This window comes from Acinonyx jubatus, chromosome D4 (assembly GCF_027475565.1).
Source record: "Acinonyx jubatus isolate Ajub_Pintada_27869175 chromosome D4, VMU_Ajub_asm_v1.0, whole genome shotgun sequence".
NCBI lineage: Eukaryota > Metazoa > Chordata > Mammalia > Carnivora > Felidae > Acinonyx > Acinonyx jubatus.
This window is the reverse complement of record NC_069391.1, coordinates 63,211,063-63,283,151: the sequence shown is the minus strand read 5'-3', so window position 1 is coordinate 63,283,151 and position 72,089 is coordinate 63,211,063. Positions and strand designations below refer to the sequence as shown.

At 43.6% G+C, this 72,089-nt stretch overlaps 1 long non-coding RNA gene across 1 annotated transcript; it reads right to left on the bottom strand.

Moving 5' to 3' along the window:
- Positions 1 to 27,080: 27,080 nt before the first annotated feature.
- Positions 27,081 to 56,330, bottom strand: LOC128312211 (uncharacterized). The gene is made up of 3 exons (XR_008291202.1): positions 55,960 to 56,330; positions 29,039 to 29,123; positions 27,081 to 27,965 (listed from the first exon to the last, which is right to left on the bottom strand). It is a non-coding gene; the product is annotated as an uncharacterized LOC128312211 (long non-coding RNA).
- Positions 56,331 to 72,089: the final 15,759 nt, after the last annotated feature.

The following is a 72,089-nucleotide window of genomic DNA, read 5'->3' as shown; positions in this document are numbered from 1 at the left end:
ATCGTATCAGGATTAAGAACACCAGTTCATGAAACAACTTCCTAGTTTCAAATCAACTCCACCTTTTACTAGTTGTGTGATGTCCGCCAAATTATTTGGACTTTCTGGGCTTCAGCCTCCAAAGCTGCCAACCTATGGGGCTATTTTATCATTAAATTAGATAATACGTGAGAACTGCATAGAACACTGTTTGATAGACCGCAGACATTTACTAAATTTTAACTGCTATTATATTTACTCACTCTAGACCTGTATTTAGACATTATATACCCAATAAATATTTGTTGAATGAAGAATATTCTTTATCCTACTTAGTATTGTGGCTTGCATATGCCCAATAGCTACCATTTAGTGATGCTTCTATCCCATAGCTCGGCAGAGTCCCGGGTAGATAACTCATGTATTTTGTGCAGGATCAAGAATGGAGTTCCTATAGGATGATTTGGAGAAGAGATTCTGATTCCACGAATGTGTCACCAGCCAGAATTTTCTGCGTAGGCGATGATTTTGGAGTAACTTCTACACAGAATACTTTGGCTTCCAAGTTCTGAAATGCAATTAAAATAATGGAAATGTTCCTAATTCCTTCCCTTTTCCCTAGGGATTGCTGCCTGATGGTTAAGGTCTAGTTTTTAGTGTATAGAAAGCTATACAATATAGTGACTTGGGTCCAATAAATACCTTTAAGTGGCTAAAAACTCCATGCTCTGCATCATGAGGAGTTTCTTACCTTCACCAACACTGCCTTAAGGCAGAGTCTTTGAAACCCACCTGTGTGCTAGAAAAATATCAGGGGTATCCTACAGGCAAACTCTGCAGAGCTCACAACCACCCCTCGGTGCATTTGATGTGGGATTTGGAAATAGGATGAACTTCTGGACCCCACCCCAGCAGGCAGTTTCCTTCTAATCATTAAGGTTTGTGGCAATGCTAAAGAGGTTACCTGTGTCATTAATTACCAGACTTCCCTATGTGTGGCCTATCCTAAAAGATGTACCTGGAGAAGTGAGAACAGACATGCACCAGCCACATGCTCAAAGAGTAATCGATCTATAGTATCAAGCTGCATCTATAGATTCGGGGAGGGAGGGAGACTATTTCCTTCACATTTCCTAGGTGGGGGTTAGGGGGCACAGAGGGGTGGGCTGTAATTCCCACATGCAATCGAGTTTTGACATTTAAAAAAGTGGGTTATAATCATCTACAAATCACTTTTCTTCTAAAAAGACCAAAATGGTGTAGGGCACCATTCTAGTACTTAACTTCTTACATTTTGTCCCCATACTTTGGCCTTCTTAAGTGTCTTTCCTCAAATGAGCCACACCTATCTGGAACAAACCCTATCACACAATCATTTAAACCAGGGCTTCTTAATCTTGAATAAGCATAAACATCCCCTGGGGATCATGTTAAACTGCAGATTATGACTCAGGAGGACTGAAGTGGGGCCCAAGATTCTGCATTTCAAACAAACTCCCCAGTGATATTAATGCTGTTGGTCCATAGGCAACATGTGGGGGTTGGGTGGCGAGGGTTAGCTAGCTAGCTGCCTGCAGGGTTGCAGGGTCAGTGGGGGGTCCCGGAGAGGCAACAAAATCCTTGAAACAGTGTTCATTCCAGTTATAAAACATTTCCCCATTTCCTATCTCCCAGTCCCCACACCAGTTTATTCACCCTCTGTGGGGTCAGGCACCTTCATCCCAACCAGGACTGGTAAAAATATGTTCATGTCGTGCTCGGAATTAATCCGGTCTCCATGCTCTATTGTCTATCTCCGGAGATGGAAATGACGTTGCCTCCTTTATTAGCTTTCCATGGTCTGCCGGGACTGTTCTGTTGTTGATTTTTACAGAGAAAATAAGCAAACAACTGGGAGAAAGAGAGCTGGTTAACACGGATAATTCTGCTGTTCTGTTAACTTTAAAACTGTAATGGAATTTTTGCTTTAGCCTAAAATATCTGCCGACCTTATTCTCCAACGTCAGCATTTTGAGCAGACCCTCTGCCATGCAATCCCCACATTTGGTTCTGACAGAGTCTTGTTAGTCTTTTAACGTGTGGAATTGTAGGCCAAGATGTTTGTGTTTATGTCCCAAGCCCAGAATAAATAAATAGCTACATGGTATTGAAATCACCTGTCAAAATATCCTCTGCTGTTCCGAGGCACAAAGAAAAGTCTCTCAGTGTGATTGGCTGACTTGCTGGAAGAATTCAAAGGCTGTTTATCTCATTTGGTAAAAAAAAAAAAAAAAAAAAAAAAAAAAAAGACCTATAATTACTACATTTTGACCCTAAGGCAGGCAATTACTTCACAAAAGCTCTCCCCAGGAAACCAGACATTAGCCTGGCTAATTAGGCTGACCTCACTGCAAACGGCTCTTATCGCAGTGCACATGGCGGCCTGGACACTGAGGCCAGGCTGGCTGCTGGGCTTCGCCAGAGTCAGAGGAGACTGGGGGTGGCACTGCACTGTGTGTTGTGTTTTGTTTTTTACTACTTACTTTTATGTGCTCCTTGAAGCCCAATCCCTCTCCCAGAGACGAGCTCTCATCAAAAAGAAGTGGCTCCCAGACAAACTGATCTTTATTGCATGAGGAGGAGGAAGCTGGAAAAAAGAAAGGAAAGCAACTGAGGTCGTAAATTCTTTCCAACATAGGAAATCAGTCTTTGCCCTTTAGGAAAATGGTTTGTTGTGTCAGCCCATTAGGCACATTGCCTAGCCCCCTTTCGTCCTTGCACAATTTGGGGGTTGACTTCTGTTTGGGTTCTGTGAGGCTGACTAAATGTTTTTAATGTTCCAAGCATGTAGAATACTCTCCTGCTCAAAAATCAGACATCTCCCCAAGGAGTGCTGGGGGGTGGGTTAAAAAATCATCCAGCCCCTTCCACACATGAAGAAGTGCATCGGAAGATGGCGTGTGTGGTTCTGGCCCGGCAGCTCTCAGCTGCACCTGGCTGGGCAAAATGCTCTCCCTTGGCCTTGAACTCCAGGACACTCTAGCAATTGAAACAAGGGTCTGCACACTGGGAGGTGTTCAAGGGTGGAAGGGGAATTGGCGATTCTCTTCCAGGGGTGCAGACTACAAGTGTTCAAGGGCAAATGCAGAACAGGATGCCTTGGAAGATGAAGGCATGGGTATTTGGTTTGGGCAAGTCTCAGAAAGCAGAGGGAAGCCTAAGTCAGCTTGGGTCAGCCTGGCTGATGGGTCAGAATGGCCAGGGTGAGTCATCCCTCTGAGCTCACACCCTAGTGGTGTTAGAGAAAAAAGAATCATTCTGACACTTGTTAAAACACAAAGAAGACTTTCTTCAGGACTGTGGTGACAGGTGTCATGACTGTGGAAGAGAGACAGGAGTCCAGTTTGAATATAGCCAAGGCAGCTGGGGATTTATAGCCAAGGAGCAGAGTGAGGGGTCGGTGGGTAAAAAAGTACTAAGAGGAAACATCAAGATAGGGGGATTCTTGCTAAACTAACCTAAGATTCTTGCTGAAGGAGGGCCAAGGAGATCAGATATGGAGGATGAGGGATGAGGAATATGATCAGATATGGAAGATGATCAGATATCGAGCGCAATGGGATTCTCTCTAACCTGACTTGGCAGGGTTCTTGCTGCAACGTCATGAGGCAGGCTGAAGACAGGGCCCAAGGTTGAGGCCTCATTAAGAAGAAGATTCAGAGGAGTCTAAAGTTTAGTCAAGAAGAGTCTTTGTCCATGGAAGGCTGAAAGGCAAAAGGTGTGGTAGCACCTGGACCTTTTGCCTAGTGGTTTGAAAACAAGGACCAGAAAGGGAACGAAGCAGCCCTGAGCCAGAAGGTGGGTGTTCTTTGGTGTGCACATGGCTCGTCTGGTGCTGCTGGCTTCTGGATGGCTAAGTGGCTCCAGCTGCCTGGCCACATGAGAACATTCCAGGAGGGTCCCGAGGCAGAATCTCCCTGGCTTCCTACAGATGAAAGAGTCAAGATGTTTTGTGACTACACTCTAGCAACCAGCGGCATTCGGTGCTGGCTGGCAGTCAGAAGATCTGATATTTACTCACCTCCACCTCGTGTGGCACTTTGGGATTTCCAGAGGAAAGTGTCCAGAGATGTATGGAAAAGCTGAGAGTGAGATTACGTATTCATTCTTACTTGAAGGCATCTGGGAGGGATAAATAATTACACAATGGTGATGCCAGCATTTCAGAAGCACATTACCTAATCCCATTCCAGTTAGATGGTTTGGCTTTCATCAGTCCCTGATCTCTCTCTCTACTTAGGGTAAGATGACTGAGTCGAGTAGGGCCTATGTGTGTGTGGGTATGTGCCTGTGTGTCAGAGAGAGAATTTTTAAAAGGTAAAACCATGGCTCTCATAGAAATATCAAATGTGGGAGCCTGGGTGGCTCAGTCAGTTAAGCACCCGACTTCAGCTCAGGTCATGATCTCACAGGCCACGAGTTCGAGCCGCACGTCGGCTCTGTGCTGACAGCTCGGAGCCTGGAGCCTGCATCAGATTCTGTGTCTCCCTCTCTCTGACCCTCCCCCGTTCATGCTCTTTCTCTGTCTCAAAAATAAATAAACATTCAAAAAAATTTAGAAATATCAAATGGACATATGCCAGTGATTTTATTTAACTTATTAATTAATGAGAGAGCCAGTAAGATGTTATTGCTGGCTCAAAGGGGAACCCAAGGGACAGACACATTCATAGGCCATTAAGAATACTGAAATGAATTTGCTTAGTAGATGCAGAAGTGACTGCTCCCACAGCAGGGGAGATAAATCAGTGGGGCCTCCACTACATGCAAAATTTATTTGCACTGATGTCAGTTATCCACAATTCACAAACCTCTAAAAAGCTCACTGACAGTAAAAGGGGCAGACACCGCATAAAATCAAATAATCTGGAAAACTGGACATAAAATCAAATAGATCTGGAAGACATGCCAGACGATGCCTAGTTTCCCATTTAAGACACCCAGCTATCTTTTTGGTTCATTTCAAAACCTTTCATAATTTGTCCCTAATATATAAATGTACACACACACACACACACGGGTGTGTTTTTAATACCTCTATGTTCATGCAAATGTTGTTTACTTTTTAAAGTACTCTTCCTCCTTGCTCTCTGCCAGTCCAAATATGACTTGCCAGACCTGCCTTGACCTAATAAATCAGAATCCCAGGGAGACCCAAGACTCTGCCTTTTTACCAGCTGCCCCAGGTGAGTTTCTGATGCACACATACACATCAGAGTGGTGGTGGGCAGATGGTTCATGGGTTAAAATTGAAACTTGAATTGTGGACAGGATTTGGGAAAGAGAGCAGAAGGCATTCCGGGAAGTGGGCAGCTGTGGGGGAGAGGGTAGAAGTAAGGCTAAATGCGGGAATGCCTGGGAAGGCAAGGATTCCTGCTTGAGTGAAGCGTTGAGGAGGAAGGAAGAGTGGATTGGATGAGTGGGCAACGCAGAGGGTCAGACTCAGTCCTGAGTTAATGCACATATTTTTCAGCAGGGAATTAATATAAGAAAAGCAGTGTTTCAGGAAGGCTCATGGGAGCATAGTATACAGCATAGGCTTTGTTTTCCAATGAGACAGAGGCATGTTTCCTGAATGTGCTGCTTCATTTCAGTCCGGGAAAGGAGGCAATGCATATTCAGAGAGCAAGAAGTAGTCAATTTCCCTAGGTATAATCACTGAGAGACTGAATATACAAGCAGGCAGTGGCCAGACCATATACAAAAATAGAACCCTGACCCACAGTCTGCATCAGCCACCCAGGAAACCAACCCATGATCTACAGTAACCAGCCCAGGAAACCAACCTGCTGTCGATAACGCTTTTACAGGAAGTCTGACCACTATCTCTAGCAGCTGTTCCAGGAAGTCAAACAATAACCTCTGTAACTACTGGCCCCAAATAGCCAGGACTTGGCTAATTATAGACAACCACCCTAGTTTTGTCCATGATTCCAGTTTAAGAACAACCAGAGAGAGCCAAAGGTGCACCCTAGACAATCATATAGGATGCCCCCCTTCCAATTATCCCTCCCCCAGCTTCCCCAGACCAAATAGCCTCTAATCAGTGCACACCTGAAGCCTTCCCTTCTCTCTGCTATAAAGATTTCCCACTCCTCTGCCTGCCTTGAGTCTCTGCCAAATGCAAGTGATGGTGACTGACTCCCTTCTAGAGCACGCTCCAAATAGCTTCTGCTTGTTCTCTTTGGGAGGTCTTTGTTTATTTCCACACCACAGTCCTCTACATCTCTGCTCTTCCAGCATGAAACCATTTACGCCCACAGGCCTGCCAATTTGAACATGCAAGATTATTTTTCCCATGAATTCAATATGCTTCAGCCACAGGTGTAAATTTATCATTGACATTTATCATTTATGCATACTTTGTATCTCACACATTATATCTCAATAAATAAAATACTTCCATCAGGCAGCTGTGGCAAGTAAAAAGAAAAACTAGGAACTTAGAAGTCATGCGTTCTAGTCTCAGCCCTGTACCATCTACGTGTTCTTAAGTCAATGTGTTCAACTCTCTGGGCATTCGTTTCCTGTTATGTGAGACACAGAAATTAGTAATAGATGATGTCTCAAGCTTCTTGTAGTTTCAGCAACCCATGTATTTATAAAGAGCTATATCTCTCATTACAGCATATTTTAATGCACTACTTTCAAAATTCAGAAAGTCCTTAAACACCTGAATTTTTAGGTGTTTCTATCTTTCACAGACTAGGTCTTTACTCATTGAATTTTCTCACTTAAAAATTCTTTTCAGGGGTGCCTGGGTAGTTCAGTTGGTTAAACATCCAAGTCTTGATTTTGGTTCAGGTCATGATCTCATGGTCATGGGATAGAGCCTCTTGTCAGGCTCCATGTTCAGTGCGGACATGTTCAGTCCCTCCCCTGCTCAAGTTCGCTCTCTTTCAAAAATAAATAAATCAATAAATAAAAATAAAATTGTTTCCCAAATGTTTCAGAATTGTATGGGGAAATGGATAAGAACTTCTTTTCAATCGGTTTTAAAATTTTTACTAAGGGCCCACTCTGAAAACCACAGCACCGAATGATTTGGTAGTGAAAAGAGATTAACGATTTGGTTTGTGCCTTCAGGATCTTACACACTAATTGGAGGAATATGAAGTTTGACTTTATAAATCTACTTAAAAAAAACACAGATGTCAAAAAAAAGAGAAACGGGTGTGAACAAGAAGTGTAGCAGGTGAGCACAAGAGGCAGAGAAATCACCAAATGACTTAGTCATGGAGAAGGTGGAATTTGAGCTGGGTCTGGAGGGAGGTAGTATTTGAACAGGTGGAGAAGAAAAGGGGAGAATGGGGGTCTTTCCAGGAAGGACAAATGGTATTAATCAGGAACGAATAATTTGCATTCAGAATACCCCAAGTAGCCTCGTCAGACTGAGTTCTCTGAGACAGCAGAGGTAAATAGCACACAAATAGTACTTTAAGTCAAAATGCACCGGACTGCAAAGACCAAGGTGAAAGCTTTAACTCTTTTGAGTATTGCTTGGCACCATTTCGGTTCCTCCTAACTCAAATCTTATTATTATTTTAGTTGAAACTGTGGTAAAACAGGCTTCTTTTTAGGGATCGAAAGAAATAATATAGAAAACGAGGGAAAGAATTTGGCAATGTTTGCCTTTTATGTGTATGTGCGTCACCCTATTTACCTCTAGCAATGCTGTTTAAGATAAAATTGTGCTATCAGGGGCACCTGGTGGCTCAATCAGTTAAAATCCTGCTCTTGATTTCAGCTCAGGTTGTGATCTCATGGTTTGTGGGTTCAAGCCCCACGAGCGAACAGTGCAAAACCTGCTTGGCATTCTCTGTCTGTGTCCCTTCTGCCTCTCTCTCTCTCTCAAAATAAAGAAACTTTAAAAAATTGTACTATCATATACACACCATACAATTTACCATTTTAGAGCACCTGGGTGGTTCAGTCGGTTGAGCATCCAGCTCTTGATTTTAGCTCAGGTCATGATCTCATGCTTGTGAGATTGAGCCCCGCCTAAGGCTCAGTGCTGAGGATGGATCCTGCTTCAGGTTCTCCCTCTCCCTATCTCTCTCTCTCTCCCTCTCCCTCTGCCCCTCCTCCACTCACACACACACACTCATGCTCTCTCAAAAAATAAAATAAAACAAAATAAAATAAAATTTGCCATTTAACCATCTTTAAATGTACAGTTCGGTGGTATTAAGTACATTCATTTATTTTTTATCATGCCAAGCTGAAACTCGATACCCATTAAACAATAATTCCTATTTCCTCCACCCAGGCCTCTGGTAACCACTCTTCCACTTTATGAGTGACTGCTCTAGGTACCTCATGTAAGTGGAATCATTCAATATTTGTCCTTGGTGTCAGCTTATTAGTATAATATCTTCACGGTTTTTTCATGTGATAACATGTATCAGAATTTCATTTGTTTTTAAGGATGGATAAAATTTCATTGTATATATTGACCACATTTTGTTTATTCACTTACCCATTGAGGGACATTTGGGTTGATTCCATCTTTTGGCCATTGGGAATAATGCCACTATGAACACAGGTATACAAACGCCTTTTCGGGTTCTTGCTTTCAGTTCTTTGGGGTATATCCCCACAAGTGAAACTGGTGGATCATATAATAATTCTATGTTTAACTTTTTGAGACATTGCTATACCATTTTCTCTAGCGACTGCATTACTTTACATTCCTACCAGCAATGTACAAGTGTTCCAATTTCTTCACATCCTTATCAACACCTGTTATTTCCTGTTTCATTTTGTTTTCCTTCATAACCATCCTAATGGGTGTGGCATGGTATCTCATTGTGGTTTTTTATTTGCATTTCCCCCATGATTACTGATATTAAGCATCTTTTCATGGTTTTTGTTTTTGTCCATTTGTATATCTTTACAGAAATGTCTATTCAAGACCTTCATCCATTTTTTTAAAAAACTGGGTTGTGTGGGTTTTTGTAGTTGAGTTGTAGAACTTCTTTATAGATTCTGGATATTAATCCCTATCAGATAGATGGTTTGTAAAGATTTTCTCCCATTCTGTGGGATGTCTTTTCACTCTGTGGATGATGTCCTTTGATACACAAAAACTTCTAATTTTGATGGCCAATTTATGTGTCTTTTATTGCCTCTGGTTTTGGTGTCATATCCAAGAAATCATTGCAAAATCTAACATCATGAAGATTTCCTGGTTTTCTTCTAAGAGTTTTATACTTTTAACTCTGATATTTAGATCTTTGATCCATTTTGAGCTAATCTTTGCATATGGTTTAAGGTAAGGGTCCAACTTCATTCTTTTGCATCTGGATCTCCAATTTTCCCAGCACCGTTTGTTGGATAAACTGTCTTTTCCCCCATTGAATGATCTTTTCTCTCTCAGTGAAAATCATATGAGCATATATGGGAAGGTTTATTTCTGGGCTCTCTATTCTATACAATGTTTGCCTTTTAAGGTAATTCATTAAGAATATGATGCACCAAAATGGTGCCCTCTACTCCAAAAGAGAAAGAAATTTTTTTCCTGATAATTACAATCACCTTCTAGCATGAGAAAATGCATTCTTTAGTTACTTACTTTTCTTTTTAGAATTTTTTTTACTTTTTATTTTTAAATAATTATACATTCACAGGAAGTTGCAAAAGTAGTACTGAAGTCCCATGCACCCTTCACCCAACTTCCCCCAACGGTACTTCTTACCTATCTATGGTGAAATATCAAAACCAAGAAATTGACATTAGTACAATCCCAGATCTTATTCATATTTCATTCGTTTTGCATGTATTCATGTGTGTGTGTGTGTATGTTTATGTGTATGTGTGTGTAGTCCTCTGCATTTCTTACCACACATGTAGATTCGTGTAACCACCACCATAATCAAGACACAGAAGAATCCCACCACAAGGTTCCTTCATGCTTCCTCTTTATAGCCATATCCATCTCCCTCCCTTTTCTCCCCCCACCCTAACCCCTAGCAATCACTAAATGTCCTCTCCAGCTCTATGATTCTGTCATTTCAAAAATGTTACATAAATGGAATCATACACTATGAAATATTTTGAGATTGCCTTCTTTCTTTCAGCCTTATTCCCTTGAGATCCCTCCCAACTGTTGAATGTATCAATAGTGCATTTTTATTGCTGAGTAGAATTCCACAGTATAGATATTCCAGTGTGTTTCACTATCTGTCCATCAAAGGACATTTGGGTTGTTTACAATTTGAGGTTATTTCGAATAAAGCTAATATGTATATGCCGTATATGCTTTTGTGTGGACATAAATTTCAATTTCTCTAGGACAAATGTCCAGGAGTACTATGATTGGATCATACAGTATGTTTAGTTTTATAAGAAATTGCTAAATGATTTTCTAGAATGGCTATGCCATTTCACATTCCCACCCAAAATGTCTGAGGAGATCCGGTTTTTTCTCTGCATCATCACTAGCATTTGTATTGTGACTATTTTTTATCTTAGCTATTCTAACAGGTGTGTAGTGATATCTCATCGTGACTTTTCAGAAATGGTTTATAATTTGCTGCGTATCGGTTCAACTACTTTGCATTCCTGTTCTTCCTCTGAGTCCCACTTCTAGAAAACTCATGAGAGAAAACTCATTCCACATCCCCTTCCCTTTCCTCACTTCATTATTCCTCTTGGAACTAAAGGAATGTAGGAAGTGTCCCCATTTTCTCTTGGGTCGTATTGCCCTAACAAAGCCGCAGTTCCGGCCTTTCCTTTGCTTTCACCACTGGCCCTGCAATCTGCAGGGAAGGAAGGAAAGATGCAGCTGGCTAGAGGAGTGAGCCCATCCTTTGTGGATGTGGAGATTAGTTTTCTAGTCACAGAGCAGGTTGTTTTGCTTTCTGCTGCTTGGAGAGAGAGGGAAATGTAAATGTACTTGCTGTCATGTGAGCCTTCTGGACAGTGAAAACAGAGGCAGCTCTACTGCCTTTTTCCTAAATAATGTCAGCTAACCTCTTAAGAGAGCTCTTCAAAGATGATGTACACGTTTCAAAGATTTTTGAAGCTAGAAGGGGTCCTGGGCAAGACCCTCAATAAACATCACTTATGTGCCTACTGTGTGCCAGGCTCTACGAGGGGCACCGCGCTGGAGCCCTGCATATGAATTGGCTAGACTCTTCATCTCCTGTCAGCAGACATGATTGAAGCAGGTGACGTGTTGAAGCAGAGACGAACAAGTGGCTGCTGGGAGTCAGAATAACCCCACAGTTCATTGCCAGGAATTGGGGAGCTCATTGATCAACTCACCCAATTCTTCTCAAGCCTGAATGAGGCTAAGAACCATGTGGGGGGCCTGCTAAAAATATAAATTCCTGGATCCCCCTCCAGATGGACTGGATAAGAACCTCTGGAGGAAGAACCCAGGAAGCTGTGTTTTAAAACAAGCTGTCCATATGTGCTATGGACTAAACTGTGTGCCCCCCTCGCGAAATTCATTTGTTGAAGTCTTAAACCCTGATGTGATGGTATTCGGAGATGGGGCCTTTGGGAGGTAATTAAGTTTAGATGAGGTCATGAGGGTGGGGCCCTCATGATGGGATTAGTGCTGTTATGAAAAGAAACACCAGACACGTGCATACACAGATAAATGACCATGTGGGGACACAGCAAGAAAATGGCCATCTGCAAGCCATGAAGAGGGCCCTTACCAGGAAATGAATCAGCCAGCACCTTGATCTTGGACTTCCAGCCCTCAGAAGTATGAGAAAAATTCCTGTTGTTGAAGCTACTCAGTCTACAGTATTGTGTTATGGCAGCCTGAACAGCCTCATTCAATATGATTCTTAGAATTATGCCGATTGAGAACCATTGACCCAATCCAGCCGCCTCATTTAACAAGTGAGGAGACCTGAGCACAGTGAAATTAGAAACCTCATTTGGTGTCCCCATGCCTAGTGAATGGCTTGCTCATGATTGAGTCCAGGTTCTCTGACTTTTAGACCAGGGCCCATTCTGCAGCCTCTAAGATGACAAGTAAGTATGTGCATGTCAACTCTGGTTGATTGCCAGTGGCTACCAAAGGGACTGTGTCCAGAAGGGATCTGAGGACAACTCCAGGCTCGGGTGGTATGGATACCATGGCTGGCAGAGGAGGACACATGGAGAATAAGAAGCATCATGATTTGGGTGGGAACCCTGGACTTGGAATCCAGCTACTCTGTTGGATACAAAGGCTCTCCTCACTTGAGTTCACCAAGAACAGTACAACTTGAAGGTGTGGCCCATGACAGCAGCAGCAGCGGCACCTGGGAGCTTGTTAGAGATGTAAATTCTTGGGCCCTACCCAGAGTCACTGGACTGGGCTCCCTGGGAATGGGGCCCACAAGTCTGTCCTGATGCTTATACATGTTCCAGCTCGAGTAGCGCTATGCTAGAAAATAAGGACAACAGCACCAGTGTCTCTGGGTGGTGACTGTGAGAAGATGTCATAAACTAAAATATGCTCTACAAATGTGGACTAATGTCCCTCTCCCTGGCAGGGGTCTTACTTTGCGCATCGGTGGAGAAGCGCCTGGACTCCCCACCCACCTTGGGTCTCAGTATTTAGCAAGGCGCCTCTCATGTGCACTCCCCTGATTGCGTGTGGAACAAATGGAATCCCTCAGAGACCTCCTGAGAATGTCAGGATGTTTCTTCCAGCCCTCATCCCTCATAACCAATGAAAAAATGACAGGGATGTGTATTTTTAGTTCAGGACATCTGTATTTGCCAGCCCTGAGCCCGCCTCCTAATCACGTGGCCCGCATTGTGCAACCACTACACTCCTTTATTACAAACCCTTCCATTTTCTGTTAAGTAATGTGTTTGGAAGCCTGGGTGAATTAGAGACAGTAAGCATTTGATTGCTTACATTATTTTGGTTCAAACATGGCTCAAGGCCCAGGACTAATTTATTTATTTTTATATGGTACATTTCTATTTCACTTGGGGATTTGCCACCCCCATTCTCTCTTCCAGCTGCTCTCCCTTCGCCCGTCCACTCCCCTTGCCACCCTTCTTTCCCAGTCTGACTCTCTTGTGGGGTGGAAAGTTTGTAAAAGATGCCCCATCAGCAGCCTCCAAGCCAGTGATTCTGTTCCCTGCCAGTGTGGTTTGCTCGCACGTTCGGCCGCCCACCCAGGGCCTCAGACCACCTACCAGCGGCTCAGCAAAGGCATGCCTTTCCCACGAGCTAGCCAGCTTTCTCCCTCTGGGTGCACATCTCGGCGTGTGGGTGCGGGTCTGAGCTTTCAAAGGGAGGACCTTCTTCCAGGAGCCCCCAATCCTGGGTGAGAAGGTTGTGGCAGGTTTTTCACTCACCGTCGTCCAGGGGAGGGCAACCAGCAACATGGACATGACAGAATCAATATCCTGTTACAGGTCCCCTGAGCCAATCTGTCCCCTGCCTACCCTTGCCCCCATTTGCAAAAACAGACTGCTCTGCATATGGGATGGAAACTGTGTCCTGGCAAAACACAAAAAGTAAATATTTAAAGGGAAAAAGGCACACACAAGGAAACAAGATGCCTTGCGTTTATGTTTCCATGGTCTGCTGCCAAGTACCTCCCAGCCTCTCCCGGCTCGTGTTCAGCGTGCCATATGGTTTGAGACCAGTGGATTAAACCCCTCCACGGTTGTGAAAAACATCAGTCCATTTGGTCTGGCCTTTCTCTGCCTGCATTTGTTGTTCATTTGCGAGTTTCTCACATCCTTCGTCTGACTGCTGTCAGTGTGTTTACAGGTTTTAGATTTCTGATGGAATCTAAAACACCACGCCACACAGAGCCTGCTGCAGACCATCTCCAGGAGGAAGGAACCTCCCGGCACCCTCAAATGAACATTTGCAACAGAGCCCTGTGACACGTATGATCAAACCAAGCTCCCATTTTGATGTTTCAGTGATGAATACTTCCCCCCATAACTCAAGCCAAAAAAAAGTGATTTTCTATGTTATCCCCCACTTGGCCTCCTACTGTGATACTGGTGACCCAGAAGCTTGAAGTGTGAGGCCTTGCCAGGCATGGGGTGAAAAACTGGCCAGCATTGGAGGGAAAGGTACAAGACAGGAATGATGGGTAAACCAGGACCATCTAGAACAAAGTCTTGCCCACTTCTCACTTGGGGATGGAACTAGACCCCTAACTTCTCATGTTGACGGTATTATAGTAAGTTGTCATCAGAAATGAAATGAAAACATCCTGTACCAGGTCTCACACATCCTCACCCCAATCCGGAGGCTGAAAGCACTGCACGTGTGTGATGATCAGGGGAGACAAACAGATATAAGGGAATGCCTGTCCTACTCAGGAAGCCCAGAGTGTGCAGTTGGAGTGTGATTTGCACATCCAAATGGGACTTCCAAGCCTGGAGCTCATCACCTTTTCCCACCATCCCTCTTACTTTGCCTAGTGACTTCTACAGACAGAGCCACATGGAGAAAATTCCATTCTTATTTCTCACTCAGCTCCATCCAGTTCACACTGGGATTCTGTTTGATTCGGGCCCTATAACACATTGAGTTGGTTGTGGGAGATTATTTAGCAGGATTCATAGGCGCCTCTTGGCTGTGGATATCTGGGTGGGCTAAGGGGCCAACAGATGTGTGTTCATCTTTGAAGACAGGGGAAGACATAATACAAACTCATCACATTTATTTTTTTGTAGATTCTAGCCTGGGTTCACAGAGAGGCTGTCACTATCATGATTTGGAAGTTCTTTGATTTGGAAAGCTAGGAAGTACACTTCTTTATTATAATAAATCATGCCTTGAAGTTGTATGATTATTAGAGAAAAGGCTCTAGGGACCTTAAGAAGTCATTGCACGTTTGCCTCTGGTCCTTTGAGTACTGACTTTCAGTTGGGACTTTTACAGGACCCCTGATTTGATAAAATGTCCTAATGTGTCCCAATGTGTCTAGCATCATTCACGTAAATGAGTGCTGTTCACTAGACCAGAAGTGATTGGCCATTAACCCCTGGGTATCCTAGTAGAGAGGTAACGCCATGAGCCAACACCACCAACATAGCTACGTAAGACTAGAACCACGTGCCACCAAATAAAGTAAGCCCCAGAATGGGCATGAGAGACAAGTGAAGGAACACTTATTTATTTTGAAAGAGAGACAGAGAGACAGTGAGGGAGGGGCAGAGAATCCCAAGCAGGCTCCACTGTCAACACAGAGCCAGATGCAGGGCTCTAACTCATGAACCATGAGATCATGATCTGAGCCAAAACCAAGAGCTGGATATTTAACCGGCTGAGCCACCCAGGAGCCCTAAGACAAGCAATCTTAATTGTGACACATACAAACTAGACATTGAATGACATTCTCTTGAAAAATGCTAACATCATTTAAAGGCCATAAATTTTCCTCGGCGTAATGATCTGACCATAGTTCTTACCTTTTGATAAGAAGTTTTTTTCTTTCCTTAAGTTCAAGGTAATTTATCATTTTGAATTTGTCTTTTTTTCCTTTTAGTAGCTACCACTAGATTATTTTCCCAGAGTGTATGCCAGTTTAGACCCTCCCAGCATCATAAGGCATGAGAGAGAAGTCTTCCCACATCTTGACCAGCATTGGATATTATCACTATTTTTATTTTTTGCCAAGCTGATTGACAAACCACTGGATCTCTTTATTGTTATATAACACTCCCCCAAATACTAGTGATAATACTAGTGGAAATTCAAATGTTTGACATTCATTTTCATTTTAACTTCAGTGAGTTGCCCACTGTCCTAATTTCTTTCTTTTTTTGCTCAATAATTTGTACTCTCAATAGTAGAAGTACTAATGCTCTATCATATGTGTGTCAAATATTTTTCTAGTCCCCTCATCTCTATGTTATTATTTTTGTATTGTATTTGGCCCTGCAAAAATACTTAAGTTTTATGTAGTCAAATTTGTATGACTTTTTCTTTCAGACATTCTGGTTTCCTATCTTGCTTTAAAAGGCCTGCCCACCCTAGACATGGAAAAACATTATCCTAAGTTCCTGATTAGAATGGCGTTAAATTAGGTATCAAGTTAGAAAGTTTTGTGTTTATGTTCTTGTCTTCCTCCAAGGAATCGATGGCCCGGGGGCCAACACCAGCCCATCACCAGTTTTCCTAAATAACATTTTGTTGGCTCCAAACACGCTTATTAATTTGCATATGGTCTGTAGCTGCTTTTGCACTACAATGGCAGAATTATGTAGTTGTGACAGTTGTATGGCCCAATACCCTAAAATATTTATTATCTGGCTCTTGACAGAAAAAGCCTGCCAACCTTGGCATTGTAGGATCTCTGAATGTCTGTCCATTTCTTCAGATGCTATTTCATTTCTTTCTTTGAATCTCTGTATGTCTCTCCATTTGTTCAAATCCTATTTTATTTCTTTCAGTAATGTTTTATAATTTTTCATCATTTTTAGAAGGAGGCTAATGACAGTACCCATCTTATTGTTGTGCAGATTAATTCAGTTAATTAACATGAAACACCTAGCACGATGCCTGGCTCATTAAAAAACTCTCAAAAAAAAAAAAAAGATAGCAGCCATTGTTTTACCCTGGCACAAAGACGTGCAATAGACAATAAGGCAAAATTCTCACCATTCTGAATTTCCTGATTACTGTAGATTTTCTTTAAGTCATCAACTGGCTTATTAGAATTCTTTTCCTGACTGTAAAATTAATGCAAATTCATTCCAGAGATTAGGGGAGAGAAATCAAGCAGGAAAGTTTTAAAAATTAAAATCTCGTCTGACTCCCCTACCCAAAGAAACCGGTGTTGCTATGTTGATGTGTATCTAGCATGGTTTTCTGCTGGTACATATGCGTGTGTCCGTGTGTCAGGTGGAATCGTACTGTCCCATGAGGTTTGGGTCCCAGAGACATCACGTCTCGTTTTCTAAATCAAATTTCTGTCTGCCTGGCTGAGCTTAGTGACAAGGCAACTGTCAGTCATTTGGGGGCTCCATCCTGTGCTTATAGTAGGCCAGTTAAGGATGTGCACTGCTGTGCTTGAAGGCAAGGACAGGCACAGTCCCTGCTGCGGGTGGTCGCCACTGACATTATGCAGCATCAGACAACGATGCTGCTGCCACCAGCCAGCAATTCTTCATAGTTGGTAGGCACTGCCACCCCAGAGGGCACCGGGACGCCCTCCACAGTGGTCTTCCCTGCAGACTACTTGCTCAGCCCCAAAGATGTTTGCTGCCATTCCAAAGCCATGGCTTAGTGAACCACATCAGGCAGCCACCTGGGATTGTGCCCGAGAGCAAAGCTTCCATGCTTTCACAAGGTCTTGAGGTATCTGCCAACCCAACCCACCTTCTCAGTTGGGCACCCTGCCCCTCTCCACCTTGGAAGCACAGAAGTTGTGCTTTTCTTCAGAGGACTCAACCCTTTTCAACAGAGACCCAGGTGGGCCCTGAAACATTTTTTAAGGGCTGTTACATGTTAATCCCCCCACACACACACACTAGTGGGGCATCCTCAAGAGGAGGAAAAGAGATACTTCCATTTTTCCTTGGTACATCCACAAATACAAAGTAAAATTTAAAAGATACTGGTTGATTTTCCATTTGAGATGATTCTCTAACACTGTTTTTGCAACCTACTGTTACTGAATGAATAGCATTTGGGCATGCTTCCATATTCTTAAATAACCTTTAATTACATTAATAAGTACATATATGTATTATATTTGTGTGTATGCATATGTAACTATACATATATAACAGTTTCCATTAAATGTAAGAATGTACCTATGTTTGGATTCAACCTTGGATTTTTGCCAAAACCTTCTTCACCTTTGGCATCAGCCTTTGGAAGGCCAAGGAGCTGAATGCTGACTTCAGCATCATTTCCGGTAGCCCCAAACTTGGGTGTGACCAATGATCGTGAGAGCCCATAGATTCTCATCATTTCTAATCAGGAGAACAACAGTAGTAATATGAACAGAGCAAGATGTCATTTGAATTGAGAGTCGATATCTTATTATTTACTTTAAGGTCTAGGTTAGCATTCTGGGTATAACATGGGGCAAAATCTCCTTATTTATTTTATATGTTAAAATTCTGTCAGTCAGTTGGTACATAAATAAGTAAAATGATGAAATAAACAATATAGATTGTGGAAAATGTTAACTTCATGTGAAAAACAATTACCAACAACTTTCTAATGATTAAATGGGGGCATAGATAAATGATTAATACAAGTGTTTGAAGAGCATGTTAGCTAAATAACTTTAAAAAGAGTAGTTTATTGGGGCATCTGGGTGGCTCAGTCGGGTAAGCATCTGACTTTTGATTTTCACTCAGGTCATGATCTCACAGTTCACGAGATCCAGCCCCACATTGGGATCTGTGCTGACAGTGCAGAGCCTGCTTGGGATTCTTTCTCTCCCTCTCTCTCTGCCCCTACCCAACTCTCTAAATAAATAAATAAATAAATAAATAAATAAATAAATAAACTTAAAAAAAAAGAATAGTGTATCTTTTTAAAGCCAATACACAGCAATAAAAATTTAAATAATACAAGGGGAAAAATAACCATTCATTTGTACTAGAATTCTAATATTTATAGAATTATTTGGCAGGGGAGCAAAGCAAACTTGAAGAACTATGTTGAATTTTTGGTTACTTAATTCCACATAGACCATGAGTCTTTTCAGGAAAGTTCCTATTTAGGAATTCTTATCTATGAGGATGAATTCTAGGCAGAATTTCATATTTGTCACCCCGAAATTTCTTAAGGAGGAAAATAAATCCAAAGGCATGCACTACAACCTACATGGCTTGATAAATAACTATTAATCCAGACACAATAAAGAATGAAAATTAATTAACAACAGAAGAAAGTAGCACAGATAAATGAGATGCCCAAAGTGTATGTTTTCAGTAGCCAAATTTCAAAACAACAGAGTTTGTATTAATTCTTTCAACAGATAATTTTTATGGTTTGATGTCTATGGAAACTAAAATCTTGAACAAAAACTTGTCAAAATGTGTTCTGGTGAAGACTGTTCTCAGTAGATGAAGAAAAAAACTTTTGTGAATTACTAGAGTGATTAGGTACCAAATTCCTTCCAGAAAACATATTATTAAGAAGCTTTTTTTCCTGAATCATATTCTGCTGTGTGCAGAAGGTCTAGTGGTGTTATTAAATGTGCTACTTTAGTACTTTTTACATCAGTTTGAAGTCCAGTGCACTTCATCTATTTTGATGCCAACAGGCTCTGATCCTTCCCAGCAAAGTGAATTTTATTGAAAAAAATATTTATAAAATGAAAAGCCCACCAAGAAAAGTATTGGGCAATTGCCTCTGACAAGAACAAACACAGTGAAGGCTACAAGTGATTTAGGAGTCTCCAGCATCCCACGGTTGTTTGCATTCTGCAGCTGCGTACTAAGAAAGCTATTATGGCACAAAACTGCTGCTTGTAACTGCCAGGGAGTGGGCCTTCCATCGTTCTTTTCCACCCAAGAATAAACTACATGACATAGAAGAGATTTTGGAACTGCCTTATCGTGAATTTTACAACATGTTCCAACAAACTGGAATAGCCACTATTATGTTTTCAAAGGCTGCTTGGGCAAAAAAAAAAGCCTTAAAACTGTGCCATGCAGAGAATGCCAATCTAGCATGAGTACAAACGACCAAAGTTTGCTTGCAGAGCAAGTAGCTCATTGGTGGACTGTGCTGAGGAAGGGCACCACATGATGGGCTTTGAGAAGGCAAGCATCTCATTCTCCATCCTGCTGGAAGGTCCTCCTACATTCCCACTGCCAGAAAGGTATTGCACTTGGCACGAACACCAGGGAAAGCTGAGGGGTAGGTGGAAATCCAGATGATAGTGTTATCTCACAAGCCAATTATGTTGCTCCTCTGCTCTATTTTTAGAGTGAACGCTTAAGGACAAATTTTTCCTCGAGTGCATGCAAAAATATTAGAAATAAAGATGACTGGGGCACCTGGGTGGCTCAGTCGGTTAAGCATCCAACTTCAGCTCAGGTCGTGATCTCACAGTTCTGAGTTCAAGCTCCACATTGGGCTCTGTGCTGACAGCTCAGAGCCTGGAGCCTGCTTCAGATTCAGTGTCTCCCTCTCTCTCTCCCCCTCTCCCACTTGCTCTCTGTCTCTCTCTCTGTCTCTCAAAAATAAATAAACATTTTTAAAAATTTATAAAACAAACAAAAAGAAATAAAGATGATGGAGGTTTGTTCTTTCTCTCACCAAGGTTTGTTGGAGTTTGGGTTTTTCTTGCTCTAAAGGGCCTGTAGAGTTCTCTCCAGGCTACTTCGTAGCAGGTTGAGTCTTGAGCATCACCTTCCACTGGAATCTGACTCTAAGCCTGGTCTGTGACTGGGCTTTCAATGGACTCACCAAAGCAAAGCAACTTTACCCAACCTGCGCCCCGGAGTCTTCTTAGACGCCCAGTGAAGAGAATTCCCAGGATGGCTCAACTGCCTCTCAACCTATCTCAGAAGTATTAATAAAGACTTGTGGCAAATTGACCCTCAACCCTATTATCAAACTCCCCTCCTCCCCTCTATCCAAATATCCACCACAACAGGAGGACAGAGAGAAGAACCCACAGGGGCTTATTGACTGCACATTCAGCAGGAAGAGGGGTGGAGTAAGGGCATCGTTAACTGCTCGGAAAGAAAGGATGGAAATGGTGGCGCGATTTATTAAGTACCAGCACTACCTCAACCAGCGTTCCGTGCTTCAGAAAGAACTATGGCAGAAGGAAATTGATGTTGACTGCATCAAGAGTGGAAAGATCTTGATGTAGCTGTCATTATTGGTTGTATCATAGAGATCTTTCTGAAGATACGGGCATGGAGAATAATTACGATACAGGGTCGATGTAAACAAAAACCCTATTCTTGTACTGTTTTTCCCTGCTAGTAGTGTGAGGATCATTATGCAGCAGCTTGGGAAAGCTGCCCTACATTAGGACAGACTGTATAATATTTTGATAATCTCTGATACAAGCTCTGCCTTTTTTGTGTCTTTTCTACTTTGATACCAGTAATGTGTGAGGAATCCATGGATTTTGTGTTTGAGTGACTTCAGTATACTTTACCTCCACTTTTTGATTTGACCCAAAGAAGTACTAATAGGTTTTGAGTGTTGCCAGTGTGTTTTAGAAGCCTGAAGTCATTCAGATAAAACCTAACATCAAACATTGGAAGTCGAGTAGCTTGTACAGAGGGAAGACATAGAAACATTGGGTGGTTTGGCTACAGTATAATCAGGGCAGTGTGCATAAACTAGATTTTCTGGTTTTCAAAAATTTGAATGGTAACAAAAGTTTTTTGGTGTGCTCTTTCAATGTGCAGTAGCAAATAAATGTGTGTGTGTGTGTGTGTGTGTGTGTAGAGGATCTTATTAAAATTGAGACTTATTTGAAAAGAAAAAGAAAAAGAAAGATGACCAAGTGAAGGCAGCAATCCGAGGTTATATTCAGAAAGCCTCTTCAAGCAGTGCATTCATTGTGAGTTTGGGGGTGTTCCAGCTCCACAGACCAAACCTTCAGGCCCCGGAGATGAAGATGGCAGGAGACTTGACTTTAGCTGGGTGTGTTTACAGCAGGGTTTTTCAAGGTTTGCCCTACTGGCATTTCCAATTAATAATTCTTTGTTGTGAGGAGCTGGCTGTCTTGGGCCCTGAAGGATGTTGAGTAACATCCCTAGACTCTACCCAACAGGTGTCAGTAATACCTCTCCCCCAGTTATGACCATCAAAAATGTCTCCAGACATGGCCTAATGTCTGCTTGGGGACAAAACCACCCCAAGAACCACTGGTTTAGAGGAAGGACATATTAATCATTGGTAGAGACACTTCTTTTTTTAAAGCATTTTTTTTTAATTTTTTTTCCAACTTTTTTTTTTTTTTTTTTTTTTTTTTGGGACAGAGAGAGACAGAGCATGAACGGGGGAGGGGCAGAGAGAGAGGGAGACACAGAATCGGAAACAGGCTCCAGGCTCCGAGCCATCAGCCCAGAGCCTGACGCGGGGCTCGAACTCACGGACCGCGAGATCGTGACCTGGCTGAAGTCGGACGCTTAACCGACTGCGCCACCCAGGCGCCCCCTAGAGACATTTCTTATATGATAAATCTCCATAAAGATCCTGCCATCAACACCCCCCCACCGGCCCCTCAGGCACTAGCATCTTCTATGATACCCAGCACTGACAAAGTTGCCACAATTCACCTCCCTTCCTGCACTGATTTCAGTTGCAAACAGGCTTCCGTTTAGCTCACACACGTGAACACAGGATCACAGGAGCACTCTGTTGGTTGATGGTACTGAGATGTCACTGTTACCACACTGTACTATCAAACTTCAAAAAGTTCACTACTGGAGTTCTTTAGTGAACACTGAAACATTAGCTAAATTTTTAAATAAGATTTCAGATGTATCCATGAAGCCCTGAAGTGCTAAGATGGCAATACGTGGCTCTCATGGGATATCAATTTACAAACATGTGCATTCAACACTGGGTCAAACTATGTGTTCAGAGCACATGTCTGAGGAGAACCATCCTGAGGTAGCACTGGGGCCAGGGCCACAGCGGGCACCATGGCAAGGTGCTCAGTAGTGTCTGCTGAATAAATGCTTTGCTTACCCAATCCTATATTGTGGGGCATTGACGTTGTTTGCAGTAATTTGGTCTTACGGGTTACTTTGTGACAAACTTTTTAAATTAGAAAGCAGTGAGATCCTATTTCATTATCGTCTTCAAAAAAGTTTCCAGAAGTAGAATTATGACATCAAGAGACCCAAACACTTTTATGCTTTTTGATACCTATTATTGTGTCCTCCAAAAACCTCATTTACACCATTGACAATGAGTGTCTTGGGAGACCCCGGGTACTATCATTTTTTCAAAGACCTTTACTAATATAACAGGAAAACACTGTATCTTCTTTTTATTATTTCACATTTCTCTGGTTTCAGAACAAACGGCAACTATTACATGGTGCCAAAACAACCATTGATCACCATTCCTTTAGTTGAGCCTCTGATGAGACAGTTGGATTGCAGTTAAGGTGCATGAGGTATGAAATATATGCAGCCTTAAGCCTGAGAGTCACACATGGGCTGCTGAGATGTTCGCACCCCGGGGGCATGAAGGAACTGAGATCTGTGGGGGAGAAGCACGTGCTTGTCCCCCAAATACAGGTTCACTGAATGGAAGAGTGAACACACTCAAGAGATTTTCAGGCTGCCTTCTTTGAACAAGATATTAAAATTTTTTTTTTCAACATTTATTTATTTTTGGGACAGAGAGAGACACAGCATGAATGGGGGAGGGCCAGAGAGAGAGGGAGACACAGAATCGGAAACAGGCTCCAGGCTCTGAGCCATCAGCCCAGAGCCCGACGCGGGGCTCGAACCCACGGACCGCGAGATCGTGACCTGGCTGAAGTCGGACGCTTAACCGACTGCGCCACCCAGGCGCCCCTGAACAAGATATTTAAACACGCTGGGACACATTTTTAACTTTATCTGTCCCCCACTCTCTCCTTGCCAAACACGGATAGTTGGATTTGCAAAACATGAACTCACATTGGACATGGCTGTGACACTATAATACTTACTGAGTCGCTGCCCTGTGTCATATGTCGTGAGATCCCACTCACTCTTTGAAACAATCTTCCAGGTAGGCAACATCTCTCTGTGTGTTGTAAATAAGGAACCTGAGCTTTAAAAACCTGGTCTCAGGTCTGAGGCTAGTGAGGGGCCAATCTGGAATTCACATCCAGTGGTGTCTGAGTCAAAAACTTCTACTCTTTTATTTCCCATATGTTATACCACTATCAGCCTCAAATGTTCACGTTTCCTCATGATTCCCACCTTCCCTTGAGAATGAACAGCCCGTGGTTCTCTCCAATTTGAGTTCAAAGAAAGCTGCTGAAATTAATTAATTATTTTGATGACTATTATAAACCATCCGGTTCTCCTTTCCTCCTCTGTTTGATGGCAGGGAAGAACAGGTGGGGTTGTAACAGAATAAAAGGGGAATTAAGTTGCCCAGTATGAGGAATCACAGCATATCACAGAAGTAAACACTTGTTCATTTGTTTGTCTCTCAACCCCCTCTGGTTTTCAACTTGGTGTCACAGCGACATGATGTGAGCAGAGCCTGCCCAGGCTATATTTTCATGTTCCCACTGGAAGATGTTCGAAAGGGTGAAATCATTTGCTTCCTCCCCAGCAGGACTCTCCCTGGCATCCTGGAATGGTGTCCCTCCGAGGCCATCCTTCTGTGATTATTTCTGTCTAGCCCTCACGGGCCCTTGCAACTAGAGTCACTATTATTGAACAACCATGGTATTCAACCTGCAAAACAGGCTACCTCGCCAGCTCTACAACAGAATTCTCAGTCTTCCAGGGGTAGGAGAATGAGCAGTTCCTGTCCAGTCCCCACTGAGTACCAAAAAGAGACAGGTGCTTGAGTTGCTGTGCTCATTTCTTAAGTTAGATATGGGGGAAGGACATCAAGTGCCTGATGATTTGCGTTCCAATTCTGGAAGAGACATTTTTAATCGTGTGACCTGGAGGAATGGCCTTAACATTCTAGACCCTTTATTCTTGTGAAGATCCCGTAGAATACACATGTCCTGGTCCATGGAAATCTTGAAGCCTCACACAAACATAAGCTACAGATTAGTATTACTCAAATAACACTTTCACCATCTAACCTACTATATGTTTGACTTATTCACTTCATTTCTTTTTTATCCTCACATTTTCCAAACTCCCTTCACCCCCAATGTAAGTGTAACGTAAGTCCCATGAAGGCAGGGATGTGGGCACTTTCTGATTATTATATATCCCCAGAGATCAGAAGAAGGCCAGGCATAGAGTCAGCACTTTATAAATGTTTGTTGAATGAATGGATGAATGAATTGATGATAATCCCTCTGGAGAATTACCAAAGTAGCCCATAAAACTTTATTCCCTGAAAGACGTTAAAAGAAGGGTAGGCAGAGCCCTATCCAAATGAGTTTAGTGATAATACTACCTTCAGGACAAGAGTGGAACCAGGAAACTCTGACGGTTACTTTTAATCCTGATTCTATGGTTTTATAGCTCTCTATCATTATTGGTTCCGCTGGACCAGGCCACCTTCCATGTTCAGGTCAGGATTCAAAGACTGATCACCACATTCCTTTAAAATCTATAAGGGGCACCTGGGTGGCTCAGTTGGTTAAGGTTCAGCTCAGGTCATATGGTCCGTGGGTTCAAGCCCCACCTCGGGCTCTGTGCTGACAGCTCAGAGCCTGGAGCCTGCTTTGGATTCTCTCTCCAGCTCTCTCTGCCCCTCCCCCACTCTCTCTCTCTCTCTCTCTCTCTCAAAATTAAATAAACGTTAAAAAAATAATTAATTAATTATTTAATTAAAAAATAAAATCTATAAAACTTGGGCTAAGAAAATCTTAAAATCTTGTTATAGACTGATCCTTTTCTCACTTATCCTGGGGGGGAAAAATGCATTTACTGATAATAGATTCAGCTACTGGACACTCTAATACACCTGAAGCACCAAGTCTGTCCCGGACTTTTCTAAATTGCCTTCAACTTGGCAGGCTGGCCAAGGCATTTCCAGGATGCTGGTGACGAACCACCAGTGGAATCCAGAACTGCAATATTTAGTCAGCAGCATTCAGCTTGTACATTCTGTCCCCTCCTTCCCCCCTCCAGGAAAACATATGGTGAGAGCTGCTTTTTTTGGAGCAAATCCTTAAGGGAAAACAAACTTTTCATCTTAAAAAAAAAAGTTCCAGTAAACCCTTCTTACTGATTTCTAAAGAAATCACTTCAGAGCTTAATTTTGCATTTCCCGTCAGAGTAATCACTTCTGTTACTAGAGAAAGTGCAGCTGACGAGGGTTTTGAGTCAGCAGTGAGTGTGGGCTTGAGCGCCCAGGTGGGCTTGAGCGCCATACGTGTGTGTGCAGACCAATGTATACAGTATGCTTATTAATCACTGAAAGCAGTGCTCAAGAATAGTCCACTTGCTTTTCCAAAAATGGCCAAATCATGACATTGTTGACAGTCCAGCTAGGCAGCATCTGCTGAAATTTTGGGCCCTGGAAATGCCAGGTGTTGATGGCTCCCTCCTTCCTAGGTGCCTCTGAACACTAAGGGCTCTGTGTGTGTCTGAGGGGCAGACACACAGAAGCAGACGGGAAGGCAAAGGTAGGTTCTCTGGGTCTTTGCTTCCTTCGCTTCCCCAAACAATGGCAGGAGTCAAATGCCAAAGCCTGTACTGAGGGCACCAAGCGTCAGCCCTACAAACAGAAATGCATTTGAAATTAGTGCCGACGTGAACTACGCTGAAAGAGAAACTCACTTTTGTCCTGCATTTGGAGATCACGTCCTATAGGAAAGCCCTGTTTCTTTTTTTGCTTGCAGTGTTCAATGCAGGATTTTATTTTTTTCAAGAAATAGATGGAAGTTTAAGTAATATTGTTTCCTTCTTCTTTCCCTAGACACCTGCAATGTCGGTCTCACCAATACAGAAGCTACCGCCTTTCACTTTTCTAAAAGCTGATACTTCTCTTCACCGGTGCAGGTGTGCCCAGCTCTGCAAGACAGGGAGGGTATCATCCCTCACTAATTGCCTGCCGCTCAACCCTGATTCTCTCTGGAGCCCCCACCTATTCAGAAATGCAGTGATTCTTGAAGGGAGCTGCATGAATTGTTGAGCAGGTAGACCTCTAAGGCCATGTGTGGGGCAGTAATATCAGGCACTACCAGCTGCAAGGGCTACAGAGAAAGGTCCATGCCAAGAACTGAGCATCAGGCCTCATGCCCAAAGAAGAAACACTCAGGGGCGCCCGGGTGACTCAGTCGGTTAAGCGTCCGACTTCGGCTCAGGTTATGATCTCGTGGTTCGTGAGTTTGAGCCCCGCGTCATGCTCTGTGCTGACAACTCAGAGCCTGGAGCCTGCTTTGGATTCTGTGTCTTCCTCTCTTTGCCCCTCACCTGCTAGTACTCTGTCTCTCTCTCAAAAATAAATAGTAATTAAAAAAACATTTAAGAAAAGAAGAAGAAACACTTGGTAACTGATAGCTCCAATTTTTATCATAAGATATTAAACACTCTGGCATTTATTAGTTTCCCCCAAAGAAAGAATAGAGCTAGAAGTCAGAAAGATGAAAGTGGGGGGTGGGGTGTGCACAGGTGTTCTTGACATGGCTTTTGAAAAAGTCCAGGAATGTCTTTGGGTCTCCACTTAGGGTTTCCTGCATCAGGTAACACAAGGAGGATGTCATTTGCTTCTTTATATCCTTGTCCAGTGTCTTTAGTCCAGTGCTAGGCTGGTCTAGCAAGGAACTTCAGTGCACCAAATTCACAGCCACAAACGTGTGGGGTGCCTCTGCAAGAACGAGAGAAAGCACCCCCTATGGGTGGACACGGCCCTTCACCAGAGTGTACAGCTTGGGGAACAGAGCAGGTAGAAGTCTGGCCCCTGCCCGGTAGTGGGGACCTTCATGTGGCGCTGAAATTGAATAAGTGGGCACAGCAGAGCCCACAGATTTGAAGGTGAGGCTAAGGAAGGGAGAAAATAGGGCTTTTCCATCATCTTGGGATGCTACCAGGGAGGCATGGTCCTACTGGTACATTTCAAGGAATTCCCCAAACTGGAAAACTGGCCAACCACAGCGGTGGTCTTCTTCACTTCCCTGTGTCAGGAATCAGAGTCCACCTGGCTTTCTCTCTGTCTTCTATCCATTGCTGGTATCCAGTCTCACACTCAGTGGAGCTCTGGTATACAAAAAGTGCTCAATAGACGTTCGGAATTGGCTAAACGGACTTGCTAACTCAGCATGCTCAGAGAATGTGAACATTTTCCTCAGGCAAGCTTTCCCCTGCTGGATTCATTGACCCCTTTGTTTCAGAAGATTTCACGCAGGGATGGCTTTCTGACACGCATCCTGGTTTTCACGAAAATCCACAAATAACAACAGATGAGGTTTTCACTTCACACAGTTAGCACAACCCAGACCATCCACACTCCCAACCAGCAGGAAAAAAATTAAATTAAAGCAGCAGGCCAGGAGCAATTCAAGTTCATTTCACCCTGGCAAGACTTCTTAAGATTGAGTCGAAGAGAAGTAAATGTCTCTAAGGCAAGAAGTCTGGTGACCTCCCACTGGTCCTGGAGGTGATTCAACCACAACTCCACAAGAGCCCTGCCTCCCCCACCACCCACAGCATCTGTACAGTCTTCGGTGCAATTGTAGTCGGTATTTGTTTGTGGTTTCCTCTGGGCCAGGGGGAGGTGGGGGAGAATGCAACTCAGATATGAAGAGACTAAAATACAGAGACATTTATTGGCCACAGCGAGTCAGTTTCTCTTCTGCTTAGAGCCACTTCTCTAATTAAGGTGTTGATAGAAACCACATCAGTAAATGTGGTTTTTCCAACCAGAACAAGTCCGAGGAGACAAATACAGACATTGGTACCTGCGCCATATTGAACCCATGAGCCCACTGCTTATGAAAGCTTTGAAGTTTAAGCCGTATTGAATGAAATCCGACTCATCACTTCAAGGTTATATAAAGTTGGGGGCCACCCTAACATCGTCGCGAGTAGAGAAGCAACAGGTCTTTTCTTCCCTTGGGAACTAAGCCATATTTTCACAGCATGTTTCAGGCTTCAAGTGCTATGTTAATTTACATTTTTAGGTAAAAAAATGGTTATTTCAATAATCGTCTCTTGATACATTGTCTAATTTCTCCCTAACCCCACCTGCCCCTCTGTTGTTCACAACAGGGCAAGTTATTCTCACCAGTGAGTCACCTGGGGAGCTCTGGATAAAAGATTCTGGTATGTCTTTTGGCGCAGGACTCTCCCAGAACACCACTGGGCTGGTGACTGTGTTGTAAATGGGCAAACACCTCTAGACATGAGAATCTTCATCAGGGGGCATTGGAGAAGGGGGAGGGCCACGAACGGTTTATATCCACAGAGCTCAGGCATGCTTGTAGGCAGAGAAGGAACTTACTGACATGTCCAGGATAGAGGGAGAACAGGATGCAAGCAGGCAGGCTTCTCAGGTGGGAATTTCTACCCCTCAGGACCTCTGGCCACTAGTGAGAAAGACAGGGAAGGAAGGGAGGGAGGGAGGGAGGGACAAACAAGAAACATGAAACAGAAGGCACGTGATTCTACTTTCTCTGTCTCATGTCATCCTTACACAACCCTGTACCCCAAAAAGTGATTTCTCTCTTTTTTTCTTCTTCTTGCTCTTAATGGGGATTTTACAATACACCTTTTTTTGTGGTTCTTCATCCAAAGTCTACATTGTTTGCTCTAAGGCCCCACCTACACAGAGTTGTGTAACTTTGTTTCCAAGACAGGAATTAGATGAAATCCAGGAACGTCTCTAAGAAAGAAGTCACAGAAGACATACAGTTTTTATTGCACATAAATGGAGGGCAGAAAGACGGAGCAGAATTTCTGTAGATTTCCTGGGAGCTTATAATGCCCTCATCACTTATTTTTATTTATTTTTATTTTTTTAAGATTTTAAGTAATCTCTACACCCAGTGTGGGGCTTGAATTCACAACCCCCAGATCAAGAGTTGCACTCCACCGACCCCACCCTCATCATTTATTATATGTGTTGCTCCCTGTAACTGTATTTCTGATGGTTACAAGCAGTGAAAAAAAATTGAAACTGAAGCAAAAATGGCAGAAGGTTTCTGGGATTTATTTTGGAGGGCAAGAGAGATACATTGTACCTCATTGCCCTCTGTGTAACTAGGAGAGAGAATTCTGGTAGAAAAGCAAGAGGAAGGCAAATTGGAAAGAAAGGCAATGGCTTAAGGTCCTCTGGGAGAACAATAAATAGAGGAAAGGAGGATTCGCTTTTGAAGAACTGGCTTTGGGGAATCTACCTCCATGAAAGTCACTTTCTGACATCCAGTCCTAGAAACTTCCTGATAGCTGTTGTTGAGTGCTTAGCAGGTGTTGAGGTTAGGCAGAGCAGTTCCCCTTGAAACTTCAGTCTTCTGATTACTAACAGTTCACTGAAGTTAACATCATTTAAAACCTTCTTTCCCCAGAGCCAGAATTAATTCCCAGTGAGAATTTTCAATGAAAGCTGCAGATTTCTCACCCAGTTGTGTGTCTGTTGTTCCCCACCTGTCAACATTGGCTTAATAATCTACTGCAAGTTTCATCCTTATAAAACAATAATAATAATAATAATAAACATTGGCCAACATTTATTGAGCATTTAATACATATGAAGCACTGCTTTATGTGCTCTGAGTATAAGAACTCATGCCTCACCACATCTCTTAGGAAGAGACCACTCTTATTACCACTTTACAGATAAGGAAACTGAGGCTTAAAATCTTAACTAGTTGGCAGGAGAGCCCTACGTGCTTGCAGACAGTGATTGCAGAGCTCTTAAACTCGTAAACACAGAACATCTAAACACTAAGCATCCTCCATCCAATACAGACTTCAGGCTGGGTTTGCTGTTTTCCCAGACCACCCACAGTCCCGTAGCTTTCAAAATGTTTAACCCCGTGAGCTCCTTTCTTCAAGTAAAATCTTGCACAGAAGCCACAAATTTACACTAAACAGATAAAATGGAGGTTCCTGGGTCAAATGAGGAGAAGCAAGGATTCTTGCCCTTTCCCACCTCCAATCAGCCCCTCGCTGGTGCCCTAGAATGTTCCCCAAGGCTTCTGGGGAACACAGTTGGAAAACCCCTGGACCAGTCTCTTATCTAGTCTCCTTCTGCTGGTAAATTGCCAGCTCCAGAATTTCTTTCCAACTTGCTTCCAAAACTCCAGTGTTTCCTGATGCTTTCAGGATAAGTTTTGAAATTCTGCACTGGGAATTCCAAGTTTTCCAAATCCTGTCCACCATGCACCAGGCTTTCCTTGCACACTCCCATCCCATCCAGCTGGTCTGGCCTCCTTGCCATCCTCAAACAGGTATCCTTCTTTGAACCATCTGAAGTGACCTCTACTTTATCCTCTGCTTCTGGAAATTCTAACAGCAGAAAATGAGTGGAGTGCAGTTTCTCCATAAAGCCTGACTACTCTAGTCCTGCTTATGCTCACTCAGGCCCTGACACTTCCTGTAATAATTAACAGACAGGTTCCGCTGCCACAACAGAGACCAGAACAACAATGACTTAAACAAGATACAAGTGTCTTTCTCTTGCAAGAATTATCTGAGCATGTGCACCCTGGGCTGGTACGGCAGCCCCACTGTGGAGTTGTTGGGGGGGGGGGGGGTTCCCATGCTTCTTCCATGTTGTTGCTCTGCCAGGCTCTCTGTGGCAGCCATGGCTCACCACCACAACATCTGAGTTCCACCAGAAAGGGGAAGGGGAGAGGAGGACACATCCTTCTTTTTAAGGGCATCAGCCTCTACTTCGAATTGTATCCCACTGGTGAGATGAGAATGGGTGTTTAGAAAACTAGCAATCTCTTCCACATTGAGCCATTTCAAGGAAAAGGAGGAGGGGCATTTTCTCTCACCTCCCTTATAAACTCCTGGAATAAAGGGTCTCTGTCCCACACATTGTATCCCCCACATGCCTGTGTAACCTTGGTGTCTTTCTATATGCCTTCAATGTACTCAATAAATATTAAAGAATGAATAGATAGGTATAAGTATTAGTGAATGAGAAAACAAATACATGGACATTTTTGGAAACCAAAGATAATGTTGAATTTCTTTATATCAGTGCTAAATTTAAAGTGTCCAGCTACTGGGTCCTAAATCTAAAATGGTTTTACAAACTTGCTTTTAGAAAAGTTACCCTAAGAAAATATCTGAATGGGTAAGACTTTTTTGAACTGCCTTCCTCCTGCGCTCTCCACACACACACACACACACACACACACCCCTCCAATTTATTCAAATATAGAATCTGAGAAACAGCTTCATTTATACACATACCTCTTTCCTAAGACAGGTAATACAAAAGCAATGAAAGGTTTAGAAAGCTGAAGTTTAAAACATAAAAACATAATGATAAAGTGACCCTCCCACGTAGCCATCTGTGGTGATAGCATCTTAGATGATTTACTGAGCACTTTACCAGGTGATAAGAACTTTGGCAATGTGTCCATCCAGGTGATGTTACTCTATTGTTTTATTTTACCTTCTTTTTCAAAGAGAATTTATTTTCAACTATTTATTTTATTATTTCTCTTACATACTTGTCATGTAGGCAGTATTTGCCTTTATGTGTTGATTAATTCATCTCCACACACACCAGATACGGGATGTGCTACCAAACGTTTTTGAGACGTTTCAAGGTAGCTACAGTTAAGGAACAGTAGCTCCACGTGCCCTATGTGCCAGTTGCAAAATATTGAATCAGGTCTGACTTGCCGGGTCTTGAATGAAGCGTAGGAAAGAACAATACTAACAATAAGGACAGCAGCTTCTTGCTTGTACCTTCTCTGGGACAGATACTGTACCTACTGCATCACCTGGATCTTTCCAATCCTTGGACAGTTCTATAGATAAAAAAAACAAGGCTCAGAGAAGAGATCATTAAAAGTCCTTCTGACCTGGATTCAAATCCAAGAAGCGTGTATTTCCAAAGGCCTTTGCTTTTTCAAATACAGAGAAATCAACTTAATAGTTGTCACTCTTCTTCATGTGTGTTTGGTGTGGAGTCCTAATCCAGCTGTTTATAAGATGGCACCAATTTGTGTCACTGGGTATTTGTATGCACATCTCCTGGCATAATTAAAGGGACAACAAATCATACATCTACAGATGCCCTACCAATGAGCACAGAAAGGCTCCCTCAGTGACTAGGAATCTCAGGAGACCCCGAGTGCCACCAAAGGTGGCTGCTCTTCTCGTGAGAGCCTGGCCAGGGTGGGACAAGGCGATGTCAAGATGCTGACCCAGATCACACAAAAATGGAGGCAGGTCCCTCAGAGGAGGCCCCACTGCTTGCCCACCTGAACATCTAGACTGTCCCTCCCTCGGTGAGGCATTCCCCCGCCTGCCTCCCCCACTCCTGAACGCTGTTCTTGCCGCCTGAGTCTGGGCTCTGGCACAGCCGGAGTGAAGGCCAACTCCTTTTCTCCCTGCTATCGTTACAACACTGGGAGAACTGACAAAGCTACTTTGTACTTTGAATTCGATGCTTTCGGCAAGGACCAATCCTCCAGGCCCGGATACCCCAGGCTCGGTCCAGTCATACTCAGCAGGAGTCTGGAAGCAGCTCAGCTGACACATTCTTCCAGACCCCTCAAGGATTTTCACTTTGCCTCACTACAGAAAACCGTCCAACCCCCTTCAAAGAACCTGGCTGGGAGAGGCTGACTCAGAATCACACATGCATGAAAATATTCTAGGATTTAACCCTCCCTTGAGGCTAAAATTGCAGGATAGGACACAGGCCAGCACATCCCAAGTAGACGTGGGTGGCTTGTGTCTGCAACGTGCTCCTCAGTGGCATGGAATCTCTCATAGATCTTCACAGCCCTGGCCACATGGGCCTTATCTTAAAGTCTTTCTCAAGAAGTTTCTCTCTCTCTTTGTTCTAGCCCAGGGTCATTCAACAGCAGTACTATCAACATTTTAGTCCCGATAATTCTTTGTTGTCAGGCCATCCTGTGTATTTTGGATATCTAGCAATATCCCTGGTTTCCACCCACTAGATGCCAGTAGCACCCTGCCACGTGTGAAAACCAATAGTGTCTCCAGACATTGCCAAATGTCCCCTGGGAAGCAAAATCACCATTGGAGACCTGCTGGTCAAGACAGTTGAGTGCCATCCTCTGGCACTGAGGTTCTGAAGGCCTCAAGCTGCTTTTCTCTGAGTCCCCAGGCACATCCCAGCCCACTAGGGCCTCTCAACGTTACCTTCAGATACTAAAGCTCTGGCATGTTTGTAGACACCTATAATGCAGGTGCCCCTGAGTTTTCTAGCTCTTTGAGTTCATGCTTCCCCACTAATACTCAAACAGCTATGGTCTGAGTGTCCTTTCTGTGGATTGCAAGAATATCCTTTCCTGGGCATTTCTGCAAACAGCAGCTTTCCCACTCTACCTGAGCCCTGTCATCACAGCCGTGCCATTCTGTCTACATTACCATTCAGCCTAACCACGGGGTTGGGGTATTTCCTAAGCCATCCTGGAAGGAGATGGTCACGCTTAGTGATCTTAACTAGCAGCCTTGAGGAATTACAAGGCAAAGAGAGAAAAGAAGCATAGATATTAGACCTCATGGCCCCTAAGCACCAGTGGGCATGCCTCCTCATGGGAGAACCTCCTTCTGATTCTCTCCTCAACCACTAGCCCAGCCCATTGTCACTTGAGTGTCATTCTTCCTTGCTCCTGCCCCTCCCTGTCCCCAGGATGGTCAGTAATCTCTGCAGAGATGCACTCTGCCTCAGCAAAGACCAGCAATTGCCCTTCATTAAAAGGGTACAGAATGTTCTATCCTGATGTGTGAGGAAGCTGGACATCTCCTTGACAGTGAGCAGGTATTTGCTGTGCAGTTTCCTGATCTCGGTCCTCACCCAGCCTCAGAAGCTGCACGAAGCAGGGGTTACAAAGCCACCGCACCCTACTCGGTCATTCAGGACCCTGTTTCTTCTTAGCGTCACATCGGCTACCACAAAGTTGACACCACTTTAAAACATGACTTCGATTTTAGTTACTTCAATGCTGTGGGGCCAAGAAGCCAGATTTCCAGTTTTGATTTTTGTACCATGGAAACATCTGAGTGGAATCGTATGAGTAGTAGTTACTAGTTACCATTCCAGGAACATCCCTACCCTGCCACTTTCGAAGAACCAAGTGAGAGCTGGAGAATTGCCAGTGTTGGTGTTCAGACTTCCCCCAGCGAGACCGCCCTCTCATCGCACATGTCTGGCTGAGGCCTTGGGTGGAGCTGTGCCAGCTGACGCAGACTGGGCCTGGACATGACTTCAGGACTGATGACCTGAAGTAGAATCAAAACAATGATGACCTCGGACCTTGCTAGAAGAAGGATGCTGTGAGGAGGAGCCCAAAGGGTTTCCCCAGATCAGGGGCTCGACTTGGCACTGCTGACATTTGGGGCTGGGTAATTCCCTTTCGGGGCGGGGGCCGTCCTGTACTCTGCAGGGTGTAGCAGCGTTCTTGGCCTCGCCCTCTAGATGCGCCCTCCCCTGAGTCGTGCAAGTTGTGACGATCAAAAATGCTTCCACCTCCAGACATTGCCACATGTTCCCTGGGGGCAGGAGTACTCCCAGCTAGAACTACGGGTGTATCTGGAGCACAGTGGACTTAGAACTGTGGAAGATAGAAAGCGTGTAAGACATTGTTCTTATCCTCCAGAAGCTTAACGGTTAGCTGGAAGGCCAAGTAAATCACACAATGAGATATTTCAATAACAACAGGTCAAGATAACAAAAGATGGGGCTCCTGGGTAGCTCGGTCAGTTAAGCGTTTGACTTCCACTCAGGTGGTGATCTCACAGTTTGTGAATTCGAGTCTGGTGTTGGGCTCTGTGCTGACAGCTCAGAGGCTGGAACCTGCTTCGGATTCTATGTCTCCCTCTCTCTCTCTGCCCCTCCCCACTCTCTCTCTCTCTCTCTCTCTCTCAAAAATAAATAAACATTAAAAAACATTTTTTAAGATAACAAAAGATATCATGAGGTGCCATGTAATTAATACCATCTTAAATAACACTTTCCTAACACTTGTTACATTATATTTTATTGAAATTATTTAATTATCTGCCTTCCTTAATATATGGAAATGCCATGAGCACTTTCTGAATCTTTTTTTGTTGACCACAGTCAGCCCCCTCCAGTGTCTGACACCTAGTAGGTGGTCAGTGGTCGGTATTTGTCAAGGGACAGCCTTGCACTGGGCATTGAAGGAGATCCTGTCCAGGTGGCTTCAAGCACTAAACCGTGACTGGGGAGGGGGGGTGCAATCTGAATGCTTGACATGCTTGACTGTACCTGGTCAGGGGCTTTTGAAGCACTTTTAATTTCAAACAATATATATCTCCTGGCTTTGAGACAGAGTGTGCATGGAGAGATAGAGACAGAGACCGATGTGTGTGTGGGAGAGAGGGAGAGAGAGACAGAGCTCAACAATGTGAAGGAAATCTGTGGGGAAGGAAGATTTCCAAGGCAGCCCCAGAAGAGAGCCATCCTGTCCCTCCATCACTGGCCCGGCTTGCTTTTGATCCTCTCAAAAAGGCAAGTGGAGGGCAAAATCTAGCGACAAACCCTGGGCTCCTGGCTGGGAGAGACAAGCTGCGCCCGGCAGGGGCAGAGATGAATTTCTGGGAAGGAAAAGAGGAGACAATAATCCAAACCCGTAGCCTGTCCTTTTATGTCCATCATTTGTTGGTGTGTAAAATGTGCATCAAACACCTGCCCAGTGCCTCCAGAACCAATCTGTGCCGCCCGCGGACCCCCACCCCCCCCCCCCACCCCTTTGAGTGGCGGGGACTGCAGTTGACTGCAAAGACGGGGACTGGCCTCGGGGAGTGTTTGGGGCAGAGGTGGGCCAGCAAGAGCTCCCAAGGGAACGAGAAAAAACCAGATGGACAGGCCCACATTCCTCACTATGACAGTAGACAAAGAGCTGCGAGCTTCTCTTTTCCCCTCCGGTTCCTGGAATGTCCAGGAAAAGACTCGGTCACAGCCCCCTTAGGGACACACGCCTCCGCCCGGCCAGTGTCGCGGTGGGTGGCAGCGGGGCCTCTTCCCGGTTTGGGCCGGGCCTCGCAGGGGTGAGGGCGCGGGGCAGGCACAGCCAGCCTGCGCCTCCGCTGGTTTATTTACTCAAACAGCAAACATCCCGCCTTCCTAGGGGCCAGGCCCAGGGCAGTTCCTGAATGGGACGAGACACTGTGTCTTCACAGAAGCCCACCCACGTCGCCCGGCCCGGCGGCCCTGCCTCGAGCGAGGAAATGACAGGCTGTGCGCAGGGCGCCCGGGAATGTGGGTGACAGCCGCCCGCCCACCCCAGGGGGACCCCTCCTCCGAGCAGCTCCTTCCTTTTCCTGGTCTGGCTCCCAACTTTGCCTTCAGAGTTTGTATTCTTCTCATCTGCAGTGGTGATACAGAAATGCAGATAAAAAGCGGGGGGGGGGGGGGGGGGGGGAGGCACGGGGGGCGGGACAAGAAGAAAAAAAAATTGTAAGCTTTCTCCTTCAGAAAGGAAAACAGAGCTGAATAAACAGAATGTCACTGAAAAGACAAACAAACAAGACTCTTTCTGGAAGAACCAGACGGACTTCCCAATGGCCCACAGGGCTGCCCTGGGGCTGCCGCTGGGTGTTGGTGGGGTGGACAGGCTGGTAATTGACATCAGGATTCTGAGTCCTGCATGTCAACCCGAAAAAATGGAGGCGATGCTGGAAACCTCAAACCTCACTGAAATGAAATAAAACAAGCCCTATATTATCTTCGATTTTTTTCTAGCATGTCCTGTATCATTACTTTCTTTCTGACAGCTCACCAACGTCTAGAATAAGGAATTGCTGACCAGATTCTTTCTTATTCCAAAGTTGAGGGAGGGTTGGGTGTTTGTTTTTGTTTTCATTTTTCTGAAGCTTTCCCAGACTTAGCTAAGTGGCCATGCGAGTAGTTAGATGGGTCAGTTTCACGGGGCCCTTTCTCCTTATCTATTTAATTGGTCCTTTATCCTCTAAACCAACTATGGTTTTAAAAACGGTATCTAACTGATACCCAAATTCTTCTAATAATTCCCAACAGCAGGGTGATGTATGCCACACAGACTGAAGGGGAAAACATTTGTCTTAAAAACCATTTTTCCATTCTCTAAGGATAAATTCTAATTTTTTAAAATAGACTTTCCTTTTAGAGCAATTTTAGGTTTATAGCAAAATTGAGTTGGTACAGATTTCCGATGTAACTCTTGTCCCCTCCGTGCATGGTCCTCCCCACTAGCTACACCAGAGTGGTATGTTTGTTACAATCAATGAGCTTACACTGACACATCATTATCACCCAAAGTCCATAGTTTACACTAGGTTCACTCTGGGTGTGTTGCATTCTATAGGTTTGGACAAACACACAATGGCATGTATCCATCATCATAGTATCACACAGAGTAGTTTCCATGCCCTAAAATTATCCTTTCCATGTTCCACACAGATCAATTCTATTTTTCAAAAAAAAAAAAATCAAAGTATGAAGTATCTCCTATTTGATGTTTATATGCCACTCATCTATTAGGAAATTTCTTTTTTGTCAAATCTTTAACTTTGAAAGGTTTGAAGAAGGGCATTAGCTACCCTAGTTGCTAGAATAAGTGCTGGTGAGATACCCCCAAACAGAAGTCTGAAGTATGTTGCCAACATCACCAGGGGTGGAAATCTAGGTGCCAGTCATTAGTGGAAGCTCAGGCACCAAGGTCCTGCTGGTCTACCAGATCTGCCCAATTCTAAGAATGGCCTGGAGCCCTCAGTGCCCCACCTGACACCTGACACTTGAAATTCTACCACTGGAGCTTCCTTCCAAACAATGGGTGTCCCAGGCCCCACCTTCAGAAGCTTCTCTGGCAGCACATTTGACTGGTGGCTCTGAAGAGATGGAAGAGGAGGCAGCACCTGAGGGGGCAAAGGGATGGGGGCCAGTAACACACCCAGTACACCTTGGAGCAGTGTCCAGATTCAATCCTCCTTGGGCACAGGTGAAAATAGGCCAAGTAGAAGGTATGGCAATGGCAGATCACAATGTATTACCTAGTGGGCATACGTGACATTGGAAGGCAGAAAGTTTGAGCTCATATATTGGCTCTAATTCCACTGCCATTTACCGACTAGATTTTGAGCAGGCTGCTCTACTTCTCCAAGCCTTGGTACCTTAACTGCAAAAAGGAATAGTCAGAAGGCCATAGCTTGTTGTGGAAATGTACAAACCAGTGTCTATAAAGATCCTTTCACCATGATATGTGTTTTCTTTTAATGAATGTTACTAAGGCAACCCTATTTCCAGGTGTGTGAGATAAATGTAGATAAGCACCTTAGGACAGAGACATCAGATTTTAATTTTTTGATATAAAATAAGAAAGGAAGGAAATAAAATAAGGAAAGAAAGAAGAGAGGGAAGAAGAGAGGGAGGGAGAAGGGAAGGAAGAAAGAAATGAAGAAAGGAAAGGGGGGAAGAAAGGAGGGAAGTAGGAAATAAGACCCAAAGCAAAAGTGGTCATGTGTTTTTGACAGCACTGATGGGTTTTCAACTATTCCCTCAGTTTTTAGGTTGAGGCAATCCCAAGGAGCATTATTTTCTAGTATCAAAACTCCACTACAGGCTATAGTTAAGAAGTAGAATAAAAAGAAAAAATCTTCATCAAGGCTCATAAACTTGTTCACAGCAGAATTACAACATTATATCATGGCTTAGCAATTCCAGAATTTCCTAATATGTGGCCTCGCTTCAAAGGACATGGTGACACTTCATCAAAACATGAATTCATCATTTCCTCAATGTGGCCTCTTTTCATTGGTTGACAAACAAAGAATTTTTTCCAAGCAACAGTTTGTCAGGCACATTTTATGAACCTTACCACACAAGAACAAAGCCACCAAAACCATGCCCAGCTGTATTGTTCACCTGTCCACGTCCCATGCCTAGAACCATCGTTCTCCATCTTTAGGGTTGCTCCAGAGTCACCTGGAGGGCTTATGAGGACACAGACACCGGGCCCCACTCCCAAAGCCTCTCTGCTCCTGCAGATCTTGGGGGCGGGGGAGGGGGGGAGGGAGGGCAGGACCTGAGAGTTTGTGTTTCTCACAGGTTTCCCTGGGGATGTTGATGCTGTTCATCTGGAGGCTACATCTGACATCCACTGGCCGAAAGGAACACTCGGTACAAACCAGGTCCTCGATATGTGCTGTCTGCATGAAAAGGCAGTGTCTCAGACTGCGTTTCTCCTAGTGAAGGGTGAAGAAGGCTTCATGTTTTGGGTTGCAGTGCAACATTTCTGAATGACTAAAAGAAGAACAATAGTAGCCAATGACTTTCAATTCCTCCTGTTTTCCCCTCCCACAGTGTTAGCCGGCCCTGTGTACTTACCCAGAATTGTCAGCCTATTGTTCTGTTTCTACTACCAAGGCCTAGTTCCACAAGAAGGTCTTATGGATCTTCATGGCCAACTTTGCATTCAATTTGGGTCTTAGGCAAGTTCCCAAGTTTTCTAAGGATGAAGAGACTGAGGCAGTCACCTGAGCTTTTCAGACTCACCCAAAAGCTACACTAAGAACTAGTGGCTCACAGCCTGTGATGGGATTATCTTCCCCTGGATAGACAGTCGACTGCCCCGCAGTGTCCTGCTGCCCATCGATTACACACAAGTCTGGCTACCTGATGAGTCCAAGTAGGCCCCCTCCTTTTCTGATGAAACACAGGGCACCCCTTTTAGGTCTACGAGTGATAGAAATCCAACCATAATATTCCTCTGGTGATAAGATAGAGCCACCATGTATCAACCTGACCAGGCAAGAAGAAAGCTGTTTCATCTCTCAAGATATGTTAATATGAAGCATATTGCCCCCAGTCACTGAGCCAGACCGCTTCAGTGAGGAAACAGCATGGAACTATTGATTTTCCAAGCTCTTACAAGCAGCAAAGGACACCAGGCAGATGCTGAATACAGGAGTGTTTTTTTGGTTGATTGCTATGTTTAAACGTCTCCTTTGAACCTGGGTTCAATCCTGTGGTGGCTTTCAAGGAGCAAATCTTTGACATTCTAAACAGAGCCTGAAAGCCTTTAATGATAAGGAGAAATAAGTGTAAGTTTGATAGTAAGTCAGAGAATTGATCCTACAACCAGGCCAGGGGAAAATACTTGCAGGGGCTTAGGGAGATAAGAGGGAAGGAAGGAGAAAAAGAAATGCCTTATTGGAGTATGCCGTATAAAATTACCATATTTGTGGGTAAAAAGTGGTGCAATATTGACAATTTCATGTGGCTCAGCCAAATGGATAAGAGACGTGCTCTCCTATTTCCCATCCAGCACATACAATTTCCCTTCCCAGAGCCTGGCCAGTTCCACCTCCAGCTGCTTCCTTACAGCAATGCAACTACTGCCTCAGGGGAGCAGAAACAGAAGGTGTAAAGGCCCTGGATCAACTAACTCAGGGCAAAAGGAAGGGGCAACATGTGTTAACTCTAAGCACCATTTGGTTTCTCCTTTGGTCTCTGAAAAAATGAACTGTTGTAAATACCTCTTTGGGTTAAGCTCAAGCAGCAAATGGCATTTTCTGAGATGAACCAACTCAAAACCAGTCATGAGTTGCATGAGAAAAAGTGTCCTTCATGGAAGAAAACCTAAAACTTTCATATTCAGTAAATAAGTACATTGCATCAGTGAAGTTAATATTCTACAACCGTAATAGCGTAACAAGGTAAAGAGACGTAAAAGGTGGGACGGGAATATTTACAGCATTATTCTTCTTATGGAGATCAGGAGTTAGGATCCTACTCCATGACCAGCTTTGTGCCCTTTGAAATTCATTTCACTTCCCTGAGCCTCAGATCCCTCCCTCATCAAGTCAAAGGAGAAGACTGGATTCAGATAATCTAATGCTACCCCTTAATCCCTTTCCCCCCACACCCGGCCGTTATAGTCTATGACCTCTTGGAGCTACACCATGACTGTCCTGAAAGACAATAGTAAATAATGAGCAGGTGCATGTAGGGGTGGACAAGAAAGGTGTAAATGACCACAAAGCTCCCCATTTAATTCATATCATTCAAAATAATTAATTCCAACTTCAATGAAGGAAACTTGTAAACTTCCAGTTTGAGATGCAGGACTTATTTAAGAAGAACAAAGACAAAAGGCAATCATCCCCATTAGGTTGACATATGTCCACCACATATATCCAATGTTTGCCTGTCAGTTTGTTTTAAGGATAGTCGGTCTAACTTGGTACAGCAGAACATAATAAAGAGCAGAGATCAGGGGCTTTAGCTGATGGAATGAACTGATACAAAGGATAAACTTATACATTATGAAAACTTTTCCTTTCAAGCTTTAATAACTTAGGTCTTGGATATGATGGAAATCATCTCTTATTGGCAATGGAAAGCAAATACATTACACTTCAAAGCTGTTTAGAAATTGAGGTCAGAATGTGATAGCAACAATGTCAAAGTTGTAGACTCAGTCCCTATATGACCACACACTGTTGATGGCACAAGGTGGGGTCTGGGCCTCCCTGTTGTGTTCACCACTGTATATCTACTGCCCTCAACATACATTTGTTGAATAAATGTACAAGATTGTACACAAAACACATGAATCTCCAAAACTTTAGAAATAAGATAACTTGAGGGGCTAGCAGAGTTGAAGTCTTTCTGAACTATGACAAGAAAATTCAACTTACATGGCATTTATAGATTGTTTCTATGCCATTTTCAGACTAAAGGTTTACAATTTAAAAAAATGTGCAATGGTTCAAACTAGATCCTATGTTTAAAATATGCTTGTGAGAAAATTTGAAAAAAAATGACTAGCCCATATTCATTTTTTACTGCCTTGTCCCAAAGTATGCAAATAATAAAATTAATGATTAATGTGAGAAGAAAACATGTAGTATCTGTATTGAATATCCTTTTAGTGTTTGTTTTGAACCTATTTTTAACACCAAGTACTGATAAGTTTGGGGCTTTTCTAATTCTAAGATCTTTGACCAAAAATAGAAACCAGCTGAGGACAGAAGGCTCTAAACTTGTCCTGCTTAGAAAAAATACTGCAGAAGATATTTTTGCCCTGCCTATGAAAGAAAAGGAACCCTGATAATTCTTAGAATTTAGAGACAACTAACCAATTGTTTTCTGGAATTAGCAAACAACTGTTTGAGAAACATTACCCCAGGACATTTGAATATCCCAAAGGAAATTTAAGAGCTGAAGAATTGCAAGCTTTACAAATCTATAGTACTGAAAGTCTAAAGATTCTTTGTTTAAAACACTGTAAGAAAATGAGGGAGAAAAACAGTATTTTTAATTTGAGATTTGCATCCAAGTGCATGTATTCTTTTAAATCCTGCTCTACATTGTACTTTAGAAGGAATTCAAATATTCTTTTACATGCCAATATGAGTAAACATTATGCTTTTAATGTTAGCAAGCAAATAAATTTCGGTTAAGAAAAAAATTAAATGGGAAAATGCTCTATATTCTATCACTTCAGTCAGCCACTACTATGGGAAGCCCCCTCTTTGGACCACAGAGCTTAGCATAGGAACCCCTATTCATAGGCATCAACACGCACAGGAAAATAAAGGTTTCCCTTGAGCGTGTTTCATAAAACCAGGAATGATGAGAAATGTCTCAAGTGCTGTCAACATGGCTTTGAAATTTCCCATCTAAATTTTTAGTCTTCTTGGCTAAGTAGACAAGCCACAATTCTCAAGGCAAGCATAAAATAGGATTCAAATAAACATCTACTGAGTTTCCAGTTTTAAAATTTACCTAATATTTGTTGAATGTTTATTATATACAAGGGACCTGCTGAACATTTGCAGGGAAACAAAGATGACCAAGACATAGATCTTGATTTTCAGGGAAGTTACAAACTACCAGAGAAGAAAAACAAGTCTGCACAAATAATATCAAACACACAAGTATTTTCTTTAAGGGGAAATATGCAGGTGCTCAAAACCATCTTCTCAGTGTTCAGAAGATGGCTTTGACAAGAGTGAGGGATGAAACATGAAGAAGCTATCATTTAAGCTGGATCTTGACACATTGGAGGGCATTAATAGAAAGGATTAACAGAAAGGAGCAATGACACAAAGTAATGGAGTTTATTGGTTAAAAGTGAAAATCACAGATCTGCAGCCCATGGCCAAATCCAGCCAACAGATGTGTTTTCTTTGGCTTGAGCAAGGTTTTTTTTGTTGTGTGTTTTTTTTTTTAACTGAACCAGTTGCCAACATTTTAAAATTGAGATTCCACATAAAAATCTGGATTTTGCAGCTTCTCTTGAAAAAATTGGAAGATGTTAACATTGGGTTCACATACTAACAAGAGTCAACTCAAGCTCTGTCACAGTTCGTCTGTGCACCATGAGCCCCACTCAGTCCTGTGAGCTCCCCATGGGAGATTGCCTGTGACTCCTGATTTAAAGTAGGAGTGTGGTCAGACCAGTGGTATGCTGGTGAGTGTTTTAACAAGACTTTCTAAGGAAAAAAAAAGCCCTGAGTATAGCATTTGCCATCTTCTGTGGTATACTCTCACCATGGCCAATTTCAAGCTACCCACGTTTTGTCACTGAATGTGGAACTGGGAAGAGATGTACCCAGTGAGCACTCACAAGCCAGTAAAAACCAGCCCCAGCATTTTGCAGTGTCACACAGACCTGAGTTCAAAGTCAGGGTGTCCCGGGGAAGTTTCTTACCTCTCCAAGCAACAGTTGCCTGGCTCGCAGGACTATTGTGAGGTTTAAATAGCTCCCCAGGCCTGTCTACCAATTCGGCAGCTCACAGTGTGGCCAGCTGCATGTGCAATCCCAGTCCTGAGTTGTTTATGTCACACTGGATCTTTTATTTCTGGAATTCATATTTTGTTCTTTTTCTAAAATTCTATTATTGTAAAACCATATCTTGTTTTTGCCTTATGTGAGGTCATTACTTCTGTCACCTCCTTGAGCAAGATGCTCCAGGTGGCCTGTTGTTTGTCCTGTTCAGGTAGGAGATCTCTCAGTGCTACCTCTGCACACTCTGTTCCACTGAGGGCTTGTTTTCTCTGCATTTGGAAGTTTCTCATGAGGGATCATCTTCAGGAGGAGTTTGCGGAAGAACTGTCACCTTGGCTACCACATGATGCAGCAATGTGGGTCTAGCGAACATTTGATATTAATTTATGAGCTTGGGGCCCCAAAGTGCATGAGTAAATGGGACCCCCAACCCTACATGGACAGCCTGGGGGTTGAATTTTAGCAGAAGATTCTCTTTCTTCCTCAACCTTGAATGGACAACCCTTCCTTGCAACAGCACTGAACTGGGGAGTAGAATTTTTCTCCCGTGGTGCATCTCTAACCTTAGAGATCCCTGGCTATGTGCAGAGGGCTCACTTCCAGCTCCTCACATGCCTGGACTGAAGGCCTTCACCCGTACATGGTGTTCTCGGTTCCAATCCTTTCTGACCCTGGATTTAGCTCCTGCTCACCACTCTGGCTTTGCTTCTGGCACCCAGGATTTCCCTTTCTGAATTTTGACTTTACTTTGAATTTTTGTGTTAAATTTGTTATACTTGGGTAGCAGGAAGGGCCTGTTAACTACCTGTCTTTGAAGAGTAAAAGAGAGGGGCACCTGGGTGGCTCAGTTGGTTAAGTGTCTGACTTCAGGTCAGGTCATAGTTCATGAGTTTGAGCCCCGTGTCGGTCTCTATGCTGACAGCTCAGAGCCTCGAGCCTGCTTCGGATTCTGTGTCTCCCTCTTTCTGCCCATGCTCTGATCGCACTCTGTCTCTGTCTCTCAAAAAGTGAATAAACATTAAAAATATATGTATATTTTGAAGACTGAAGGAGATAGTGCAAGCTGAGTAAGTACCTAGGACAGCTCCTGGCACACACTAGGTGCTCCACAAATGGCGATTACCCTCCGCGGAGACAGGAAAGTCTCCAGCAGCGTCTAGCTGTGGGAACACAGGGCCGTGAAGAAAGGTCCCAAGGATGAGACTGAAAAGCGGGTTTCATCCAGATCCTGAGAGTTGAGGGAGGCCAGGATCAGACTATAGCATGGCCTGTGTCTGAACTATGAATCCAGACTATAGCCTCAGACAAGAGAGCACAGCGAAGAATTTTGAACGGAGAAGATGAGAGTCCTGCTTTTAGAATTCAATTCTGGAAGCAGAACCAAGAAGATTAATTAGGAGTGTCTTGCCACAGTGAAAGGAAGGGGCCATGGGAATCTGAGTGGGAGGCTAGGTATGGGATGAAAATGAGGGACGAGATGTAGGAGATGTAGGATCAGTACGTTCTGAAGCCTGACTTAGCTGTGGACCGTTATCAGGAGCACGTACATGTAGGAGCACACAAGAGGGAGGACATTGAGGATTTGTTTAATCATATTTTGGCTAAAGTCCAATCAATAGATGAAAACAGGAGGCTGGTGAGGAAGCTAATGGCACCTTGTGCTCACTGTGGACTTAGCTTAAGGGGCAGGCCCACCAGGTAGGAGCCCTTCCATTGGCCTCTCTAGATCTATCCTCCACCCTTTTCCAACCTGTTGTGTGCCCTGCAGGCTGACCTGCTGCAACACCCTCAGATTACCTACCCTTATGGTTCCTGGTGGGTTTGGGTAGCAAGGAGCCCCAGCAGTATCTAGAGGGAGGAAGGACAGTGAGCCTTGGCATTTATTCACTCCTTCTCCCCATAAAGTCATTCAGTCTGTCTGTACCCCACAACTGGAGCCTCCTGTCAAGCAGGCCCTCTCGTTAGCCCTCTGCAGCTTGTGGTCCCAACTTCATCCATTCAGCTCTCTGTTGCTAGGCTCAGGTCCTGCACAGTCCCTTGTGGTTTCCCTACAAGGTGCCCACATCTTTGTAAAGAGTCCCTTTTAAGTGTTTCAAGCTGGAAAGAGCCATGAGAATCATTTTGACCGGTTTCTGAACTTTACTGAAGAGGAAATTGGAGCCAACAATCATGATTAGCACAAAGCAGGGCTGTGGCAAAGGAGGAACCAGGTAGAACACAGGATCCCCGAATCTCCACCCAGAGGTATCCTTCTGACCTGTAAGTCCTGGACTCCATGATGGTGGCATCATCCTCCCAAAGCCAGAGGTGAGCCCATCATATGTACACCTACACCCATGCAGACATGCACACAAATACACACACATAAACGCAGACACACACACAGAGATAGATAAACACACATAGAGAATGGCACACATATACAGAGACACACAGATACACACAGACACACACACACACTCTCTCTCTCTCTCTCTCTCTCTCTCACACACACATTGTTATGCAGGCACAATCAGGTTCAAGAGGTTATAAAAAGCCTTCTTGGGAAACTAAGATGGGAGCACCACAAGGGGTTTGTAGGAAAGGAGAACAGAAGTTGTAAAGAAGACATCCAGATGGCCAACAGGCACATGAAAAGATGCTCAACGTCGCTCCTCATCAGGGAAATACAAATCAAAACCACACTCAGATATCACCTCACACCAGTCAGAGTGGCCAAAATGAACAAATCAGGAGACTATAGATGCTGGAGAGGATGTGGAGAAACAGGAACCCTCTTGCACTGTTGGTGGGAAGGCAAATTGGTGCAGCCACTCTGGAAAACAGTGTAGAGGTTCCTCAAAAAATTAAAAATAGACCTACCCTATGACCCAGCAATAGCACTGCTAGGAATGTAACCAAAGGATACAGGAGTACTGATGCATAGGGGCACTTGTACCCCAATGTTTATAGCAGCACTCTCAACAATAGCCAAAGAAAGAACCTAAATGTCCATCAACTGATGAATAGATAAAGAGTTTGTGGTTTATATACACAATGGAGTACTACGTGGCAATGAGAAAGAATGAAATATGGCCCTTTGTAGCAACGTGGATGGAACTGGAGAGTGTGATGCTAAGTGAAATAAGCCATACAGAGAAAGACAGATACCATATGGTTTCACTCTTATGTGGATCCTGAGAAACTTAACAGAAACCCATGGGGAGGGGAAGGAAAAAAAAAAAGAGGTTAGACTGGAAGAGAGCCAAAGCATAAGAGACTCTTAAAAACTGAGAACAAACTGAGGGTTGATGGGGGGTGGGAGGGAGGGGAGGGTGGGTGATGAGTATTGAGGAGGGCACCTTTTGGGATGAGCACTGGGTGTTGTATGGAAACCAATTTGACAATAAACTTCATATATTGAAAAAAAAGAAATAATTGTTAACAGTAAGTGGTAAAAAAAAATAAATGTATGTGGTACTGGAGTAGTAATCACTACTCCACACATTAAAAAAAAAAAAAAAAGAAGTTGTACCATTTGCCACCCTGGTAGTGGAGATGGCTACGGACCCACCACAGCCAGGCTCAGGCCTCTCTTTGCACCCACTGGTCACGTCACCTCCTCCATTCGCTTGCTTCCCACAGTCACTGGGAGTGAGCACAGGGCCCAGTGGATATGATAAACATGCTTTCCAAGTCCCAAATAAGGCCAGCGAAGACCCGTGGAGCAGCTTCCAGACTCAAAAGGCAACATAAGAGACATAGTTTGAGCACTGCTTTTCCAAGACTTCTGGCTATCTCAGTGGTTTATGGGGGAACAATGATAAAATATGGTATTCTAAGATTATACTAAAAAATTCAGGACCTGCTGGAGGCAGGGGCAGTTGGAAGAGGGAAAGGAGTCATGAAAACAAGGCTAGGAGAGTCCTACTCTTTCATTTTATAAATCTTTTTTTAGTTAACTTATTTATCTGAGAGAGAGAGAGATAGCACAAGCAGGGGAGGGGCAGAGAGAGAGGGGGAGAGAGAATCCCAAGGAGGCTGTCAGTCTCACAATCCCATACTGTCAGGGTTTGAACTCATGAACCATGAGATCATGACCTAAGCCGAAACCAAGAGTTGGACGCTTAACCAGTTGAGCCACCCAGGCGCCCCAGCCTACTTTTTAATCTTAGAGACAGTTGTGTGGATAACTGCGTTTTATTACACAACCTCCCCAGGGCTGACTGTCCAGAAAATGCTGCCATCAGAATTTGTGGTCGACCCACATTCCTTCCAGCATCCTGAGCATCCAAGATCTGACTGCACATGGGAAATCCTAGCCACCTAAACAGCATCCCAAGAATTTGTTGTTGGTGGTGTTGATTTCTTATCAGTATGCAAAGCACTTCATTCTTTTATTTTAAATTCCACTGTAATTAACATACAGTGTTAAACTAGTTCAAGCATACAGTACAGTGATTCAACAATTCCATACATTACTCAGTGCCCATCAAGGAATATCCCAGAACTTGATGGAAATTTTATTTTTGGAACTTAAAACACATACAAAGCAAGATTTATATTCTATGGCTAAAATCAAGAACACAAGAACCAGCGGGTGTTGGCGAGGGTGTGGAGAAAGGGGAACCCCCTTGCACTGTTGGTGGGAATGCAAACTGGTGCAGCCACTCTGGAAAACAGTGTGGGGTTTCCTCAGAAAGTTAAAAATAGAACGACCCTATACGACCCAGCAATTGCACTACTAGGTATCCACCCAAAGAATACAAAAATATTAATTCAAAGGGATACACACACCCTAATGTTTATAGCAGCAGCATTATAAACAATAGCCAAATTACAGAAACAGCCCAAGTGTCTGACTGACGAGTGAATAAAGGAGATGTGGTATGAATATAGGTATACATGTCTTATCCTTCTTCCCCTATATGTATATTACTCAGCCTTAAAGAAGAATGAAATCTTGCCATTTGCAGCGACATGGATGGAGCTAGAGAGTATAATGCTAAGCAAAATAAGTCTTTCAGAGAAAGACAAATACCATATAATTTCACTCATATGTGGAACTTAAGAAACAAAACAAACAAGCAAAGAGAGAAACAAAGAGAAAGAGAGAGGCAAACCAAGAAACAGACTCTTAACTATAGAGGACAAACTGATGGTTACCAGAGGGCAGGGGGTGAGGGATGGGTGAAATAGGTGATGGGGATTAAGGAGTGCTCTCATGTGATGAGCCCTGGGTGATGTACAGAAGTGTTGAATCACTGTACTGTACATCTGAAACTAATACACTGTGTGTTAACTATCTGGAATTTAAATAAAGCCTTTTTTTTTAAGATTTACATTCTATACACACTTGGATAGATGTCCTTCCTTGATGCCCAATATCCCTCACTGTTGTGACCAGCTATATCCAGGTGACTTCTTGATTTCCCTAGAAGCAGACCCAGAGACAATACTCAAGCAGAGGCACTGGAACTCTGATAGGTACAGCAAGGACAAGGGAAGCCAGTAAAAGGTGTGCCATCAGGCCAGCTGCTAGAGTGGGTGACTGAAGGTTAAGCCGGCAGGCAGCCCTAAGACAGAGCAGCCCATGCCTTAGAGTCATCCTTGGAGGAGCAGGTATTTGTGGTATTTCTGCACTACTCCCTAGAGTCACTGCTGAGGGCTGGTCCCAGGGTGTAATCATTCTTCGGGACTTTTTGTGGGCCACAGGCAGGTTGCGTGGCTTGATGTAACTAGGGGACAAGGGAAATGAGTTTCAGAGGGAGAGTGTCTAGTACACAGGATACTAGCAAATCCATACGTTGGCACATAGCCAGCAAAAAATCGCTGTTGAATGCTTCTTGAGGGCAAGAGCTGAATCTTTTACATCTTTGACCTCCCAGCTAAGTGAGACCACTGTACCTGTGGTTTCCATATTGTCCAAGCAGGCATATTTTCACCCTTGCGGGAGGTCATGGGTCACCACAGGAAGAAAGGAAGGATGACACAAACCAAAGCCACCAGAAACTTCCTGCCAAAAGGGACTTATTCTTTTCAAGTTCTCATTACTGAAAACTTTCATTTCATGTCACTTCAAACCTTTCAGTTCATAGCAGTGTTCTGAAAATAAATAAATGAAATGAAGTCAAACCATTTGATTAGATTGCAAATCATCTGCACATACATATTTTGGATGTGGATCACAGACAATATTCTCAAATAATGTGCTAGACTTTAAACACAGCTTCAATCACTACACTGACAAATGTTTGGCTCAAAAGAAATGTCTTGATCAGCGGTTACAAAAATCATGTTTCCCCCAGCCTTCCTGAAGGAAAAGACAGAGCAAGAGAAGATGGCATTGATCAAATGGAAAGAAAACCATAAAAGCTGGTGACACAGAGGGGACAGCAGAGCTCCCATTGGCCCTGACTGGTCTTGAGAGAGCACTGATGCTCTGATGGAAGTGCCCGTTTGTGTTGAAAAGTTATTGTTCAACAGCATTTTATGACCTCACAGCTTTTTAACAAGAGGAACTTTACCAAGGAAGTTTCCTTCAAAGTTTCTTTATGAAGTGAGCAAGTGAGTTCACTATTTCTCCTCTAAGATGTTTTCTTGTCATCTTTCATATATTTAAAAGAAAAAAGAGTAAGAGCAAAAACAGTTGAGTCAGTTTCCTAGAGAACAATTTTAAAGAGAGGAAGAGATGGAGAGAGAGAGAAATTACTTCTGAGGCCAGGAATCTTCCCTGAGGTTGGTCTTCCCAGGACTAAGATCCTGTAACACCTCACAGTCCATGACAGGCATCTCAGCTTTTCCACATCTCTTGTTGTGGGAACTAATTATTATTTTCTCTCATTGAAGTTCTTTCTGGGAAGTTATTTGAAAACCAGTAGTTTTGTCTTAGAATTAAAGGAACTCCAACTCTTATATCAGGAAATTGAAGTCACGTTGATGTCACCACACAAAAAATCAGGCTCAATGAAGCACTGTCATGTCAGGTGTGACCATTCTGGAAATGACTGGCCCTTCTGACTTGGTGCTTTTCTGAAATTCTGAATTGGAGACCATCTCTTAGCATTCACCTCACTTGAGAATCTGTAAGAAACAAATGGCCCATCTGTTGGCTGGTCCAATGATAAAAGCCATATTTTTTATCTTGGATCTATAGTTTCTACATGATCAAAACCAAGCCACTACTTTATCTCTTAGCCTCAGGTTCTTCACTTACAAATGAGGTCATGGTTCTATAGGGTATCAGAATGGATAAAAAAAAAAAAAAACAAGACCCATCTATTTGCTGCCTACAAGAGACTCATTTTAGACCTGAGGACACCTTCAGATTGAAAGTGAGGGCATGGAGAACTATCTATCATGCTACTGGAAGTCAAAAGAAAGCTGGAGTAGTCATACTTATATCAGAAAAACTAGACTTTAAATTAAAGGCTGTAACAAGAGATGAAGAAGGGCATTATATGATAATTGCAGGGTCTATCCATCAGGAAGAGCTAACAATTATAAATGTCTATGCACCAAATTTGGAGGAACCCAAACATATAAAACAATTAATCACAAACATAAGCAACCTTATTGCTAAGAATGTGGTAATTGCAGAGGACTTTAATACTCCACTTACAACAATGGATAGAACATCTAGACAGAGAATAAATAAAGAAACAAGGGCCCTGAATGATATATTGGATCAGATGGACTTGACAGATATATTTAGAACTCTGCATCCCAAAGTGACAGAATATACTTTATTCTAGAGTGCACATGGAACATTCTCCAAGATAGATCACATACTGGGCCACAAAACAGCCCTTAATAAGTATAAAAGAATTGAGATCATATAATGCACACTTTCAGACCACAATGCTATGAAACTTGAAATCAACCACAGGGAAAAGTCTGGAAAACCTCCAAAAGCAAGGAGATTAAAGAATACCCTACTAAAGAATGAATGGGTCAACCAGGAAATTAGAGAAGAAATTAAAAAATATATGGAAACAAATGAAAATGAAATTACAAAAATCCAATCGCTTGGGGATGCAGTGAAGGCAGTCCTGAGAGGAAAATACATTGCAATCCAGGCCTATCTCAAGAAACAAGAAAAATCCCAGATACAAAATCTAATGCACACCTAAAGGAACTAGAAGCAGGACAGCAAAGACACCCCAAGCCCAGCAGAAGGAGAGAAATGATAAAGATCAGAGCAGAAATAAACAATATACAATCTAAAAAATCAATAGAGCAGATCAATGAAACCAAGAGTTGGTCTTTTGAAAAAATAAATAAAATTGATAAATCTCTAGCCAGGCTTCTCAAAAAGAAAAGGGAGAGGACCCAAATAGATAAAATCATGAATGAAAATGGAATTATTACAACCAATCCCTCAGAAATATAAGCAATTATCAGGGAATACTATGAAAAATTATATGCCAACAAACTGGACAACCTGGAAGAAATGGATAAATTCTTAATTGCCCACACACTTCCAAAACTCAAACAGGAAGAAATAGAAAATTTGAACAGACCCATAACCAGTGAAGAAATTGAATCAGTTATCAAAAATCTCCCAACAAATAAGAGTCCAGGACCAGATGGCTTCCTTGGGGAATTCTACCACACATTTAAAGCAGAAATAATACCTATCCGTCTCAAGCTGTTCCAAAACAGAGAAAGGGAAGGAAAACGTCCAGACTCATTTTATGAAGCCAGCATTACTTTGATTCCCAAACCAGACAGAGACCCAGCAAAAAGAGTGAACTACAGGCCAATATCCCTGATGAATATGGATGCAAAAATTCTCAACAACATACTAGCAAATTGAATTCAACAACTTATGAAAAGAATTATTCACCATAATCAAGTGAGATTCATTCCTGGGCTGCAGGGATGGTTCAATATTCACATATCAACCAATGTGACACATCACATTAATAAAAGAAAAGAACCATATTATCCTGTCAACCGATGCAGAAAAAGCATTTGACAAAATTCAGCATCGTTTCTTAATAAAAACCCTCGAGAAAGTCGGGATAGAAGGAACATACTTAAACATCATAAAAGCCATTTATGAAAAGCCCACAGCTAATATCATCCTCAATGGGGAATGAGAGCTTTCCCCCTGAGATCAGGACAGGACAGGGATGTCCACTCTCACCGCTGTTGTTTAACATAGTGTTGGAAGTTCTAGCATCGGCAATCAGACAACAAAATGAAATCAAAGGCATCAAAACTGGCAAAGATGAAGTCAAGTTTTCACTCTTTGCAGATGACATGATACTATACATGGAAAACCTGAAAGACTCCACCAAAAGTCTGCTAGAACTGATACATGAATTCAGCAGTCACAGGATACAAAATTAATGTACAGAAAGCAGTTGCATTCTTATACACTAATCATGAAGCAACAGAAAGACAAATAAAGAAACTGATCCCATTCACAACTGCACCAAGAATCATAAAATACCTAGGAATAAACCTAACCAAAGATGTAAAATATCTGTATGCTGAAAAGTATAGAAAGCCTATGAAGGAAATTGAAGAAGATACAAAGAAATGGAAAAACATTCCATGCTCATGGATTGGAAGAATAAATATTGTTAAAATGTCAATACTACCAAAGTAATCTACACATTCAATGCAATCCCAGTCAAAATTGCACCAGCATTCTTCTTGAAGCTAGAATAAGCAATCCTAAAATTTGTATGGAACCACAAAAGACCCCGGATAGGCAAAGTAATACTGAAGAAGAAGACCAGAGCAGGAGGCATCACAATCCCAGACTTTAGCCTCTACTACAAAGCTGTAATCATCAAGACAGCATGGTATTGGCACAAAAACAGACACATAGACCAATGGAATAGAATAGAAACCCCAGAACTAGACCCACAAACGTATGGCCAACTAATCTTTGACACAGCACGAAAGAATATCCAATGGAAAAAAGGCAGTCTCTTTAACAAATGGTGCTGGGAGAACTGGACAGCAGCATGCAGAAGAATGAAACGAGACCACTTTCTTACACCATTCACAAAGATAAACTCAAAATGGATGAAGGACCTGAATGTGAGATGGGAAACAATCAAAACCCTAGAGGAGAAAGCAGGCAACAACCTTTTTGACCTCAGCTGCAGCAATTTCTTACTCAACACATCTCCAAAGGCAAGGGAATTAAAAGCAAAAATGAACTATTGGGACCTCATCAAGATAAAAAGCTTCTGCACTGAAAAGGAAACAATCAACAAAACTAAAAGGCAACTGACAGAAGGGGAAAAGATATTTGCAAATGACATATCAGATAAAGGGCTAGTATCCAAAATCTATAAAGAACTTACCTAACTCCATACCCGAAAAACAAATAATCCAGTGAACAAATGGGCAGAAGACACGAATAGACACTTTTCCAAAGAAGACTTCCAGATGGCCCACAGGCATATGAAAAGATGCTCAATGTCACTCCTCACCAGGGAAATACAAATCAAAACCACACTGAGATAACCACCTCATGCCAGTCGGAGTGGCTAAAATGAACAAATCAGGAGACTCTAGATGCTAGTGAGGATGTGGAGAAATGGGAACCCTCTTGCACTGCTGATGGGAATGCAAACTGGTGCCATCGCTGTAGAAAACAGTGTGGAGGTTCCTCAAAAAATTAAAAATAGACCTACCCTATGACCCAGCAATAGCACTGCTAGGAATTTACCCAAGGGATACAGGAGTACTGATGCATAGGGGCACTTGTCCCCCAATGTTTATAGCAGCATTTTCAACAATAGCCAAATTATGGAAAGAGCCTAAACGTCCATCAACTGATGAATGGATAAAGAAGATGTGGTTTATATATACAATGGAATACTACTTGGTAATGAAAAAGAGTGAAATCTGGCCATTTGTAGCAATGTGGATGGAACTGGAGAGTGTTATGTTAAATGAAATAGGTTAGGCAGAGAAAGACAGATACCATATGTTTTCACTCTTATGTGGATCCTGAGAAACTCAACAGAAGACCAGGGGGGAGGGAAAGGGGGAAAAAAGTTACAGAGAGGGAAGGAGGCACACCATAAGAGACTCTTAAACACTGAGAACAAACTGAGGGTTGATGGGGGTGGGGGAGAAAGGAAAGTGGGTGATAGGCATTGATGAGGGCACTTGTTGGGATGAGCACTGGGTTGTATGGAAACCAATCTGACAATAAATTCATATAAAAAAATAATTCTGCTTACGGGAACAATCAACAAAACTAAGAGTCAGTTTATGGAATGGGAAAAGATGACATACCTGATAAAGGGATAGTATCCAAAATCTGTAAAGAACTTATCAAACTCAACACCCAAAAAACAAATATGCCAGTAAAAAAACCAAAAAACAAAAAACAAATGAGGTCATGGTTCTGACTCCATCTCATTTTGCTATGGAAACAGGAGAAGAAGAAGGAAGGAGAAAGGGAAAATGTCTTAGTAGAGAAGAAGGAAAATGTCTTAGTAAAACTCCTTACCCAAGAAAGAAATGGGGGGTATGGTTTGCAGACTCAAGGTCAAATCATGCCAGGTGAGAAATTGTCCTGTGTAAGGAAATCCTTCTTTCAAATCTTATTATTGGTCACCCAGTCTGTACAGTTATAGTGGACTCCCCATGTGACATGCAGACCACCATGATAGTGCTGTAAGAAGTACAAAAGGAAGAAAGACACAAAGCTGTGATGGCATTGTTTCACCATTGCCCCGCTCAGCAGGTCTATTTCACCATTGCCCCGCTCAGCACCCTCTTCACCCACTTGGGTGGGAACCCTTCGCCCACTCTTACCTGCTCACTGTTCTCATTGTCTTTGCTCCCCTCTGCTTCCCTCCAACCCTACTTCCTGGTATCAAAACCTGCTCTCCACAAAAAAAAAAAAAAAAAAAAAACAAAAAAACAAACCTTGGTGCTCATTCATACTAGGGTGCAAATGACTGATAGCTTAAAACCCCCCAGGGAGATTAAAAATTTTCCCAGGGCTCAAGGCCTTTAAGGATTGAGGCTCCTATGATGGGATCTCAGCCATCACTGTCCCATATAAGAGACGTTTTGTGGGCTGGAAGCTCCATTCAACACCCAGAAGTCACCCCACTGAAGGTTCCACCAAAACCAGCACTGTCCGAAAGAAATAAAATAGGAGAAATAAAATTACACAGATGTAATTTAAAATTTTCTAGTAGCCACCTTAAAAAAATGAAACAACTGAAATTCATTTTAATAATATATTTTTTAAGCCAAATATATCCAAAATATTAGTTCAAGAGGTAATCAATATAAAAAGAAATATTAATAATATATTGTACATTCCCTTTTTCATACTAAGTCTCCCAAATCCCCTGTGTGTTTTACACTGGCAGCTCACGTCAGTTTGTATCAGCCAAGTTTCGGGTGCTCATAGCTACCTGTGACCAGTGGCCACACATTGGACAGCAGAAGTCAAATGAATGACTGTGTGCGTGAGACCCTCAACTCTGAAACACTGCATAGTAAGTAGGTGGTAAAACTGCCTGTTTCCCTTCTTCCTCTGCATTCACCTGTCCTGTTGCTCTTCATAACAGTTCACACTCAGTGAGCACCCACAGGGCACGGAATGGCCATGTTAAGCCCGGTCACCTTCAGGCCAATACTGGTGAGGAAGGGGGGCACAGAAGGGAGAAACTTGCCAGAGGTTCTCTAGCTAAGAAGTGGGAGCGCTGGATGAAGCACTCAAAAAGGATCACAAGGAAGCAGCAAAAAGGAAGACAGGGGCAGACAGGCTGAGCTGGCTGGAGCCATTTGTGGACAGGAATATCACCCGAACGTGTAGGTGCCTTGGCTGACAGAGAGGGACTTGCAAGTGTAGCATCACATAGTCTATGTCCCCACAACTGTCCTTTTCTCCCAGAGGCACGCAAAGCAGAACCCCCAGTCACACGGCTCTGTTCCTGTGACCCTGTGGCTTGTTCAGACCACATATATCTGTATGTACTGCACAGAATACAGAGAAACTAGAGCACAAGCCTGCCTGCCAGGTGCCGGCCAGCTGGAAGGTGTCACCAGTGCTGGGGCTTCCCTCCCAGTAGAAAGGAAAGTGTTTCTGATCTCTGACCCTTACTCCCACCCACCCTTAGGAGGAGAGCTTCTGTCCCAGTATTCACAGAAAATATCCAGACATTCCTTTTGCTTAGGTCACCCGCCCACTCCTCAGTGACGAGCTCCGCCCAGGGCTGTCCGCTGATGTCAGGGATGTCAGCTGATGTCGGCTCACTCAGAATCCCCTGGAGATCTGGATGCAGCTGTTACAAAGAGGGAGGAGAGAATGATACAAGCAAGGATAATGGAAAGGCAACCATCAGTCTTCCATGACACTGAGTCTCTTAGGTGTGCATATCTTGTCCCGGTTTATTTTCTGGTTTTCTTGTTGTTGTTTCTTTTCTTTTGTTTTGTTTTGATTTTTAGAGAGAGGGAGTGAGCAGGGGAGAGGAGCAGAGGGAGAGAGAAAAAACCATAAGCAGGCTCCATGCTCGGCACAGATCCCTATGTGGATGGAACCTGAGATCATGTCCTGAGCCGAAATCAAGAGTTGGACACTCAACCAACTGAGCCACCCAGGTGCCCCATCTTGTCCAGGTTTTAAGGATAAAGTGTTGCGGGTTTGGTATGTTTCCCGAAGCATCTTTGTGCAAAAGGACTCAGGCCGATGTTGCTGTGAGTGATGATTTCAGGGAGCTCTTTCATCCTCCAGTTTTCTCCCTTTCTAATTATTCACAACAAAGCAAACCACTTTAAATATTCATGTCACAAAATAGAAGCATCTACAGGAGGGTGTCTCCACCTCAATGCTATTGACAAGTTCAGCCAGATCATTGAAGTGTAGGATGTTTTGTAGCATCCCTGGCCAGCTGCAAATCGTGACAATCAAAAATATCTCCAGGCATTGCCAAATGTTCCCAAGGGGGCAAAACTGCTCTGGGTTAAGAGCCAGTGCTCTGTGAAAGTTCCTCTCTGGGGGCAGCCATGACACCCAGCCAAGAGAATCAAGTTCACAAACAAAATACTATAGGGGATCAGGGACATGAGCTCAGGGGTCAGTCCTGTCCTCTCCTCTGTAGCAAGGGGGTACCGCGGCTCCTGCCTCACAGTGTGGTTGTGAACATCACAAGGGATCATGTATATGTAGCTCTCATCCAAAGGTAGTTACCAATACCAGTAGCTATTTTCCTGGCACTGCAGTGAAAACATGCGTTTTTTAGATTGTGTGTTTCTGGAGAATATTTGCAGGGGACAAGGGGGATGTTTGCTTGTTTGTTTTTTTCTTTTTAAATTGGAGCCCTGATGGGGCGCCTGGGTGGCGCAGTCGGTTAAGCGTCCGACTTCAGCCAGGTCACGATCTCGCGGTCCGGGAGTTCGAGCCCCGCGTCGGGCTCTGGGCTGATGGCTCAGAGCCTGGAGCCTGTTTCCGATTCTGTGTCTCCCTCTCTCTCTGCCCCTCCCCCGTTCATGCTCTGTCTCTCTCTGTCCCAAAAATAAATAAACGTTGAAAAAAAAAAATTGGAGCCCTGCTCACCTTTTGGGATGAGCACTGGGTGTTGTATGGAAACCAATTTGACAATAAATTTCATATATTGAAAAAAAAAGAAAAAAAATTGGAGCCCTGCTATGGAAGAACAACAAAGAAAACTTCTCTGCCCACTGTGTTTGTGGTTAGGCCTCCTTGTGTCTCCCCTCTTCAAAGAGAGCCATTCTTTGTCTCTTAGAGGAGACAAAAGTCAGACAACCTGCTGGCTAGCTGAAGGCTCTGGGAGACACAGGCCCTGAAGTGTGCTCTGGGGGCAGCGGCCACAGGCCCTCCTGCTCGGTGGGCTCTCCCTGTGTGGTCCCTGCTGCAGGTTCCTGGGGCTGACTGAGGCTGCCTGCCGCCTGCATGGTCCCCATGCAAGAGAAGGGCTGCCAAGATGGCGACTTTGCCTTAAATAACTACGCCCTTCTTCCATATGAGGCATATGCTTGCTCTAAAATGTCGACCATTGCTCTGCTTTGCTTCCCTGCCTCCACCACCTCTTTTTATTAAAAAACAATGCTCTGTCAATCTCTGAAACCCTTAACAAAGAAGGTTGAAAATGCACAGTGGCATGAATCACGAACTTTGGGGCTTCCCAACATGACATGGAAATCTGGGAAGCCGGACGTGGCGACCACACTCTAATTTTATGACCCCGACTTTATTGCCGGCATAGAGGCAATAAAGAGATATAATAAATGAAACAGCAGCCGGGCTGAATCTGCACAAGGCACTTAACCCTTCTACACAGCAACTTCCCAGACCAAGGAAGGGAAGCCAGGGCTCCTCCAGGCATGGCTTCCAGGTGGCTTCATTAAAAAAAAAATACATCAAATGCTGCGTTCCTGTGAAACTGTGCACAAGTTAGTGGCATGGCCATCAAGCATCAGAAATGGGAAAGCAAATGAGAAAGGGGTGGATTCTCAAATCATGACCTGGTGAACCAGAATATTAAGATGGATGAAAATGAACATAAATTGCTTGGGATGTATGTTAACTCATAGTACAACCATTCTAAATGCATTATCATCAAATTCTTAGTTACCAGTATATTTCAGTTTAAGAATCTGTTTCACTAAGTTTTTACAGGTAAGAGAAAAGATCCTTTATCTTCTCATAGAAGATCCTTTGAGAAGAGTACTTTGTAAATTAGATTTCCAGCTCTGGGTTTTGGTTTCCTGATTTGTGGAATTATATGAATCAAAAAAAAAAAGATTAATAACAATTTAAGGTCTCAGGACACAAGAACAGTTAGCAATTTGTTGATGTTTCTGTTTTTCAGGTATCAGAACTTTTTTTTTTCAATTTTTATTTACTTTTGAGAGACAGAGAGACAGAGCATGAGCAGGGGAGGGGCAGAGAGAGAGAGAGAGGAAGACACAGAATCTGAAGCAGGCTCCAGGCTCTGAGCTGTCAGCACAGAGCCTCACGTGGGGCTCGAACTCATGAATGGTAAGATCATGACCTGAGCCAAAGGCGCACACTTAACCAATTGAACCACCCAGGCACCCCCAGAACTATTTATCTTAAGATGTTCTGCTTATATCAACACTCTTTACATCCACGTAACAGTAATAACAATGTGTGATCTCATTGGGGGTGTGATAAGTATAGACTAAAATAGGAAACTGTGTTATTGGTTTCTATTTTTTTTAAGTTTTATTTATTTATTTTAGAGAGAGAGAGAGAGAGCACGAGCAGAGGAGGGGCAGAGAAAGAGGAGGCAGAGGATCCGAAGCTGGCCTTACACAGACAGCAGAGAGCACAATGTGGAACTCAAGCTCACAATCCATGAGATCATGACCTGAGCCAGAGGCAGATGCTTAACCAACTGAGCCACCCAGGTGCCCCTATTTTGATTTTTCTTTTAATTCCATGAAATCCTTATAGTATTGACTTTACTATTAAATAAATGATGCACTAAAAAACAAAACAAAACGAAACAAAACAAAAAACCATAGGAAAAGGGATCAGATTTGTGGTTACCAGAGGCAAAGGGTAGAGGAGGGGACTGGAGAAAGGTGGTCAAAAGGCAGAAACTTCCAGTTACAAGAAAGTACCAGGGATATAACACACAGAGGGATGACTGCAGGTAACACTGCTGTATGATACATAGCAAAGCTGGTAAGAGAGTAAATGCTTAAAGTTCTCATCACAAGAAAAAAAATTATTTTTCTTCTGATTTCACTTTTTTATTGTGCCCGCATGAGATTGATGAGTGTCAACTAAATTTAATGTGGTCATCATGTCACAATAAATGTCAGTCAGACCATTATGCTGCACACCTTAAACAGTGAGGTGTGTGGATTAGATCCCAATAAAATTGGAAAAAATATGTACATAAATGACTCCAACTTGGAATCAGGGAACAACAGGAAACGGAGATGAAACTAATAGAAATACATGCCCAGATGTATATATATATATGTGAATATTATTGAAAAGATAGTTTAATAAGCATATCTGAAATACTCTCCCCAAAGTATGTAAAAATAAATAATAAAGTATGAGGGAGATTAAAAGCAAAAGGACCAAAGTGTAGCCAATCAATCTGGAAAATGGAAATCATGCTCTCCCTTTATTAGTCTCTAGCTGCTGGCAGTACCTTATGCTCGTCAGGGACACAACAGAGTGACCTATTGTGACTATGGGATTCAGGGTGGAAGTGTTTCCCGTGGTTCTTAACGAATTACCAGGCGGAAGAAGCTTGTGGACACAGCTCACCTCTGACTTTTAGTTGACTGTCCTGCCTTTGTCCTCAGCCAAATGAGGATAAGAGCCCGTGGCCAATTTAAGAACCACTTGTAAAACATAAATGCAATCAAGGGAGCGTAATTCCACTAGGAGTGGCCGCGTAGAGTCCTCACAAGAGGTTTGTACCGGAGCAAGATAGCTCCGCTCCCGCTATCATTTTGCCAAAGAGGCTTTTCTCTTTTGTTTTGGAGTTTCCTTAAGCACTCATTTATAAACTCATTTTGTGACATGAAGAAAAGAGGCCAAACCAGAGGTCACCCTGCCAACCCAGAGGCCTGGGACCAACACAGCTTTTTCTTTTCACAGACTTTAATTATGAAGAAAGGCTATGAATTTTGACTTTTTTTTTAAATCTGGGGGCACAGCCCATATATTTGTCTCAGAATGGAATCAGTTCTCAAAATCAAGATGACCCAGAAGCCAGAACCAATTGGGATCTCATTGCGGCTCTAGAGTTAGTATTCTGCTGTTTTCATAGGAAGTCCCTGAGGAAATAATCCTAAGAAATATTTGTATGAGAGCCTTCCCAACTCACCACTGGCCACAGGGCATGCCTCTTTCCTCCTCTGGGATGCTGGTCATGACCCTCAGGTCAGCCATGTTTGAAGGACCTGCCCTTCTGTGGATAGATGCCTGGGACCCCAAACTCTGTAGTACTGGAGTCTACAGCATGAAAACCATTGTGTCCCCACGTAGCCATCCTTTCTATTCCTCATGGCGCCCTTATCAGATGCAACCTGAGGGGAAATGGAGGCCACAGAGGTCTCCTCACCCCTTAACTTGCCACTCTGTCCCTATCCACACTGTTTATTTGGGACACTATGGGACCCAAAGATAGATCCCACCTGGTCCTATCTAAAACGCAACCCCCTCCCCACCTTAGATTTACTTGCAAGGTGAGAATCACAGGGTAAAACTACCATTTTTAGGTCTTGTTGGCTAGCCCTCCCCTGCCCCCACCACACTGTGTTTCTAGGTAACTGGTGGGAGATTCTGTTTCTAGTCTAACAAAGGCTTACATTCTCAAGGAGGTCTTCTCCCTCAAGCAAGGGGTGAGAAGAGGGATCAGGCCCATAGCAACAGAACCCATTCTGGTTACTATCACTTTTTAACTAGCTACCCCAAAACTTAGTGGCTTAACACAACAACCCATTTACTGTTTGAGGGTATGGTTTATGGATACGGTTTTATTGGTAGGAATTCAGGCAGGGCTCAGCAGAGTGATTCTGCTGCCACATGAGGCAGTCATGAAGGTCACTGGAAGGCATTCAGCTAACAGATGGCTTTACTGTGATGTCTTTCCCTGGGTCTATCACACCTGCAGGCTCTGTGGTCTGGCTGCCTCCAGGAGTGCCTGCTCTGGCCACATTGCTTGTTATGACCCTGCCACAGGATTCTCCTAGTGTCACTGCACCACACCCTGGGGGCCAGTCACCAGTCTGTGCAGATTCAAGGGCTGGGGACATGGATTCCACCTCCCCAGTGAGGTGTGCCAAAAACTACAAAAGGCCTCATCTACCATTCCCAAGAACTGTTCCCTCAGAATCCTGATTCCTCTGGTCTTCTCAATGACAGAAGAGTGACTGGAGGCTACTGACCCTCTGTCCATCTTAAAGGGTTCCTCATGGGAGAGCCCTCACCTCCCACCCAACCACTACCTATAGGTATATGTCACCAATGACTTGTACAGGCTCTTCTTCAGTAGAGTGGTTTGACAAACACATGAATGAAACACATTAAGGAAGGGAGTCTTTTTTATTCCCTGTCCTTCACTGAGAACCCATCCACCATATTTGTCAGTGGATCCCTATCACCCAGAGGGCCACTTACACGACTTAATTCTAAAAAGGTCAATAGAGTGGAGCTGGCTGGGGCTCATACCCTGCTCCTCACACCCACTCCAATTTAGCTTCCCTCATTCTCCATTTCCACGCTACAAAATGATGCTGAGAATAATAACAACAATAATACAAGAACTAAAACACATGTTAAATGCTTAGAACATTGTATGGCACCTAGTCAATGATCAATAAGTACCAATTGATTATTAATCTGATTTTCAAAGCCTCCCACAAACTAGCCCCTCCTTACATGGAAAAAAATCTCTCCACTCAGTTTAGCTGACCCTCTGCCCAAGCTAGACTGGTCTTCTCTCTGCCTAAGAAGGTCCCATGTGGGTTCCAACACCCATGTTTTTTCTCTTCTGGGAACATGCCTCCTCAATATGTTGGCTGACTCTTTTGGCCATGCTGCATTTTTAAATCCCACCTCCCTTTCCTCCTTGAACCAGTTCAAACTCCAACCTCTCCAGACTGGAAAGAGTTCTCTCCTTTGCATAATATGTACAAATTATCAATTCATGTGGCACCATTGGTTTCAAATCACTTAAATCTTTTATTGCCACTTCAGAATTTTATGTGTTAAGGCTCTATCTCTTCAACTGGACTGAATCTCCTTGAGAATATCACAAGCGGGCCTTCCACAGAGTGGGCACTTGGGTCATCACTCTGGAATTGCCATAATGGCAACCTGGGATTTGCCCAGTGTTTTAGACATATCTGGATAAAGAGCCTTAGTAAAATTTAAGGTCCATTAAAACCTTGAAGGCCAATCAGAAGAGATTATTTTTAAATAACAGTTCCCTGTTGGCAGCCCCAAAGACCCCAACAATCTATCTTTCAACAACCAGACTCACAGAATTCATCTTCAGAGTCGAGAGGAAAAATATCTATTACATTCCCACTCTATTGCTTGACTGGGGACTTGCACTTTTCTAATTTTGAAAATTAAAGGTAAAGAGGTTCATTGACTGGGTAAAGCAAAGATATCATACCACCCAACAGTCTGATCCAATAAAAAGAAATCCTGATGATCCCCAAGTGGAGGATTCAATTCAATAGAAGGACTGATGGCTGACAGCTCAGGAAAGAAGCATCACTCGGTGCAGTGGGGGTGGGGGAGGCATAGTCAATGGGGAGTCACAGCCGTGCACAGGCTGCTCTGCTGAGGGAATAGCCCTCTCTCAAGACAAAGAGGTTTAATAGCTAACAGGAGTGTGGTTGGGCTGTTCTGAACAAATGTGGCTGGTAGAACTAGGGCAACTGCCTCAGCATATAACTGGTTTTATTTGGGGTTTTATTCAAAACTGCTTTTAAAATTTCAGAACTGTACTTAAACTCAGTGCCATTTTCCTTTGTGCATCGCCCAGAATCACAACAGCTTATTCCTAAGAAACCCCTGGAAATTCCTTAGAGATTTGCCTTTATGGTCTTGCTCTTCTCAAAATTAATTTTCTGTGGTCAAAATCTTACTATGTGGCCATGATCACAAGCCAGGAGCCTTGTTGTATAGACACCCTACAGCCTCAAATCTTTCTGAATACCCATGGCTGATTAGGACAGTCTTCTTTTTTAAACACTTTTTTTTTAATGTTTATTTATTTTTGAGAAACAGAGAGACACAGAGTGCAAGCGGGGGGAGGGGCAAAGAGAGAGGGAGACACAGAATCTGAGGCAGGCTCCAGCCTCCAAGCTGTCAGCCAGAGCCCAACGCGGGGCTCAAACTCAGGAAACAAGACATCATGACCTGAACTGAAGCTGGATGCGTAACCAACAGAGCCACCCGGGTGCCCCAGACAGTCTTCTGCTCTTGTACTTAAGTTATCTCTTGGGGCCTAGACTATGCTTCTTTTTCAATATCTTTAGGTAAGGATGAAACCCATTTTGAAGGTGACTTGTAGCATCTGTGCCACAGCCTCCATGATAAGCAAGCTTCTAACTCCATAATGGACACCTGTTCCTTTTGCCAATCCCAAAATACCTACAGGCACAGACAAAAACAATCTGTAAGAAAAGCCTTCTCTCTTTAGCCAAAGAACAAGGAAAGAGGCAGTCCATCAAGGCAGAAATTTTTAGATGACAGCAACTCTAGTCCAGCTAAATGCTGCAGAAAAAAACAAGATGCCCAAACTCTTCTTCCAGCAAAGACTAGACAGCTTAGACTTCCATCTTCACCAGCCTGTAACAAGGCAACCAATCTCTCACCAGGGTGGTGTCAGAGATGTTTGAGTGGGGGCCAGAACTTTCAACCCATTGGGCAGTGACAAGCTCCTCCCAACACACCCCATCCCTTCAGTGTCATTGGAGACCACGTGGAGAGCTTAGACTTCCATCCCAACCTGCAGTAACAAGGCATCCCTCCCCCTCCTTGCCAGGGTGGTGTCAGGAGGCCCAGAGGAGAGTCAAGGCTTTCACTACCACTCAGCAGTAACAAGGCCATGTCACCCATGGTTAGTAGAGGCCACATGGGGAGCAGTAATATGGCAACCTTCCCCCATCCCAACCAGAGTGGTATCAATTGAAGTCTAATGGGGAGCTTAAATTTTGAAATGTAAATATGGTTTATCCTGTGATGAGCACACAGGTCTGATGATGAAAGAGAGCAGGTGATGTACTTACCAGGGCACAGGATGATGTTTCTGTGTGAGAAGACCTCACTCATGTGGCTGGAACAGCCCCAAACATACCCCACAACTGCAAAAATAATTCCAATTGTAACCTAGGCTTTAGGATGTGTCCACTTTGGGGAGGCGATTGTCAGGGCCTCAGCTCCCAATTTCTCCAGCTGAGTCATCCATTTACCAAATCCAACATTTACCAAATCCAACATTTACCAAATCCAAAACCAATGCCTATTGATGTCCGTGGGCTTGGGGTTTTATTTTAAGTATGATGGAAACCACTGGAGGGTTTTAAGTGGGGTTTGTTAAGTTTGATTTATGGATTTTAAATTTCTCTCCCTTTAGAGCACTGTGGATAATGGATTTGGAGAAAGGGGCAGAAGATCAGCAAGAGCAATAATCAGGTCACAGACGCGGGTGGCTTGAACAAGGGTGACGGAAACAGTGGGAAAGGATCAGATGTGAGTCACATTTTTATGGCAGAGCCAGAAAGACTGCTGTTGGAATGGATATGGAGTGTGAGAGGAAGTGAGGAACCAAGTGTTTCTCATCAAAGCAGCTGGGTAGATGGTGAAACCATTAACTTAGCCAGGAAAGACCAAGGAAGGAAAAGGGAAAGAGACCTTCCGGAAGCAGAAATGGGGAGTAAGGAGGCCATTGAGCTGCACCTCCCCCCGAGGGGCCAGAGTGTAAGAGAACAAGCCGCCTCCACCACAGCAAGTGGAGTGCTCTGTGCTCAGAGGCAAGCCGGCCGCCACAAAAGCTGGACGCCATGATGATGTCTGAGGGGACTGAGGATGTGAGGAATTAGATCATCCCAGACCACAAGCTCCCGGAGCATGGGGGAAGGTGGGGGAGAGAAAAGGCCAGGAGCCATGGAGCTTTAAGGATGACTGAGGTGCCCAAGGTAAACAGGAATATGAGGCCCATAATGAGTTCAGAAGGAAGCACCAAATGCCTTCCTCTAAGGAATTCTGCTTTGAGGAAGGCTTTATCCCAAGGCTGCACAGGAGCAGAGGGCACAGTGGGTGTGATGGGTGAGGGCCACCCCTGAGGCTTCAGGCCTGCAAGGAAAGCAGAAGTCCCCACTCCCTGCCCCTTTTGCTGTTCTTCCCTGAGAAGAGCCGTCTCTCCCTTCAGATGAGGAAAGCCCAGGCCTTGATGTCCCTGGGGGCTGAGCTCTGGTGGGAGGTGGAGGAGAAAGCACAAGGGAATGATCAGCAGCTTCCACTGCAGCTGGTTTGCTCTGAAAACATCCAGAAGCCAACACACTGTGCTTCCATGAGGATTGGTTTCGGTCTAAAGATGCTCATTTCTTACCTGTACTAGAGATTCATCTTCCTTCAACTAATGTGATGTTGGCCATATGTCTTAGGGAATAATAAGCTTAGCTTCATTTTGCTAAGGAAACATCTATGCCCTCCCTGCCCTGCTTGTATCACAAATGTCCTCATATTAGCTGCCCATTCATTCATTCATTCATTCCACACGTGCTTACTGAGCACCTACTTTGTGATGGGCCCTGTCCTGAGTGCTGGGGTTACTGAAATGAATAAAATGAGAAGAAAAAAAAAACAGACTGAAATCTCTGCCCTGGAGTCTATATTCTAATGGGGAAGATAGAGGGCATTACAAAATAAGACAATTGAAAAGAAAATAGCAGCCACTGGGTGGCTCAGTCGGTTGAGCAGCCAACTCTTGATTTTGGCTCAGGTCATGATCTCATGGTTCATGAGTTCAAGCCCCGCATGGGGCTCTGTGCTCACAGCACAGAGCCTGCTTTGGATCCCCTGTCTCCTCTCTCTGCCCCTCCTGCACTCACACACTCTCTCTCTCAAAAAATAAATAAATGTTAAAAAGAAAAGAAAACAGCAAGGGAAGGGGCCTACTGTAGGCAGGGCACAAGTGCTAAGGGGAAAGCAATGCTGGGAAGGTGTGAGGAGTTGGTGTGGAGGTCAGGGTGGCTGGGGACGTTTCCGTGAGAAGGAGTTCTCTAAGCAAAGCCCGAAGGACATGCTCCATCCTGCCCAAACCACTTCCGAGGAACCCCTCAGTTTCCCTCCCGGCTACAGCCTGAGGGGAAGAAGAAGTGTTCATCTCAACACCTTGTGCCTTCTGGACCACGTCCTGGCTGGAGCAGTAAATATAGTGCCCTGTTGTCTGTATTACAGTTTACTGCCTCAGACTCCTCTCCCTGCCCCAAGGTCCTGTTTCTCCCACCTCCTCCCCTCTCTACCAGCCAGCCCCTTCTCCACTTATCCACACTGCTCTTGTCCCCTGGGCCCACTTGGAACTGATGTCTGAATGCAGGGTCGGTGCAAGCACAGAGAGAGAGGAAATCCTTCCTCCTTAAGACTTAAATGTGCGCGGAGTTATCTCCATTTGCAGCGACACCCCTCTGGCTGCTGGACCTTCCTACAGAAGCTTCCTTCTGTTACTAACAGATATTTTCCATGCTTATTCACTGTCCCTCATCTGCCCTTCCTTTTGCTCCTGTGACTACTTGCATCTCCCTTCTCTCTGTCTCTGTCTCTCATAGACAACTGTTTGCGGTTGGGCACAGGGGGACAGCCAATGACAAATCCTGACTTCACCTAATCCCAGAACCCGTTCTGACCTGCTGGACAAGTCTCTTCGACCTCCTTGTGTTCTATCCTCCTGGAAAGCCGGAATGAAGAGCATCACTTCCCTGCAGACCAGAAATAACATAATTTTAATGTATTTTACCAAAAAGCTAGACCTTCGGTTGCCAAAAAGAGCATCTTGTGTCAATCGCGGACATGAAGGGGCTGCCCCCTGCAAAGCTGGACTAAATCTTTAGGGAGAAGAAAAACTGCCAGAAAGAAATGAGAACATGTCAGAGGCAGAAAGAACAGCTCTTAGGGGGACAAGTTGAAATAGAGACAGTGTGCAAGAGAGAAAAGAGGGAGAGGCAAAATAGTAATGGGAGACAAAAGAGGGAAAGATGAGGGACACTGAATAAACATGAGAAAATGGAAGTTAATAACAGAAGGACGCTGAAGAGAAAAATAAGATTGTGTTATAAATACATCATGGTTATTTTCCTTCAGCAATTGAGGTATGTGCAATGCAGCACAAAGCAGGCTCTTACCAGCTGCTATGAGAACCCTCATTCCCAGAGGAGACTTTCCTACTTGGGATCGTGTATTTAACAGTTCAGTTTCAATCCCAAAGAAATATGTCTAGGTAAACAATGAAAGGTGCAGCTTGCTACCAGTTACATTCTTTAGCATATATATAGACACACACTCACACACACACACACACACACATATTTGTGGGTGTGGGGTGGGGGGTGGATAAACTCTAATAAGAGAGAAAAGCAGTCGGGGGAGCCTGGGTGGCTCAGTTGGTTTAAACGTCTGACTTCAGTTCAGGTCGTGATTTCACAGTTCGTGAGTTCCAGCCCCGCATCAGGCTCTGTGCTGACGGCTCAGAGCCTGGAGCCTGCTTTGGATTCTGTTTCTCCCTCCTCTCTGCCCCTTTCCAGCCCATGCTCTACCTCTCTGTCTCACTCTCAAAAACAAATTCAAAAAATTAAAAAATAAAAAAGAGAAAAGCAACTGATATCAGAGGTTGGTTGGAGGACAGCATAACTTACTGTTCATTAAAGACCCTTTTAAATTAAAGACCCTTTTAAATATTGTATATGCTTTTCTTTTTTTTAATTTTTTAAATGTTTTTATTTTATTTGAGAGGGAGACAGAGTGTGAGTGGGGGGAAGGGCAGAAAGAGCAGGAGACACAGAATCCAAAGCAGGCTCCAGGTTCCGAGCTGTCAGCAGAGAGCTGGATGCGGAGGGTGAGATCATGACCTGAGCCGAAGTTGGACACCCAACCGACTGAGCCACCCAGGAGCTCTTTGTATATGCTTTTCAATTATTTTACATATTACCTGTTAAAAAGTGAGATGGAGGAAAAACATAGATAAAATATTTTCAGCCCCTGAAAATACTCATGGATATTTTCTGAGCTTTATACAAGGCTAAACACTGGCAGTGGTGAGGTGGGTGGGGATTGGAATCTACAAAGCAAATTTCACTCAAAACCCTACATCCCCCATATTACTCTCAAATCTCAACAGAATGAGCCACAAGATAAGAGAGTACAATGCCACAAATGGGTCAATTCCAGCTTCCTCCCTTTGATTGTCTTGGGGGCACATTTTGGCTTATAGATGTATAATATAAAATAAAATGATCTGCTCAAATGCTGCTCAAACGTGAATTTACTCGGGGTTTGGGCATGTCACATGGAATAATAAATCATTCACTGTCTACAAAAAGTATCTGTAGAACAGAGCACCACTGTGCCTATTTTTTTCAAAGTATCTAATTGTGGTTTCTTCATGTCTCAGACATCATAAAAGTTAAAACGCTAAGTCCTGCATTTCATTTTTTTATTATTTAAAGATTTTATTTATTTATTTATTTATTTATTTATTTGGCGGGGGGGATGGCAGAGGGAGAGGGAGACAGAGAATTTTAAGCAGGCTCCAAGCCCAGCATGGAACCTGACATGGGGCTCCATTTCACGACTGTGAGATCATGATCTGAGACAAAATCAAGAGTCGGATGCTTAACCCACTGAGCCACCCAGGCACCCCCTAAGTCTTATGTTTCTATAACCATGTGGACTGTGATCTAAACAGTAACCAGTGACTACTTGTCCACCCTATGACTCTTTCTTGCTAGAGGCCCCAGGGCTATTCCTCAAAATCAGCATTTTCTTTTCATTCTCCACAAACATGGCTTTGCATGTTCAATAGTGAATGAAGAATTATAAAATAGTGAAACTGTCTTTTCAATAGATAGATTCAAGCTAAGGGAGAAAATAAATAAGGCCTTTGCCTCTGCACTAACCTGAAGTAGCTTTTTACTCATCCAGACTGTAGACAAGCCAAGGACACAAAAGTAGGGTGATATATTGAGTCAAGACAAGCCTTTAAGTGAGGAAAATCACTAAATGTAAAATTCAATACACAATGTGAAAACAAACTTTAAATACATGGTGTGGGAAAGTGCATGGAAGACTGCTTTGGGTCCCCCCCCCACACACACACACACCATTACTATTTTGGGTAAGCAGTGATTCACACCGTTTTCTGGAAGATTTTTATTTGGCTGTGGTGTTGGACAGATGGCCCCAGGATGTTTCCACTGAGGGTGCCCTGGGAGCAAAGATCCTTGAGTTACCCGGTGCTCCCTCAGTGGGGTGCCCCAAACAGCATTCGTGGGAATCTTATAGCTCTTCCTCTGAAGGAACTTGGCCACTTTCCGTCCTTGAAGATTCCTTTCCTTCAAGCACATGTGCAAGACACCAGAGTTGCTTAAGTTAAGCGATGGTAATTTATCCCAAATCCCAGGCTGGGCAAGCTGCACAGCCAACAGGAACCACAGACGTAAAATGATCCTTTAGAATCATTGAAACTGGAAATGCTAGCCCCTGGGGGTTCAGAAAGGAAAAGCAATCGGTACAAGAATTTTCCCCCGCCTCAGACACAAGTTCTCAGATGATAGTGTCAGCAAGCATAGGTGGACCAACGCCCACCACCTACCTGCTACCAGTCCCCTGGTACTCTGCGGGAGTTAGGTCACCTCCCTGGACTCTCCTGGCTTTCTAACTCCTCATCTTTCTAACTTGTCTGCTTGCCTTCAGCATGCTTGCATGCCCATTAATGCCTTTCATGGCAGCTTCAGCCAATCCATCCCCAATATGCATGCACCCTTTTCCTAAATCCTTGCCTGGCCCTTGGCCAGAGACACCTCTACATCTCCCTCAAGGTACACACTTCGGGGCTAAGACCTAAATGACCAAAAAAAGGTCAATCAAGTGGA